General features: G+C 45.1%; 1 long non-coding RNA gene across 1 annotated transcript; it reads left to right on the forward strand.

The window, feature by feature from the left end:
- The first annotated feature begins 4,066 nt into the window (after positions 1 to 4,066).
- Positions 4,067 to 44,776, forward strand: LOC132656630 (uncharacterized). Its single transcript, XR_009594347.1, has 3 exons — positions 4,067 to 5,628; positions 6,752 to 6,905; positions 44,027 to 44,776. It is a non-coding gene; the product is annotated as an uncharacterized LOC132656630 (long non-coding RNA).
- The last annotated feature ends 27,313 nt before the right edge of the window (positions 44,777 to 72,089 follow it).

Consider the following 72,089-nt stretch of genomic DNA (forward strand, 5'->3'; position numbering starts at 1 on the left):
AAGCTTCCTGGCCCAGAGCTGAGCAGGGTGAACATTCCTGGGGCCATCTTGCCTCCACAGGAAGAAACAGAGAGACCTCATGTAAACTCTGATTAAAACCCTGGTGACATCCCTTTCTAGGCCTCTATTTCCAACAAGAGGGATTGATGGCTTGGAACTTTATCAGCGTTTCTCACACTTTGGTTCTTTCACTTTAGTCTACAGATCTCCACCAAGACACAGTATGTTTGTTCACATTTCTGTGTGTACATATGTTACAGCCACATGCCACACGAAGATGTTCAGTCAAAGATGGATCTAAATACATGGCTGTGGACCCTTAAGATGATACTGGCTAAGGTGTCATGACATGACATGGTTTATGTTTATACAACAGTGTGCAATGTTTGTGCATTACATCTGGACCACAGTTTCTCCTCCTTCCACTCCTCTCAGTTTTCTCCCTTCCAACCTCCCATCTCCCCTGGATTCACTCCTCCTCTGTCTCCCTTCAGAAAAGAGCAGGCCAACCAGGATATCAACTGAACATGGCATAATAAGTTACAATAAGACTAGGCACAAACTCTCATGTTAAGTCTGTATAAGACAAACAAGTAGGAGGAAAAAGGTCCCAACACCAGGTAAAAGAGTCAGAGACACCCTCCGCTCCCGCTGTTAGGAGTCCCAGGAGAACACCAAGCTGCACAACCATAACATATATGCAGAGGACCCAGCACAGACTCATGCAGGCTTCATGATTGTTGCCTTAGGCAATGACCTTTTCTAATGATGCATTTCTCAGAACATAGCTCTGTCATCAAATGACATATAGCTATATATGTATATATATATATGTATGTTTGTACGCGTACATTTGTGAATATATATCATCTATCTATCTTATCTATCATGTATGTATATACCTATATCCATCCATTAATTTCTTTCTCTGCCCTCTATTTGAACTGAAAATTGAAATGATCAAAGTATTAAAACACGAAATTGGGTGAATAGTAAAACTCTTTCCATTTCTGATAGTTTAAGCCTATTTTAAATATAGTCTTCTAACTCTTTGAGACCTTCATACATGTATACAGCAAATTTTGATTACATTAACTCCCTACTCCCCTCAGGCCTACTCTTCACCCCTCCACCCTCTCTCTTAACTTAAAAACCCTCTTAAAAATACCCTAGTGTCCAATCTGTGCTACCCATGTACACACGGTCTGTACATAGGGCCTGGCCAGCCTACCAGGGACTGTACCTCTAAAGAAAACCGACTCTCCCTTCCCCAGAGCCATTAGCTGTCAGCGGCTCCTTAGCAGGGGGTGGGAGCTTGTGAGCATCCCCTCTCTCAGTGCTGGACATTGACCGGCTTGATCTTGTTCAAGCAACCACAGCAGCTGTGAATTTATGAGTACACGGTCCTGTCAGGTCAGGAAGACCTTACTGTTTTGTCAGGTCCCTCTGAGCCTCTAGCTCTCACAGTCTTTCAGCCACTCCCCTTATCTGAGCCTTGGGACTGCGCAAGGTTTGGGTTTATGGTTTAATGCATAGGTCAGCGTTATAGGGCTATGTCCAACCAGTGTGCAAAGTCCAGTCAGCATAGTTATCCTGTGACTGTTACCTGAGAGTTACTCTCATGACCTGGGATTGGCTACAGACTATGGCGCTTCCTCCTCATGAGCTTTTCTCTATAGGTACTCTATCTTTCTTAAAAGATATTTATCATTTTACTTTATGCATATGGGTATTTTGCTGCTTGTATGTATATCTGTGCATCGTGCGCATGCAGTGACGGAAGAGGCCAGAAGAGGTCATTGAATCCCTTGGAACTGGAGTTACTGATGGTTGTGAGCCACTACGTGGGTGCTGGGACTTGAACCCAGATTCAGTCTCCAGGTAGTGCCCTTAATGGCTGGACCATCTCTCCCGTCTCCTCTGTAGGGATTTGTAATGGCATTTTTTGAATGTTATGTAAATATGCTTTTGTTTCAATCCTGAGTAAGGAATTTTAGTGTGGCTATCCATTGTCCACACCTGTTAATTGTCATGTGTGATCTTTGCCAGCTGGTAATGGCCTTTCACGTACCTCACGGAGAGGGGCATGGTCTAGGACTCTGAGAGTATAATTATGAGATCGAGAAAGAGACGGCATGGTGTTCAGTGTTGGCATTAGGTGTGGCATTCAGTGTTGGCGTGTGGCAGTTTGGATAGACGGGAGACCAGAGACAGTGCGGTGGTTTGGAGCAGACAGACGGAGGGAAATGCTTTGGGCTGCAGCGTCATGGAGGAGCCTGCTAGCTGTGTCTGTGGTTGATGGAGATTGATATAGAGCCCTAAAAGAACCCCATTGACCCTAACCAGCCAGAAGAAGTAAAGAGGTCTGGGCCTCCTCTCCCCACTAACCTTTTCTCTCTCCTACTTAAGGTTGGGGGGTTGGTGGAAGGGAGGTAGAGGTCTAAACACCCCAAATAAAGTAGAGTTTTTAAAAGACCGCTCAGATAGCTTTCCACTATAGGGATTCTTATTTTTTTGGTTGTGAGTCTAACCTTTAACGGCTGAGCCATTTCTCCAGTCCTCCTGCCCCCAATTTTTTGGTTTTTGGAGACAGGGTTTTTCTGTGTAGCCTTGGTTTCCTGGACATGCTTGGTAGATCAGGCAGGCTTCAAACTCACAGAGATCCTCCTGCCTCTGCCTCTGCCTCAACAGAGCTAGGATTACAGGCATGTGCCACTGAGCCCGGCTCTGAAGATACTCTTATTTTCTGTTGCCTTATAGTTTTTAAAAGAGTGAGAAAAATGGTTCATTTGTCTTTTATAATTTTCCCGCTTTTCTCTTTATCTGTTGCAAATTTTTCTTTCATGTTGACCCACTAAAACCCAAGTTCCAGGTAAATAGGGGTCATGTGATCACTCTTGGCCTCACCCTGCGATCTTGGAAGTAGGCTTTCAGATGATTACTTTTTCCTTAAACCTTTGGGGAATTTTTTTTTTCTTCACTTTTCCATCAGCCCGGGGAAATGTTTATCATGCTAGTTATTTTTTTCTCAGTCTTTTGCTGTTCTTCATAGTGAAGATTTTCTGGGCACTTTGACTGTCATGTGGTCTGAAAATAAGAGGCCCCCTTAGTTCTTCTCAATAGAGAATCCCTATACTCTGGAGGATGCAGGAAGCTACAGGCTATATGGAAGGAAGAGAAGAGTGTGGCTGGGCTGGAGAGATGGCTCAGAGGTTAAGAGCACTTCCTGCTCCTCTTGAGTTCGATTCCCAGCAACCACATGGTGGCTCACAGTCATCTATAATGACATCTGGTGCCCTCTTCTGGCCTGCAGGTGTATATTGTAAGCATAATAAATAAATAAAATCTTAAAAAAAATAAGTGTGGCTGATGACAGCTTGATTTCTGGAACTTCATCCATTACCGAAGAGAATATTTATGCAGCTGTGATGCCTAGAGCCATGCCCTGCACTCATCAAGCTTTAATGAATTTAATAAATGTTGGATGCTTTTGTTTTCTCTAGATGAGGGAATCAGATTCTCTGGAGACGGAGTTACGGATGGTTGTGAGTTGCATGACATGGATGCTAGGAACTGAACTCAGGTGTTCTGGAAGAGCAAAAGTGCTCCTCACCACTGAGATATTTCTTTAGCACTCCCTACTCCTTTTCTGAAATAGCATTTCTCTGTGCAACCCTGCCTCTCCTGCTCTGTAGACCAGCTTGCTTTGAACTCAGGGACCCACCTGCTCCTGCCTCCTGAGTCCTGGGATTAATGGCATGGCCACTGCAGCCCAGCCTCTTTTCTTTCTTAAGAGATTTTTTTTATTGCTTTATTTATGTGTAAATTTGTGAATGTATGCTATGTGTATTTGTGTCAGTGGAGGGCAGAAGAGGGCATTGGGTTCTCTGGAGGTAGAGTTATAGATAATCTTGAACCCCTGAATGTGGGTGCTGGGAACCAAACTTGGGTCTTCGGGCAAAGCCACGAGCCATCCCTCTAACCACTTCTTTTCCCTCTTCTTCCTTGTTCGTCTGAATCGGCTGCAGACTCTGTGCCTGGTGTCTGGGGATCCAGGACCCTTGCTGTCTAGCTGTGAGTATGAGGGCACGTTACTTCATTTCTCTGCTTTCTCACATGTAAGTACTTCCCCCTCTGTAAGATGAGGGGGTGGACTAAGTGATTTCCAAGTATGCTTCTCACCCACACAGTCTGTGAAGCTAGCACCAGCAGTGTGAAAAGCAAAATGTGCCCCTCTAACAGCACTTTCCCAGGCAATACTCAGTGTGGAATTGACTGTACCTCCCGGTCCTGATTTGTTAAAGTTGAGTCTTTGGGATTTGGCACGTACATCCCCATGAGAATTGCCTTTTAAGTGGTGGTTGGCTCTCCAGGGCCAGCTCATAAAACATTGCTTACTTCACGGCAAAGCAGAAACACTGTTCATTTGCATTGGAAATGGCAGGAAACAATACTGTCACAATACTAATAATTAAACACAACAGAAAAGCAATCTGATTGAATAGGCACTCATTTTTTTTTTTTTTAAATCTGGAATCATGGTGCTTGAGAGAAGTAGGTTAATGCAGAAAGGAGTGCCTATGGAAACGTGTGTACGGAGGGGCAGTGACTTTCCTTTTTAGCTTTCAGAGGGTTTCCACTTAGGCTAGTGGCATAAATTCTCAAAATTTCTGTTTGGGTTGGAAATGAAAGGGGTTTCTCTCTGTCCACTTGGTCTTTTCTTTAAGCTAGTGTTGGCCTAATTCTTCCTCAAAGTTGATGGCTACAGTAATAAATTGGACCGGACATGTTCAAGTAAGTTTATGATTTTGTTTGGGAGGCATTCACAGCGGTCCTCAACTGTGGGTGGGCTGTAGGTTGCATGTTCTTGGACTTACTAATGGAAAGAGGACATGGAAGGAAGGGAAGTAAGAGGCAAAAAGGCCAGCCTGGTTCACAAAGTGAGTCCAGGACAGCCCAGGCTACGTAGAGAAACCTTATCTTGGAAAAACAAAACAAAACAAAACAAAACAAAACAAAACAAAACAAAACAAAACACCAAATTGATCCTAGATGTTGCAAACTATTGTTCCTGCAATGTTTTGTTGTGCCGTGTGCATAGCATCTCAAAGATCTTAAAGAACAAAACAAAACAACCAAAAATCCCACAAAGAGCCAGCTAAAAACAAAACAACTCTCCCCACCCCCAACAAAACAAAACCAACCTAACCAACCTAAGGTTTCAATATGATGATACAGCTGAATGTTGACACTGGGCTGGTAGTGAGGGTCTAGGAGTTGGACAGATTCCCTGGTTGGCAAACAGCTAGGGAGAGGGGTCATGACTTTCAAGCTGGCTGACTTCTTCCCATGCTTTGGACCTGAGACAAAAGCCTGGGAGCTTAAAACAGTGTCCTCCTGGCCTTTTACAGTAGGGAGCCTGCTGATGGACAGGTTCAGCAGTTCACAGCTGCTCCATTAGGACACGTTTATCAAACAGTTGTAGGCTAGTCAGCTCTCCTATCTTTCTTCAACCAACCCTAAACTGGGAGATGAAGACCCTTCAGAGACTTTAAAAACTCCCACCCCTCACGAAGAAGCCGGAGCCCGGTGCAGTGGAGCATGCCTGCAGTCCCAGCAAGATACAAGGTGAGTGTGTGTTTGTGTGTGTCACAAAGAGCAAATGCCAAAAATAAAATGAGTGATGTGTCGGGGATGTTTCTGGTAGCATGAGCCCATGCTGTAGCGTGTGGCTTCACTGCAGCTTTCCACTTTGCACTGTGCATGCCACCTTGCCATACAATACTGATGAACACTGCCTGAAGCATCTTGGTTCTGTTAAGGACTATTACATGCTATGAGCTGCAGTTTTTACTGTACACACAGTTTCTGTTCTTACGGAAACATAATGGTTTAATTATGAAAATAAAAACTATTTCCTCATAGTCGTTCTTAAGCATACAAGCATCAAATCAGCATGTCTTTGGTTTGCAATTGCTTTTAAAACTTGCTATTTGAGTTGCCGACGAGTTTTGTAAAAAATTATGATGTGATTTTCGGCTTGCAATTAGGCTGGAATCTACAACAGTTTCTGCACTGGTCCTGTGTTAGTTGCTTTATTTTTTACTTTACTTTATTTTATTTTTTGGTTGTTTCCTTTCCATTGCTCTGATCAAGTGCTCAACAAGAAGCAGTTGAAGGGAGGAAGGGCACAGTCTGGTTTACACTGGTAGGAATATCTGCTTACCACATAAGGGCAGGCGTGGCAGCCGGGACTGCTGGCCAGTCACATTGTAAGGGTAGCTGGCAGCAGAGCTTGATCAAGAAATGGGACCAAGCTCAGGGACCTACTTCCTCCAGCAAGGTTCCACCTCTTAAAAACTCCACAAGCTTCCCAAACAGCACTGCCAGCCAGGGAGCAAGTGTTCAAACACGTGAACTAACAGGGGGACCTTTCATGTTCAAACCACAGCAGGTTCTAAACATATGTCTGCCATGTTGTACCATGTACTTATGAGAAGTGGCATTTTGAGTGCTGATGATTATAAAATTTTAAGTATCGACGCACTCAGAACAATGTTGAAGATACTCTGCATCCTGCAGTATCAACTATTCAGCCAAGAACACATCCATCTCATTAGTATCCAAATTTGTCTTAATCTTTGATAGATGATAAAAGCATGCATCTAATGAAGAATTATTCTAAAATAAATTCAGTATTTTTCTAACTTTCAACAGTTTTACATATTTGTTTTGTTTTATTTGTATGTAGGAGTGCCTGTATGCATGTATGTACCTGGTGCTTATGGAGGCCGGAAGAGGGTGTTGGGGCCCCTGAAACTGGAGTTACAGATGAATGTGAGCTGCATGTGGGTGCTGACAACCCAATCAGGGTTCGCTGCAAGAGCAGCAAGTGCTTTTAATTGGTGAGCCATCTTTCCAGTCCCTATAAAGAATTTGTTGTGATTTATTATTAGTAAACGTGTGATTTGTATACCATTTCTATATGCCTGTATATCTGGGGATATGAAAAAACTTCTTGAGTGAAAAGGGGCTACAAGAGGGCAGGTTTAAGAAGGCTGCCATGACCTCTACATGTCATGCATAGGGATGAGAACCCACACATTCCTGCATACCCTACACACACATTCTCTCTTTCTCTCTCCCTCCCTCCCCTCTCTTTCTTTCTTTCTTTCTTTCTTTCTTTCTTTCTTTCTTTCTTTCTTTCTTTCTTTCTTTCTTTCTTTCTTTCACATAAGACTAGACTTCAATGCTGGCATCAATCTTGTTGCTTTTTGATTCTGTTGTCTTAGCCAAGACACTCAGTTTTTTAGCCCTAGCTTGCTATCAGTGAAGCAGTAAGGGTGGGAGTATTCTTTGGAGGTGGGTTTCAAAGGGGAGATAAGGGGAGAGGTGTGATCACCTGCTTAAACATTACAGCAGTCACAGGTAGAAGATCCCAGGTGCTCACCTTCCTGAGGCTGTCCTCTCCAATGAAAGTTCCTTCTTCCTGTGGCTTGTTGACTTTACCTGTTAGTCACTTTGAGATCACCATGACCTTAGTCAATAACTGACAGAAACACCTTATGGAGAAAAGACCTATTTTGGCTCATGGTTTCAGCCTGTCATGGTGGGGAAGGTGTACCTGAGGAGCTCAGTTCATGGGCCAAAGCTGTTTATGTCACAGTCCACTAGAAGCATTGTGTGATAGGACCCAGAGGCCTTCCCCTTGGTGATGTCTTACCTCTGTCTTCTAGGTCCTCTCTCTTGCAACCTTCCACAAAATAGCTGGGGAACAAATGTTCAAAAAGTATGAGTCAGTGGAGCTCAGGTCATATTGAAAGCACAGGAGGCTAGCAGACCTAGCTTCCAGACTAGTGGTTTTCTCCGTTTTCTCTTCCCCTATGTGTCTAGACCTGATCCATGCCGGATATACAATAATTTTCTCTGAATGCATAGAGGAATGCATGACCCCTTGTATGCGTGAGAGGCACAACGAATGAGGCTGGGTATCCAGCTACCGAATGAATGCGATGTCCCGGGCAGGTGGTGCCTCATGATGCCTTCAGTCTCGTATCTGTTATTGGCGCTGAGGTTGGGGGACGAGGAAAAGGCTTACCTCTTGAGCAGCTATCTGCTAAAGACAGAAACCATCTTGCTCCATCATTTCGGTGTCATTAGAAGGGAGAGGAAGCTCTCTGAGGGTGGATGTGAGCCTCTGCATGTCTCCCATATTGACTGGGGGGATGGGGAACAGGTGATTGGAAAATGGTCATTCACGGTCCTCAGTGGCTTCTGTATGGTGAACACCTATTAGGTGCTGAGCATATGCTGGTTGCTGGGGCTAAAAAAAATAAAAAAAAATAAAAAAAAAATCACAACCCAAAGATAACATTATTTCCCAAGAGAAGTTGTCTCATTTAATCCTTAAAGCAACTGTGGGAGGATCAGATGAAATATTGCCCAGGAAAAGGGTTTATAAACTGTAAAGTGTTGTAAAATGTCACAAATTGTTAAGAGGATGATTAGTTTCCCACCCTACCTCTGCAGCTCGCCCGGCGGCCTCCCAGTGCAGAATTGGCACTCACCTTACCTGTCTCCTTCCCGGCTAATTGGGGAGGCTCTCCAGGCCTGATTTATGCGGACACTCACACGTTCTCCCGCTGAATATTATTCTAATCAGACACCTCATTATTGGAAGCCAGCCTCCTCAGGCTGCCTGGACAGGGTTATTACGGGATATTATACAGACCATTTACATGGTCACCTTCAGGTCATTTCCATCACTTTAGGCTACTTACAGGCCCATTTTCTTCCCCATAATATTTGCCTAATTCGATTACTCTGCAGCCCCTGCTGGCTCCAAATGGAATCAGAAGTTACACCTGGGAGCAAAGTCAATTGCACCTGGACACACCCTCAGTGCTCTAGACCTCCCTGGTTCCTGGTTGACTGTGTTGATCTAGGTTTCCGGACCCCAGGGGACTTCAGAGTTGGGGAGGGTACTGGATGGGAAGAGGATATATCAAGACTTTATAAGCGAGCATGGTGATGCATGATGTTGGTCCAGCACTTGGGGAGGCAGAGGCAGGCAGCTCTCTAAGAGTTCGAGGCCAGCCTGGTCTACATAGTGAGTTCCAGGGTAGCCAGAGCTACATAGTAAGCTATGCTTTAAAAACAAAACAAACATATTATGAGAGGATGTATTTTATAAGGCAAAATTCCTCCTTTGCCCTGTGTGTGCTCACCAATGAGTCTTGGTCTGGGTCTCAAAGTACCTTTTTTTTTTTTTTTTTTTTTTTTTTTTTTTTTTAATTCTATTGGCATTCTTCTCTGCGAGTTCTGAAGGGTCTAGTCTGATACTTCTACTCACATCCCAACTCTGTACAGGGTGGGAAGCCTGTGAGTACAACACTGGAGCAGAGGAGAGTGAGATGTGAGGATGTTCATCAGAGGGAGTTGAGTCACAGACAGATGCAAGATGTTCTGGACGCTCTGGCACAGCCGAGCACCTGTCGGCAACAGTTATTTACTAGACATTTCAACAATCTGGAAAAATGCTGAGTGTCTGCCCTGTAAAAAAGTGATGACTGCTTGAGGGCGTCAGATTGAATGGCTTGTTCTGAGAACTGCATAGTGTATCCACATGCCTAGCACATGGTACCCCGTGCATACGGACAGTTTTTACATTGTTTTCCTCTGCGTGTGCTCATGTGTGTAAGTGTGGGTACACACATGTCACAGGACACAAGTGGAGACAGGGTCACTTGTCTGTTGCTGCATGCTCAAGGCTAGCTGGTCTGTCAGCTTCTGGAGGTTCAACCTGCTGTCTTGCTAGGAGTGCAGGGATTACATATGGATGCTACTAAGATCGCATGCTTGGATGGCAAGTGCTTTTTTTGACTTAGCCATCCCCGCAGCACAATTTTATGTTTTTTTTTTAATATTTAGACCATTTTATTTTATATGTACAAGTGTTTGCCCTACATGTATGTAGGTGCACCACTTGAGTGCCAGGTGAAGGCCAGAAGAGGGCATCATATTCTCTGAAACTTGAGCCACCATGTAGGTGATGGGAATCCACTGGGTCGGTCCTCTGCAAGAGCAGCTCTAGCAAGTGCTCTACATCTCTAAGCCATCTTTCCAGTCCCCAATTTTGTGTTTTTATGTATCCCATAAATGAAGAATAAAAATCACACAAATGATTCTCAACCAAGGGCCCCATAGGAAACCATGGACAATGTCTGGAGATGTTTTTGATTGTTTGAAAAGGATTAAGAGGTGAAGCCTTGCTGGAAGAGATGTATCCTTGGGGTTAGGGTCTGAGGTTTTGAAAGACTCACGCTGCTCCAAGTATGCTTCCTGCCTCCTGTTTGTGGAATAAAAGGCGAGCTTCCTTTTAATGCTGCTCCAGCTGCCTGCCACCTGCTGCCTGATGGACTCTCACCCTCTGAAACCATGAGTCCTTTTAAATGCTTTCTTTTATTTATTTTATTTTTCTCTTTTATTGTAAATAAAATTTTCTCACATTTTTCCTCTGATTATGGTTTCCCCTCCCTCTACACCTCCCAGTTTCCCCATCCCCTTTTCCATCTACATTCACCCCCATTCTGTTTCTCATTAGAAAACAAACAGTCTTCTAACAAATAATAATGACATAACATAAAACAAAATATACTATAACAAGATACAACAAAAACTAACACATTGGAATAGGACAAAGCAAACAAAAGGAAAAAAGCCCAAGAAAAGGCACAAGAAATATCTGTAGACACAGTCCCACTTGTTCACACACTTAGGAATCCCATAAAAATACTAAACTGGAAGCCATAATATATACTATATATCATATATACTAAATGACCACTGCAGGTTCTATGAATACTGCTTCTCTCTGTGAGCTCATATGTGCATGGGTTCTGTTGATGCAGAAGGCTTTATTGTTGCCTACACATGATCGTCAGCATCATTTTGGTGTTAGGGGTTCAGTAAGCCTTTTTCTTATGTCGTCTAATATGGCATGTCCATCTTAGCCATACAGGTTTTTTTTCTTCTTTGATGGAAATCAGAGTCCAAATGCATCCGAAAGTCAGGTGAATCAGAGTGTGGATAAAAGGTTGTCCCTTCCTTGGCCTGGATTTAGGGCCTGATAATGTGTTAGTTTACACACAGCTCTAGCTGTTTTCTCCAATGCTTGATAATATCAAGATAGGTGTTTATAGGAGCCATTGTCTTGAGTCTTGTGCTTTATAATTGTGTGTGTGTGTGTGTGTGTGTGTGTGTGTGTGTGTGTGAGCAGTGGTGAGTTGACCTTGAAGGTTGCTCTTGCTGTGAAATTTCAGCCATAAGTACTAGGAATGTCACTTATATAATGCCTTCAGTTGGAGGTATATGTGGATAGACCTTTCACAGGGTGGTTTTTAGATTCTAGGGTACACAGTGATAATGATGTGGTTAGGAGAGTCCCTTTCTAAGTGTTGTATGCAGGGAGAGAAGCTGAAACCTTCAAAAGGACAATGAGAGGAGGTTATAGAGATGGCTCAGTCAGTAAGGACCTTAGATTGATTCCTAGTCCTCACATAAAAACACTGGGTACAAGCTTAGAGACAGAGACAGCAAGATTCATGAGATTTTCTAGGCAGACATTTACTTGGACTGGGGAGCTCCAGCTTTGGTGAGGGCCTCTGTCTCAAATCAAACCAAACAAAAATAAAACAAACAAACAAAATGAGGAGGAGAAAGACTGAGTGTCTTAGTCAGGGTTTCTATGGCTGTGATGAAACACCATGACCAAAAAGCAAGTTGGGGAGAAAGGGTTTATTCAGCTTACATTTCCACATAAAGGAAGTCAGGACAGGAAAGAATGAAGTGGAAGTTTCTGGTTTCCTTGAAGACTCAGCTTTGTCATCTGATGTTTTGCTGCAAGCTGGGCACGTGATGTTTTGCTGGGGGTTGGCTTGTGAGAGAGAACGTGGTGTATTGCTGTGAGCTCTCTCATGTGAGTGGCCTGACTTTGGCCAGCTCAGAACATCCGTGGGTGGACTATGAGGAGAGGAAATATATAGAGGCCTGTGCACAGTGAGATATCACTTTTTGGATCAACATCACTGCCCTGATCTTCTTGTTTCGACACTTGACTTGGCAGAGAGAAACATTTCAGAGAACTTTTCCAGGCAATCCAACTGTGTCTTGCAGTTTTCGCTGACGTCATGTTCTGCTTGGTGTTGGCCTTTGGACTGGACTGCTGGTAACCTGATGAGTGAGTTTGCTCATCTTCTAAAGAACCATTGACCCTAATCAGCAAGAAGTATATAAAAGAGGTCTATAGCCCTTTTCTCTACTAATCTCCTATTTAAAGTCCAAGGGTTGGTAGGGAGGAAAGGTGTTTAAGAACCCTAAATAAGTTTGGTGAAAAGGAAGTTTGGTGAAAAGTCTAAGCCTACACTGGAACCTGGGGGCAGGAGCTGATGCAGTGGCCACAGAAGGGAGGAGGGGTGCTGCTTACTGGCTTGCTTCTCATGGCTTACTCAGCCTGCTTTCTTATAGAACTCAGAATATCAGCCCAGGGGTGGCACCACTCACCATAAGCTGTGCCCTCCCTCATTGATCACCAATTGAGAAAATGCCTTATAGCTGGGTCTTACACACACCCATGCAAACACCCATGCACACAAAAGAACTATGGCAGCTGAAAGAGCATCTCAGTGATGCTCATTTTGGACTGAATTTAGAGTTTATAATCTTCTCAGAGCTTTGATATGATCTTCAAATGAGGAAGGAGCCAATTCTGACTGAGACTGTGTTCCCTGCTCTTCCTAGAGCGGGTTTGATCTTTTTAAACCAATAATAACATTACATTGCTTGCACTGAAGTGTTTCAGAAAAAATTCCTTCCTTGGGCTACGTAGGCCACAACATACATTTGCTGTTTCAGATTTTGAGACCCAAACTGCATTCATTCTTGAGTTGACAGAGGAGGCAGAATATTTGTGTAATAAAAATTCTTGGGATCATGAAGACCACTAAGAAATGATCAATAAGACCAGCCAGTGGCAGAAGAAGAAGAAGAAGAAGAAGAAGAAGAAGAAGAAGAAGAAGAAGAGGAAGAGGAAGAGGAAGAGGAAGAGGAAGAGGAAGAGGAGGAAGAGAAAGAAGAAGAAGAGGAGGAAGAGGAAGAAAAAGAAGAAGAAGAAGAAGAAGAAGAAGAAGAAGAAGAAGAAGAAGAAGAAGAAGAAGAAGAAGAAGGAGTGTTACTTCCTGTCTGCCAGTCCTATTTCTATTTAGATAGAGGTTTGAGACTCATCTTCAAGTCCACGCTGGGCTGGTGGGGAGGAGGTCACACAGGCAGATGCTTGGGGTCTCACTGTCAATCATGTCCCAGATTGTGGCTTCCTATAGGACCCCTATGATACCCAGCCCTCATGCATTAACTCTCTTATTCTGTTGTAGTGAAAGAGTTCAAGAATAATAAAGCAAAGAGAGGTGAAAGACAGTTATCAACAACAATGGGGTTTGTCCAATTTTAATGTTTTGGTCCATTTGCTTCAGATCTTCTTTTTTTTTTTTTTAAGTAAAATGTTACATATTAAATGGAACTCTTTGGATTCCCCACACCACACTTCTTGGCATCTTTCCACCTTCTTCCATTCTGGTTATCACTCCTTTGAATTTGGAGTTTATGACCACACTCATAATTTCATACTTGGCAGCATATGTCTTGCTAGTGGTTTGAGGATATAACCCAGTGGTAGAGTGTTTTCTTAGCATGCTCAAGATCTTAAGTTCAACCCCCTAGAACTATCAAACAAACAAACGAATAAATAAAACAGTACATATGTTCCTATACTGTTACATGACTCTCCCTGGGGAAATGCAAACAAATGTCTATTTATCTCAGATAGGGTACTGGCAACAGACCATAGATGCCATTCCAGGAGTTACTGGAGTTGCAGGAGCATGGGTGAGGGACTGTTTATAGGAGCATGGATGAGGGATTACTTATAGAAACATAGGTGAAAAGTTGCTTACAGAGGTATGAAAGACTCAAAGGAGTAGAACCATAGAAAGGTCCATCTCAGACTTGGTAAGGATCCACAAAAGCTGCACTCCTAGGGCTGCCTACCCAATTTACAGGTTTAAGAACACTCTCTTCTCCTCCAACAATTATTGCTTATTGCTTTTTATAACTTTGGGATGGGACCTTGTGAATCTTGTGACTTTCTGAACTTCCCAAGTCTTATAAATTTTATGAACTTCAGTAACTTTCTTGCTGTGTTAAAATACCACCACCAATGCAACTTAGAAGGGAGAGTGTATTTGAGGTTAGAGTTTCAGTGGGATAAGAGTCCATTGTGGTGGGAAACATGGCAGCAAAAGGCAGGCCTGCTGTTAGGAATAAGAAGCCGAGAGATCACATCTTCAAACTCAAATCTGAGAGAGAGAGAGAGAGAGAGAGAGAGAGAGAGAGAGAGAGAGAGAGAGAGAGAGAGAGACAACAGAGATAGAGACAGGGAGAGAGAACTAGAAGTAGAGTGAAGCTATGAACTCTCAAAGTTCATCCCCAGTGATGTACTTCCTCCAGCTAGTCCATACTTCCCCATAACCACCCCCAAAGCTCCACCAACTGGGGACAAAGTGTTTAAATGCCTGAGCCAATGGGGTACATCTCTCATTTGAACCACCAGGCTGAGCCTTGTCACTGTCTTTAGCTTCTCATAGTTAAGGAGCTTCCCTGCTTCTTCACTCCTTCTAGGTGGGGTTGTTTCAATTTGGAGGTAATAGCTACATAGTCTTCTATCTATCTATCTATCTATCTATCTATCTATCTATCTATCTATCTATCAAGTTTATAGTTTTACATATCTTAAAGTGTATATAGAAAGCATCACATAAACATACAGTTTGCTTTCTTCTTTTGACATTATTGGTGTGATTGTTATAATGAATAATGTGACATGATTCATGTGATTCTTATTATATTGGTTCATTTGTCTCAACTACATAAAATTTTCATTGCATGGCAGTTCCAAAGTCACATGTCCATACTTCTGTTAATGACATTTCTTTCCACTGTTACTGTTGGGCATCCAAGTATCCATTTATGCAAGGAAACATGGGTCTTCTCTTGCCCTTGCTGTCACAGCTTTTCTAGAACATACAATGGTGCCTCTTGACCTTAGGAGATATTTTCCAAGACCCCTAGTGGTACTTGACAATAATAATAAATACACTTTTACAGTGTACAATACACTGTAATAAAAAAAAAGTCATTAAAGACCTCTGAAATAGCCTATTTTCAAATTTTTTCATTTTATACTTGTACTGGTTAGTTCTTTTTGTCAATGTGACACAAGTTAGGGTCACCTGGAAGAAGAAACCTTAATGAGAAACTGACTACATAAGATTGGCCTCTAGGCAAGTCTGTGGGGGCATTTTCTTAATTAATGATTGATGTGAGAGGTCCCAGCCCATTGTGGGTGGAGCCACCTCTGGGCAGGTGGTCCTGGATTTTTTTTTTTTTTAAAGCAAGTTGAGCAAGCCATGGAGAACAGTAAGCAATCTTTCTCTATGGCCTCTGATTCAGCTCTTACCTCCAGGTTCCTGCCTGAGTTCCTGTCCTGGACTTCCCCAAGTGGTAGACTGTAAGACATAAGCTAAAATAAATCATTTTCTCTCCAAGTTGTTTTGGTCATGGTATTTGTCACAGCAATAGAAAACAAAGCAGGACAATACTTTTGGACCACATTTGTCCATGAGTAACTAAAATGGTGGAAAGTAAAATTATTTTTTAGAGGAGACTTCTGTGTAGTTGGGAGTTCAACTGCTGGATTATGGAAATTTCACATCTTCCACAGGAGTAGAAGTCGGTAAGTTGTCCTGAGTGTACGAGGGTATTTGTAATGGATGGTCTTCGTTGTTAATTTGACTGGATTTAGAATTACTTTTGAGGCTGTTGAAGCATACCTGTGGGTATTATCTCTGAGGGGTTTCCAGAGAGAATCACCAGAAGGCAGAATACAGTCACGAGCATTCTATAAGCTGGTGTTGAGTGAAATTGTACCTGGGGAGATCTACTCATCCCAGACAGGGAACCAATGACCTACAAAAGTAATGATACCACTAAAGTCCAACTTGGTGAACCCAATATGTTTCATTGGGGTTACTTATAGAATTGTGGATGAGAGGTTCCTTACAGAAGCAGAAATGGCTCAAAGACAGCTGCATTACCCAAAGCCTACCCCACCAAGGGTGAAAGTTCCCAAAGCTGGAAACTTGAAGCACAGTGCACAACTTGTAGACAGTGTAAACTCTTGGAGAGTGTCTCTTTAGGCAATTCAGTTTGTTTGATTTTTTTCCAGGCATCTGGTCTAGTCTCAGAGTGTCTCCAAGAAGCCCCCTTTTAAAACACACACACACACACACACACACACACACACACACACACACACACACACGTATATATAAAAGCTGGGAAAAGAAAACTTAGTGAGTCTGGCCAGTTTGGTGGATTTTCTGATGCTTTCGAGTTATTTATTTTTCTGATGTGTTTGAGTTGTTAATTTCTCAGAGTTTAAAGAACTTTTCTGCAGGATGGAATGTTTCACCACCCTTCCTGAATCTTAACAAGCATCTCTCCAAGATGGAGTGTTTTAGTTCAGAGAAAATTGCTGCACAACAGCTGGAGCATAGACAGAATAGAAAGAAGAAAGCCATGGCAAGGGCCAGCATACTGCTCTGTCTCCTGGTTTGGTATAAACTGCTCTGCTCCACCACTCCTTCCTGCCATGCTAGGTGACCGCTCTGGAACTGTGAGCACAAACAGCTATTTTTTCTTTTAGCTTGTTTCTATTAGATGTTTTGTCATGATGACACAAAGGCAACTGATGCAGCGTCTATTGATCCATCAGCCCTTTACACTGTCAGGCTTTTTGTTTTGATGTGGTGAATATAGACTAGTACATGGTTGTCTTTGTATGCATTTCCACACTACTAGTTAGGTTGAGCATCTTTTCATGATTACATGATTATAGGACTTGGGATTCTTCTGTGAACTGACTGTTGAATTCTTTTATTATCTTCTCATTGGATTATTTGTCTTTTTTTTTTATTGACCTGAGTGTTTTATGTGTACCTCTCTCTGCACTTATGTGGATGTATGAGCATGTGAGTTCTGATTATTAATCCACATTGGTCATAAGCATGCAGTTAACTTATCTCAGCATCTGACCTAACCTTTCATTTTTTATGGAGCCTCTTGTTCTACAGAACACCCTCTTCCTCTCTCTCAAATTTAAATTATTCTTCTTTGTTTTTCTGGGCAAGCTAGGACTTCTAGAAGATGCTGATAGGAGGTAGACAGGAGGGTGTATTGGGGGAGGAGCCTTCTGGAAGGAATGTAAATCTAGGAATGTAAATCTTTCCAATCTAGGTGGAAAGCTCTTTGAGGAGAGTTGGGAATTGCAACTATGGTTCTGTTAGAGGCTTGTGGGTATACTGTGTGAATGCTCAAAACTCAAGTGATTGCAGATTCTTCATTAAAATTGATATATGTGAGGGCAGAGGGAGAAATTACGAGTAGCTACTGTGAGATGATAGAAGGATCTGGAACACTCAGGTCAACCAGGCCATAGGTTCCTGCTTCTAGAGTCTGTGCTTCTGATCCTTGAATTCGGTTTATCTTAGTTGGTTTCTACAAGTTCATCCTCTTTTCCCAGTGCCCTGAGAGATTTAGAGGTCTGAGTCATTTCAGGATTGTAATACCGCCTGTGCTGGATAGTTTTATGTCAACTTTGCACAAGCTAAAGTCACCTGAGAGGAGGGAGCTTCAATTAAGAAAATACCTTTGTAATGTGGGGCTATTGGTAGGTCTGGAGGACATTTTCTCAACTACTAATTGATGTGGGAGGCCCCAGCCTATTGTGGATGGTGCCATCCATGGGCTATGGTCCTGGATTCTATAAGAAAGCAGGCTGAGCAAGACATTGGGGAGCAAGCCAGTAAGGAGCACCCCTCTATAGGGTCTGCATCAGCTCCTGCCTCCAGGTTCCCGCCCTGCTTGAGTTCCTGATTTTCTTTGATGATAAACAGTTCTATGGAAGTGTAAGCCAAACAAACCCTTTCCTCTCCAAACTTTGGTCATGGTGTTTCATGGCAGCAATAGAAACCCCAACTAAGACACAGTACTACTAAAACCTCCTTATAAGGGATCCAGCTTTCTATGGGAATCACCTCCTCTGCACAGGTCTCCTCTTGTGTGCTTGAACTATCCCCTGAGTTCCTCACTCAGATATTACACCTTAACTTTATGTGTGTACTAGTTACTGTTCTCATTGCCATGGTCCACCATTTAAGAAGGAATACAGTCCATCAGAGAAAAGCTGGTGGCAGGAATGGGATATGACTGACTGGTCACATTGTGTCCATAGTCAGGAAAGGAGGAGAAGACCGGAAATGTAGTTGGGGATTTCAGCTGCTCACTTTTTCTAGTGAATCTCCATCTTCTAAAAATTTTACAACTTTCCAAAGCAGTGTCACCACCCGGGACTAAGAATTCAACCTCACGAGTTTACAAGGACATCTGACATTCAAACCACAATGGTGTAGATAACCTCCCACAGCTTAGTGTGTGTGTGTGTGTGTGGGGGGGTGTCTCAGAAATGGGGTGTGTTATACTTCTCTGCCTCTCCCCTTTGAGGAGCAAAAACTGCTCTTATATTAAGTTGCCCTGTTGTGGTTTGGTGCTGAGGTCTGGGGGCTGGGGACTTTTTCTCTGTGGAGCGAGTGGTTTTCTTTTTAATCTTCTGTACCACGTCTGACCCATCTCTCTCTTTGTGCCCATGTGTCTCTTGTCTCAAGGCTGTTTTGGAGAGTGTTTTCTGGAATCTGGTAGTTGAGCACATCAGCATGTCACAGTGCATATTTCAGCTTGAAGATAAGCATCTAGTCATAATGCCAGCAGAAGCCTCTAATTTCTGGGATGCAGACACACACTGTAGCATAATTAAGAGAAGTTTGTCCTTGGGAAAGATTTGCAAAAACAAAAGTTTGTAATTGCAAGGACACAGAGTTAGACTGAAGGCATCTTGACTCATGATACTCTCCGACGCTTCTCTATTAACTCATGGCCAGGTGGCATTACTCTCAAGGGGTAAGTAACTGGCTTATCAGAGCTCTCTGACATCTTGTAGCTGTATATAGCTGTATGTAGGGCGAGGCAAAAACATCGCTGTCCAGAGATGGATCATGTTTATTTCACCACAGTGCAGACTTAGAGGTCTGTAATGGCATGGCATTCTTGGAAGTGGCCTCAGGATGGTGAGCCCAATACCACAGGAGATTTTCCTAGTAGGAGTTAGATTGGATTTGTGATTGTTGCTATTCAAGGACAGAACACAGAATAGAACTAGGAGGCTGGGAGCAATTGTTTTGCTTTGAGAGATGATACATCGTGGATGAGAGAGACCCTTCTTTGTAGTGAAGAGGAACGGGGATTGGCTGATTAGAGCAGGGGAGGAGGCAACCGTGAAACCCCCCCCCTTCACTCAGAACACCTGATGTGTGGAGCTTGAGTGGGATTTTTCGGAGGCCTGTTGGGCGTTTACCTATTCTTGCTTTCACAATAGGGTAATTTCAAAAGACAGCTCCCCACCTGGAGGAAGTTACCAGGGCAAATAAGAGTCCTATATTTTAAGATGCTTAAGTATTCAGTGACCAGCAATGGTATGAGGGTCCCCGGAAGTATTTCTGTTAATTTGTTTTCAAAAGATTTGGGCAAGATGCTGCAATGTGGTGACCACAAAGTCTTAGCAAACCTGCCAGCATTAGCATCAACAATATTCACTGGTTTGTGGCATGTTTTCACATCAACTGATTTAATATTTCCACACACATGCACTTACCCATTCACTAAAACAACTAGTGTAGGTGCTAGTTACACAGCAAAGAGCAAGTCGAACATGAGTCCTGTCATGTTTGCAGAAGCCTGACGATGGTCATGGAAAGGATGGTGAACTGTGGGTACCTATTGTTAAGCAATCCTTGCTTGTCTCCCAAATGTCTGACTCTCGGAGGAGACCTCCTGGCACTGCCTCTATTTCTAAGGCAAACTGAGGCGGTCCCTAATTCCTCCCCAAGAGGCTCTGTCCCCGTCACTTGGTTTCTCCTGGGGTTCACTCTCACTCTGCATGTTTGAGGTCATGTCAACAACAGGAGCACCATCATTGCTGTAGTCCCGAATGTGTGCTGGTCTTTAATCTTTGCTTCAAAGGGTGGCATGGGCAGATCCCTAGAAGGGTACTGCTTGCTGATTCTTGAGAGAGTATCCAAGCACAGCTGGAGGTCACTTGGGAGGTAAACCCCGCTTCTGTGTCACACATGCTGCTTCCTAGGTTCAGAAAGTGTAGACAAGCCTGTAATTTCCAGGAGCTACAGGCTGCACCAGCAGGTCCCACATTTCTCTTCTGATTTCTACAACAGAGGTTGCTCTCAGAGTTGACCTTCCTCTGCAGGAATCTGCTCTGGAGCCGTTAGAAGGGAACCAGGGTGTCTAGGTCATCTTTGGATACAGAGACTGACACCTGGAGTCAGTGTTCCCTGAGCCTGTGGCCCAGGCAAGCAGATTTTCCCTGTGTACTGTGTAGAAGAGGGGACAGAGGCCACTTTTGGAATGTTGGAAGAGTTGTCACAAGAATAAAGTACACTTATTGAGGACTTTTTGTGCTATGCTGTGTATCAAAGTGATATGTATAGAATTTCATTTCCTAGACTATAGAAATAAATAAACATGTATATATTTATTATATACAATTATATACAATTCACATATGTGTATATGTGTTGTTGATACATATATATCCCACACAGATGTATGAGAACGAATGCTGGGGGCCATACATGTATTTCTGGGCTTTTAAAAAATATAATCTGGCTGAGAAAGTATTAGGGTTCTGTAGAGGGACAAAACCAAAAGAATACACAATGATATGCATAATTATATTTCAATATGTCAATACATAAAATCAATAAATTTTATATCCTGTACCAATATATCTCAATAAATCCATTGAGATATTTCAGTTAGTCCATTGCAATTAATTATGCATGAGATACCATCCAGATGACACAGAACTGAATTCTGTTCTGATGCTTTACTGGGCACTACTGTCAGATCCCATGATGAGGGCTCACTCCTACAGTGCTGTTCTTACTCCACCCATACTTTAGATACCATTACAGATTTCAGGTCTTTTTTATCTGTGTTTCTTCCTGACCAACCACAAATAGATATTGCCACAACACCCTCTTGGGGTTTTAATTCGGTAGAGCAGCTAAGGACTTCAAGAAAATGAACACTAGTTTATTGTAGCTACATTATAGGGGCAGAGTTGGAGAGCTGTGTAGGGTAAGGCCTGTGGGAAGGGACACATCTGTCTCTGGACCTATGGTTCAGCTGTTTGGAAGCCATCCTTTTGAGAGTCTATGGAGGTTTCATTACATAGACATTATTGATTAAATTATTAGACTTTCTTTACAGCCTGGAGGTTGGCAATGAAGCAAGGCCGGAAGACCCAACCCTTCAGCCCTGCCTAGGTATTACAGTAGCTAACCCTCTTATTCTGCCTCAGGGCTGCCAGTCACCAGCTATTCATTAGCATACAAAAAGACGTGTATCACTTTGGATAGCTTAAGGATTTTAGTAGTTCTATGCCAGGAAACCAGAAGACCAAATATATATTTCATACCATCACACCATTAAATTCCCAAGTCCTTTGATGTAGGTATTTCTTGTTAGCATTATTTTATAGAGAAGGACCTTGAAACTCGTACAGAGTAAGTTACTTGCTGTAGGCACAGTAACCCTTGCCTGATTGACTGTTAGCTGACTGTAGGCTGGTCTGTGTTCACAGCCAGTTCTCCCTGCCACTTACTGTGTGGCTCACCCTGCAGCCTTCCTTTTCCCCAGATTTCCTCAAGCTCCATAAATGTCATGCTTGATTTAGTTGAGAGATGATGTGCTAATCAGTTCTCTGTCGCTATAACGAAATTCAGAGACAATCAACTTAGAAAGAGTAAAGGTAAAAATTTGCTTTATGATTTTAGAGGCTTTAGTCTAGGATCAGATGAAGTAGTTGCTTTTAGGTCTCTGGTTGGGGTGCTGGGTGGCAACGGTGAGGAGCATGGTTGAGCAAACTACTTCCTTGTCACCAGCCTGGAAGCAAGAGAATAAGGTCTCACAGTCACACTTATGGGTATGCAACCAATGACCGCAGACCTCTGGCTATTTCCTATCTCCCAGAGATAGGTATCACATTGGAGACATAATAGAAGTTTTGGTTTCTTTGTAAACTCAGTTATGTTATGTAAATACGGTTTTGTTTTAATCCCAATTGTGGGATTTTAGTTTGTCTACAGCTGATAATTGTCTCATTCGGGGCATGGCCTTGACAGCTGGTAATGGCCTGCCTTGTGCTGCTTGGAGAGGGGCGAGGTCTGGGGCTCTGAGGATATAAACATGGGAGCCCAGCAAGAGAAAGTGTGGCATGCAGTGGTGGCATGTGGTGAGCGGCAGTTTGGAGAGACAAGAGACGGACAGTGTGGTGGTTTGGTGCAGATAGATGGAGAAAAATGCTTTGGGGCACAGTGGCTTGGAGGAGACTGCTGGCTGTGTGTGCTGTCGATGGAGGTTGGTATAGCCCTAAAAGAACCCATAGACCCTAAACAGCTGGGAGAAGTAAAGGAGTCTGTGCCTTCTCCCCTACTAACCTAGGGTTGAGGGGTTAGAAGGGAGAGGTTTTAAGGAACCCCAAATAAAGTAGCCACAGGAGACTAAGCCTTTAACACATGGATCTTTTTGGGACAACTCATTCAAACCACAGTAGACGGCAATGTGATTTCCACAGCCAATAGGGATTGCCAATGTACCAGCCTGGGAGCTAGCACAGACACTGGCTTTCCCTTTTACCTGGGTCCACCCACTAGATCAGGAACAAGTGTGGATATTAGCAACTCCTCTCCTGTGTCCCTGGTGAATCCCTGGTGTCCCCAAGTCACAGGAAGCTCTTCTTCCTTCAAGCCCTGCTAGGCACAACAGATCCATTAACGGGCTTTGGTTGTTTCAGTTCCCTCTGTGGCACAAGGTTCTGCCTTAGCTTTGATGCTTGGAGAGTGATCTGCCTAGAAGTTCTTTTTTTTTCCTTTAAAAAAACCTGCTAATGTTTTCCTTATTTTCAGAATGATTTTATTTTATACTCGTGTTGATGTGTATCTCATATATATAAGCATGTGTGTGTCAGTGCTCATGGAGGCCAGAAGAGGAAGTTGGATACCATGGAGCTGGAGTCACAGGTTGTTGTAAGGTACTGGGAACTGAACTTGGGTCCTTTGGAAGAGCAGCAAGCACTCTTAACTGCATCTCTCCAGTCCCATAGCTAATTTTTTTCCCTCGTTCTTTCAGAAGTCAGGGATGTTTTCTGCTCTTTCATCCACAAGCTAGACTTCCGTTTAAACCTTGACAGACCTCTCTGAAATCAGGAGGAGCTCCTGCTGAGAGACCAGATCCACTGGACTCATGGACATCAATGGTAGCTTGATTAACTCAAAATTGGCCTTTGTGATTGGGGCCTAGGCTCTGCTTCTGAGTCCCTTCCCTTATATCCTAAATTGTCCTCCTCTCCCATATGACCCTCTAATAGTGTTCCAGCAGGTCTTGCATCTGAGGCCCATGGAGTCTACCAGTTGATTCTATCACAAAGTCCAAATCTCTTTGCAGGAAGTGATGGTCCCCTGGGGAGGTATGATTTTAATCATCCCTTAGCAATTCATCAGATGTCTTGGTCTGAGATGAAGTGGGTCCGAGAGGACTGGGAAAGAGAAAGCCTGCTAAACCAAATATCTGCTCCTTTTCTTGATCAGGCATGTAGCCCAATTCTTTTTTTTCCTGTACTCTGTACTCTTTAAACTTGTAAGACAGTAGTCCTCAACTGAGAGAGGTTTTGCCTCTCTGGCATTTAGTAATGTCTGGAGACATTACTAATTTTTGGTGTTACAGCTAGGACTATCTAGTAGGTATATGTGGCTAAAAGCTGTGTACCATTTCCCTCTGCAGGCTTTACCAAGGGGAGATGAATAAGAACTATTCAGGAGTAAGGAATTAGCAATGCTGCCCTGCCCCCACCCCAGCATTAGGTAGAAAAGCCAGGACATAACTCAATGTCCTATAACACATAGGGCAAGACAAACTCCTAGCCATGACTGGGGACCACCCAAATCCATGTTGTCCTTTCTGAAGTGGAAGTTCAAAGGTGATTTGCCTAGGGCTATGCAGGTGGTGGGTGTCAGAGCCCGCATAGAGCATAGAGGGCAAATGTGACTTGTAGACCATTTGGAATTGACCTCACCCCACATCACCAAGTATGGGAAACATTAGGAATGAAGCCCATTACATCCCAGAACATCTAATTGCTTCTGTGGTAAGGAAGGCTCTTACCTTCAGGCGCTAACTCTCCACTTGATTGCCTGCTAGGAAGTAGCATAGCTCTTGATAAATCAGTTCACATCCATTATCTCATGAGAGCTTTGGTTGTTATCTGTCTCGCTGTGTGTGTGTGTGTGTGTGTATTGTGGGGAGGTGGGATCTCTCTTCCCTGCTTTGCCAATAGTGAATCTAGGGTTCAAGAGGTTAAGTGATTTGCTTGAGGTCACATACCTACAACAGAGAGGGCATTAGAACCCACGTCTTTTTTTTTTTTTTATTCCAAATCCGTCCAGAGGCTGCTCCGGTAGGAGGCTGGTGAGTGTCTTTCCCTGCTCCACCTCTGTTGTTTCTGGAAAATTCAGAGAGACTCTGCTCTAGGCACCTTTCCATTTTTCAAACCTGGCTTCTTTGTATTCAACATCCACTCATCTACTGTGATTACTCCCCTGACTTCTCCCTGGTTCCTCTTTCTGGTCCTTTCATCCCTTAGGCCCCACACTTGTGCAGCTAGTTGCCTGTTTGATATCTAAGCTGGTTTGGCCCACCTGATCCATGCCTCTGTCTCCTGGGATTCAGGCTGCAAGCAGATTTACACAGAGGCGGAGAGGCTCCCGCCTGGATGCTAAGTTTGATAATGCTGTTACTTCTCTGTAGCCCACTCAGATGTTCTGTGTGGCTGGGTCTCAGTCTTTCTCCCTGCAGAATGGATGGTGCTGCATAATCCATTCTGTCAAAAATGGGTGAAAAACAAATCTGAACTTAATCCCACACACAGAGACCTGGTCTGTTCATTTGCATATAAGCATGGGCCCCCAGCCTTGGCAATTCACATCTTATTATCTGGCTATGTCCGTGGTGATCTCTCCTTAGACTGATCTGGCTAGGTTATGCTCCATCTTCTCTTTGGTCCTAAGGGTCTTTTTTCTTTCATCCTCACTCTAGAGATGCTCCTGGCAGGGACCCACCTTTATCATCACAGCTGCAGGCTTGTTTCCTAGGTGCTTAGCATGACCCTCTGAATAGCTATCCCCAGGACTGGGCCAGGAAAAGGGAGGGTATGCGCATGTGCACCTGTGCACAGTAAGGGGCATGACTCTACCTGCTGATGTAAAGCCAAAGCCCCAACTATATTTGCATGTTCATATACATATTCATATATATATATATATATATATATGTATGTGTTTGGTGTATGTGCATTGACTTTGACCCTCTGTCTCCTTGTTCTCCATCCCAGGCAACTTTCTTTTTCACTTTAAGTCAGTTCTATATGCACTTTATACGATGACCTAGGCAAAAGTTGAAGACTGAGGGACTAGGAGGGACAGAGACAAGTTTTGTGCCTTGTCCTATCTCCTCATCCCTGTTCCCCAAGGCCAGACCCTGGGCCCTAACAAGACCCTGCATTCCTTAGTATTGATGTCTTCCAGAGAAGGCAGCCCTTGTGTATCTCTCTTTAGTTTTTCTCTGTAGACCCAGGAAGTTAGGATGGAAGGCTGCCATTAGTAAGAATGATAGAAGGATCTAGAGAATGAGACAGAGGATCCGCTGGGGATCATGCCTGCCTAGATAGTCCTTTCACCTCTTCCTATTGCCCTCATCTATCTGAGCCTGTCTGCTGCTGTGGCTGGCTAAAGGAGAGGGAACGATGAGACACAGGTGGGGCTGTGTCCTGCTTTCCTGCCTTAGATATAGTGGATCAAGCGAGAGGCAGTTTCTTGCTTGCCTCATGGAGCACATGACCTCATGGCATGGTGGCAAAGATGAATGAATGTGTAGGAGTCAGACACAGGCCAGGAGGACAAAAGTCAAGGTCTGATGGAGTGCCTTGGAAGGGGCAGGGAAGTTTTGGAGGATGCTGTCTGAGCTGCAATATGTCTGTGGTTAGAGAAGAGAAGCAAAGATACCAGAGGCAAATTCACTGAGGAGGGGAGGTGTGGCTCTGCTGACAGGGGACCAGGAGCAGGAGCATGCTCTGAGATTAACCACTTCCCTGGCCCTGGACAGGGAAGGGGTGGAGCTTGACTTCAACTCTTTCTTCAAGACATTGAAGGACAGTCCCAGTGATTTTCAAAGAGCATCAGGGCTCATACAAATATAACAGTGAAAGGGACCAGCATGGTGGTTGGGGTGGAGGCTGTGTGAGTATTCTTTTGGGAAGGCAGCAGTGACAGAAATAAGTGAGAGGAGGGGAGGGTCTCTTTAATTGGCCACAGGCCTCTCTGGCGTCAGTGTGTCCACTTGCCACAAAACTCCCCTAGCGTTGTTGTGAAAAAATGAATGAGATGATGTGAACCTTAAAAATGACAGTGTCAATGTCATGTGTAGTTTTGGTCCATTGTCAAGCAGGAGGGAGAGGGGCAGGGCTGGGTCAGGCCTGAGGGAGGCAAGCAAAGTTCTAGATGTATCATTTAAGGATCTCCCATCTCTCTTCAATTCCATTCTGATCTCCTCACCATGGCCAGGGCCAGGGGGCATCCCTGACAACTTTGAAGCCTTCTGACTGCTGCTCCTTGAGTGTCTCTGTCACCTCAACCAGTGGGAGGTAAGAGCTGGCCTTCACTCATGTGGGAGAGTCGGATACTTCTTGTGGCCAGTGGATTTAATGTTCTCTGAAAGGCCTGCTAGGGATGTTACAGGCCTTGCCTCATGATGATCAAGGCGGCCTGTTCTCAATCACACAGTGGTTCTCAGACCTGCGGTATCAATACTGCCTGGGAACTTGCTGGTAATGTGTGATTTCTCTATTCTCCACTCCATCTAGACTCATAGGATCAGCACTTCTGAGGATAAGTGATTCAGATATCACATTTGTGAGAACTCTGTAGCCTGAGTTGTCTATTGATAAGAGCAAGGGTACATCTGTTGACTGACTGAAACAATTTACCTAAACAGGAAAATATGTGCATATATATATGTACATATACACACATTTATGTATATATATATACACACACACACACACATATATATATATGTATGTATGTTGTCTCTGCTTCTTCCTTTTCACTTTTTTTTTAGTTTCCCTCATCTTTCCTTTCCCTCCTGTCCCAAGATAGGACATATTTCTAGCTCATATAATCCTCAAACTTACATGTTCTGGAAACACATTCCTAAGGCATCTTTAACAAAGACCAAATGGCAACAAGTATTTGAAAAGGGGCCCAAGAGCTATGAATTAAAGAATGTAGGTGCAATTGGTAGAAACTGGCTCCAGCAAGACAATAGAGGTCAACATGAAGACAAGACCCAGAGATAGTGGGGATGTGGGCAAGAAGGGCATATGCCATTAAGAGTGTGAACTGCCCTACTTGCTCAGAAAAGCATTCTGTCAAGTTTGATGCTACTTACTTACTTAATTGCTTTAGTTGTACCATTAACACCTTTACAGGTGAACTAGTGCTGTCACAAAGTTAGTCACTCATCCCCAGAGTGGATAGCTGGTGAAAGATTATGTTCAATATCTTATTCTCAGAAGCCGTCTCATCCTCCTGCTTCCGGCCATGGGAGGATGCCAAGTGTGAGCCTTTTCACCTTGAATATCTGGACTCTGGAAAAGAAGGTTTCTGTTCTTCACAGAAGAGTTCTGTTATAGCAGCACAGACAGACTAAGATGGCAGCTTAAACAATTACTAATTTATTGAATTGAGTGTGTACATGTCTTACAGTCTAGTCATCATGCTCCTGGGAATGAACCCTGCAGAGAGTCCAACAGCATCCCCCCACCATGGATGAAGGGGCATGTACTGAGTGCATTGTGTGTAGTGGAAGGGGCCAGACGGGAGGCAAGGGGACAGACCATGATGGGTGCTCACTATGATATCCTGTGCTTTTTAGAATCAGCTAGCCAGGTAAGAGGGCAACAAGAGAGTGACGACCAATAAAAACAAAACGTAGAATAGTATTCATATGACAATACCATTTATGAACATCCAATATATTCAAAATGATGTTCCATGGTTGATAAGGGTATGTGTGTGCTTAAAGAATGCTGCAGACACCTCTGGATAGGTGCCTATCATAGGTGCCTATGAGGAGGTGTTACTGTTAGTTTCATTTATTTATTTATTTATTTATTTATTTATTTATTTATTTATCTATCTGTTAGTTTTAAATGTCAATGTAATACAACATAGAATAATCCTGGAAAAGAGCACGAATGAGGGATTATCTAGATAAGTTTAGCCTATAGGTAGTCTTTGGGGTGTGTGTGTGTGTGTATGTCTTAGTTGTTAATTAATGTAGTAAGACTTAGCCAATTGTGGGCGGTACCATTCCCTAGACAATGATTCTGGAACTGAATGAATGAAGAGGGAGAGTCAGTTTTCCTGAATAATGAGGTCCCTGAAGGGCTGCCCATGATCCAGTAGATGGAGCATATACTGGTAATGTTGAATCGACTCCATGGGTTACAAAGAAGAAAAGAACACATGGAATTGGGAGGGAATAATGGTGGTGAAGATAGGGGAAGAACTGGAGGGAGGGACTGGGGCATACTTGATCAGAACACATTCTATGCATGTATGAAATTACTAATAAAAGGAAGAATACAAGAAACAAAAAGAGTGTAGAAAACCAGCTTCAGCACAAAAGCAGAAGGAACAAGCAGGCAGCACAGGTCCATTTGTTTTTCTCTGTTCTCTGGATGTGATGTGACTAGCTGCTTGAGTTCCTGCCTTGGCCTCCCGTGAGTGATGGGCTTTTAACCTGGAACTGTAAGCCAAACAACCCTTTTCTCCCCTATGTTGCTTTTTGTCAGGATGTTTCATTACAGCAACAGCAATGAAACCAGGACAGATGGAGTGGGGACAGGGTTGAAGGGGAAATAACAGCATACACAGGAGTCTTCCACAGATTAGAAGCAATCTGGCAATATGTTGTACACAGAGAAATGCTCGGTGGAGATATGGTCAAAAATAAGAAAAGAAAGAAGCTGGCATTTCTCTGAAGATGACTTACAGCTAGAGAAGGGCCTAGTGAAGGAAGAGTGAACTGAGCACCCAGAGGAGAGTGTTTCTCCTGAAATTGGCTCTGATCATTTGGTCTTTGGAAAATGGGAACAACACACTTATGACAGCTGTGCCCCTTTTTACAGGGTGATCAGCCTGTCGTGGGCATTCACAATGATCTGGTTTTCTTCATTTCCTTTTGGTAATACTCTAGGAGCTGTTCAGTACCCTTCAGAGGAGTGTATGCATTCAGCCACAGGTTAGAATCAGAGTGGGTTAGGCTGGTAGACACTGAGGTACACAGCCTGGTGTCTGGGCTCCCTTTTTGGAAAATAAGTGAGTTTTTTTTCACACGTAGCCCAAAGCGGAGAAAACAGGATCATTAACTCCACTGTGTCTTAGTCTCTTCAGCCGGTATAATAACAGCGCCATAGGCTGAGACAACAACATTCATCTCTCATAACTCTAGAGAAACCCAAAATCTGGGAAATGCAAGATCAAGGTGATGGTGGCCTCTGTGTCTGCTGAGGGCTTGCTTTTGGTTTACAGATAACTATCTTCTTGCTGTGTTTCAACAAGGAGAAAAAAACGTCAAGCAAGCTCTTTGGGGACTCCTCTGTATGAACATTAATCTCATGGTGAGGCTCCACCCTTATGACCTTGTCACCTTCCAAAGACCCCATCCACCGATGCCATCACACTGGGGGAATTTCAATACATGAATTCTGGGATAACATAAATATTCAGTCTATAGCACAAATACACAACTTCAGCATTTATCAACGCATGCACGTTCATCAGTGTTATTGATAAGAGGGGCTTGAGGATAAGAATTTCTGTAAACTAGTTCCAAAGGCTTTAGAACCACATGGTTATATGTGGTCACACTAAATCCACTTTTTGAATGAGGTTTTTGGTTTTTGTATATGTGTGTGTTGGGGGGGGAGGTGGTGGTCTTAGTTACTGTCTTAGTTGCTTTTCTTATTGCTGCACTAAAATACTGTGACCAGAAGCAAGTTATGGAAGAAAGAGTTTATTTTGGATGCAGTTCCAGAGGTAGGAATCTATAATTGTAGGAGAGGCATGACAGTCGGTGGCTGGAGCTTAAAGGTCACATCTTCAACAGCTAACACAAAGAAGAAGCAGACAACTGAAGTGGGACAAGCCAATGGTCTCTCAAAGTCTGCTTTAATGACCTACTTCCTTCATCAAGGCTCCATACCCTAAAGGTTTTACAATCTCCCCAAACAGCACCACAACCGGAAACCAATTGTTCAAATACATGAGCCTATGGGGACACTTCTCCTCAAACCACCATGGTTAGTTTTGTGTCACTATGACCAAAAAATAATTTAAGGGAGGAAAGATACGTTTTGGCTCACAGTTTCAGAGTGTTAGTTCTATTGTTGCTTGAGCCCTAGGCAATTGAAAAGAAGGTCATAGCAGCAGGAATGCATGGTGGAAGATGGCTATTCAGTCCAAGACAAGACAGGAAGCAGAGATTGACAAGAAATGGTTAGGGATAATATACCACTAAAAGCCTACCTCCCTAGGAAGTGGCCTTCTTCTTCTACCTCTCAGAGTTGTGAGAACCTCCTAAGCCACCAGCTGGGGACCAAGCATCCAAAATGTGAGTCTGTGCAGGTATATTTCTGAATCAAGCCATAACAGATAACAAGGCTTTATATCTGTACAGAAGAGTAAGTCTTACACGCACTTCTTTTACATATATTTCACTCACTTCTCTCAACTGCCAGGGAGGCGATATTATTATCTCCATCTTGGTGGGGAGAAGACTGAAGTCTAGAGAGGTGAAGTGATGTGTGTGATGTCACATTGTCTGGGTTGTCTCTGGCTCCCCATTGTGCCCTCTCCTCTGTGTTCTCCCTGAACAAAAGCAATGGGAATGATGGACATTGCCTCCACATCCATCACCCAGGAATGTGTTGATCCGCTGTTTTGTTCCCTTTAGAGGAGCCCATGGGTCTTACTTGCTGGGTTTTATCCCTCAATGCCTCTGGGATAAAGGGGACCAAGACTGTAGCCTCCATTTTGTGAGTCCCACTCTGTCCCTCTTGGAACTTAGTGCTAGCTCTCCATGGTGTGTCCCACTTAATGGGACATGGAGAACTTCGGAAGCAACCCAGAAAACAGGAGCCGTACATACAGTTCCACCATGCCCATCTCAAGGCTCAGCCTTATCTTCTAGGCATGGTTCTAGGGAAGAAGCCTGGGGAGGCCATGGTGGTGGAGTAGGGAGGGGAGGCCCTCAGGTGTTCCTGATTTCTTCCAGGATTTTTTTTTTTCCTTTTGGCTGCTTATTTCATGCATGGACTCTTATGGCCCCTGTCAGCCTGTGTGAGGTTTCTGGGTCTTCCCCAGGGGATATTCAGCTCCAGGGCAACCAACTCTAGGTTCCTGGAACAGATCTTTCCTTTTTAGCCACCACCCTCCATAGTGACCCACTTTTGCCACCAATATCCACGGGCACTTTGGTCACTTCCCCGAGTTGATTTTCTGAAGAATAGGCTCCCATCTCTGTTCCTTTAGCTGCGGTCTGAAAGCTCCTCGCACAGACATCACGCATCTTTGGAGGTGGGAAGATTTCTAAGGCCCCAGGGCTACTGAATGGGTACCTGTGGCCTGTGACCTGACCTTTGCTTGGTTGTGAGGCAGTCTGTGACTTTTGAGTCTGTCAAGACAAGGGGCGGGAGAGGTGGGAAAGATGACCATCGTGTTGGGTGATTCAGATTCTATAAACAAGATGGAAGGATCACACCAACACACCGTGAAGCTAGAGGTCTAGATGGCGTGCCTTGAGGGAGCCGGTGTCTGCAGCTGTGGGGTCGGCCTCGAGAATTTCTGTTCTGTGACTGTAATGGATGAGGAGGACTAGACATTCAACAGGACCAAGGCTTACTCCTGCTGCCTTCATCTGATTTTTGCTTTGTAACTGAGTGTCACAGAATCTTTTAAAAAAGAATACAGAATTTGTCTTCTTTAAAAATCTGTAGGTTGGTGGGTTGTGGATTTAGCTCAGTGGTAGAGTGCTTGCCTAGCAAGTGCAAGGCCCTGGGTTTGGTCCTCAGCTCTGAGAAAAAAAAAATAGAAAGGATAACTGGGCTGGAGAGATGGCTCAGAGTTTAAGAGCACTGGCTGCTTCTTCCAGAGGACCTGGGTTCAATTCCCACCACCCACATGGCACTGCCTGTTACTCCTGTTTCATTCAGACATACAGGCAGGCAAAACATAAATGCACATGAAATTAAAAAAAAAATATTTAAAAAATCTGTAAGTTGGGAAGCCCAAGAGCATGGTGCCAGTATCTGGCAAGGGCCTTCTTGCTGTATTATAACCTGGTGGAGGGCATCACACCATGAGATAGGGCAAATATCTCAGGTCTTTCTCATTTTTATATACTTTATGCACCATAGTATATAGGAATACTGCCCCAACCAGTAGGAAAACAGCATAGAAGGGTGAGATTCATAGGAGTCTTGTTCATGGTCTAAGGAGGTCCTGTCTGCCTGGGACCACACAATGTCCAGCAGAGCAGAACCTGGGAGGTTCTGGTAGGCAAAACTATCTGTTTCTAGACCCAGGCAGCCTGTGAGACATGAGGTTGCTGGGCATCAGGAAGTAGCACTGAATGATGTGGTCTAGGTCACCCCTGTAGAGAGGGGTCAGGGCATCGTACGGTTCTCAGGGAATAATAGTACCTGTCTTCCCTGCTGCCGTGGACCTGAGATGCCTCTTCGGACACTCTCCCCACCTCCCACGCATGCTCCCACCCTCTGGAGCTTAGCTTCACACACAACCAGGATAACTATGTGGTACTTCGGTTGTCCTGGAGATTAACTGAGGAAGAACAACTTGCCCTTAATGGGATGTCGGGGACTGAGAGTTCTTGCTCATGAAGGCTCCTTCGTCTACCTACTGTCTTAGCTCTCTTAAAGGGCAGCACTGCCACTGGCTGGGGAACGGAGGCCTCTCTGTGTGCTCACCTGCATGGCACGACTGTGGAACAGTTCTTAGGACAAGGCAGCACCAACATGACTGTGTGAGATCTCTTCCCTGGGATGTGGGGAAAGCCTGGAAGGGTCAGGGATGTGGCTGAGTTAGTCTCTCTCTGTCTTCTCATTGCCCTGGCTCATAGGAGAGGCTCCACACATTTCCCCAAGAATGAATGAAAGCATGTAAACACTTCGTAAATTGCAAAGAATTTACCAAAGTTACTTAATATGCTTCTCCAGAGAGTACGCCTGGGGCAAACACTTAGAGGAGGAAATGGAGCTGGATTTCAAGGTGAAGGCTGGAGCTGGTCCTGTGGGGGTAGTTTTCAGGGGAGGAGGTGGAGGCCATACATGCATGCGTCTTTCCTGCTGTTTCCCTCTGCTCTCAGGGTTCTGCAGTGATGCAGCCTGTGTCAGCAACCCACTCATCTTCTTTTCATGTGAAATTTGCTGTCCCCTCCCCTGTAATGCTTTTTCTGATTATAAAATCAATTATTGTAAAACAAACAACAAGGAAATGTTTCACATGGAATGTGAATGGTCTCCATCCATCCATCCATCCATCCATCCATCCATCCATAGGCCAGATAAGGTATATCTTTCTAGATATTTTTCTGGATGCATGCACCAACTTATTTACTTTATTTATTTATTCGTTTTTCAGAAGCACAGCTTGGTAATTTTCTTATATCACCTAGCAACATATCATGGACATTGTTATTTTTTAAATCTATACTGCATTCGTTTTAATGGCCATTGATGTCCTGCGCTATGCACCATGCGTTGCTTATTTAACCAGTCCTCTGCTGATGGGCCCTGGATTGGGTGAAATGGAAATTGCATTTTGAAGGAGTGAGTGTGGGGGGGGTGATGGCTGGCTGGAATAAAGGCTTTCTTAATGGTAGCATTCTAGGTAAGATATGAAGCAATATTCCTCTCCCTCTGCCTTCCATCTCTCCTCCCCCGCCCCGTGCTGCTGTTTTTGAGAAGGCAAAATGATCTACCACTGAGTCCTCCAAACCTTTGGTCTCCATTCTCAGAGTAGGCAAGAGGGTACCTTAGGTCCTGAGCTTTCTTCACCCACCATTCTCCTTCTCCATAACTGCTAGCCTGGCCCCTTGCCTGGTGGGATTTGGCTGCTTACCTGCTGGGCTCAGACCTTTTGTTTGCTCAGCTTGGGTTTTGGCAGGGGGTTTTGACTCACTGCTGGGGGCTTAGGGGAGGACAAACAGTGGAGGTGAGGACCAGATGGAGCTAGGAAGGTAGTGGCTTGTTGGAGAGAGAATGATTAGAGGAGAGGTCATGCCATCCCAAGAGTTGGCAGCCAAGAGGACAGCACTGTTGTTTGTCATGATATTTGGCATTTGGGAAATTCAATGATGCAAACAAGGCCTCCTGCTCTGGTGCCTATGAATATTCATGAGGTGTTTTCCCCCTGGAGCAGCTGGGAATTCCTCCAGACTCTTTAACCAGCTTCTTTCTCTACTGCAGGTCTAGGTTCTGATCCTTCTGTATTCTGACTTTCCTTTCCCCACATTTCAATGCATCCTCCAATTTTTTTTGGGGGTAAGGCAGAGGCAGAACAAAAGAGGTCATTCCTGGGGTCCCCAGCTGGTAGATTTGTTATCTGACATTTCTGGTCCTATTTCCCCCTTTTCTCTTTGGAAACTCAAGACCACGGTTATCATCAGGAAAGAAACTGAGGCGAAAGGTGGAGAAAATTACAGGACACTGGACATAATCTTAGATGTGGTAGAGAACAAATGGAGAAACAGGCTAACAGCATAATTGGCTAGCACATGTCACCTGGCAAGATAACAGAATGGTTGATAAGCCAGAAGCTTGACAACTTATGCTCCATGCACCTGTAAAGCCAGATCAGTTCACTTGCTGCGCCCCTGACGTACCCAGGTCTCATGGTTCATCTCGGATTTGGAACCACCTGGGAGATACAGCTCAGGGTTTATCTGTGTGTGCATTTCCAGAGGAGTTTAACTAAGGCTGTGACTTGCTCTGTGCGTGAGTGGCACCATCCAATGGGCGGAGGTCTTACAGAAAGGGGGTGGAACACCAGCCTTCATTTCTCTCTGCCTCCTGACACATTGTGACAGGGTGCCTCATGCCTCTGCCACCACAACCTTGTTACCTTCCTTGGCATAATGGGCTGTCCCCTCAAACTGTTTCCTTCTTGGAGCCTGCCCTCTGCACCACAGCTGCCTCTCATCCCTGGACCTTGCAGCTCTATTTGGTTCCCAGCCACTCATTGCCATACTTGGCATAGATGTCCTACGCCATCAGTCTTTATAGAGGGCATGGGCTTCCTAAACTTCAGGTGGGGCTCTTTTGGAGTAGCCATAGTTGTGTGGGTTTGGTTCCTGTGACTGGCTTATAGGGAACACAGGAATTAGAATGCGATGCAGAGAAGAAAGATAAGCCACAGGTCATCACTGGGCCATTGGGTTTACACTTTCTTTTAATCACAGCCACCGAAACTTTTTCTCAGATGAAACCTTACCCATAGCCTTGCAAATAAAACTGCAATAGCAAGTCTGTTTAGGCGTGGGTGAGATGAGAGGCCTGGATTCAGCTCTTCAGCCTCCATGACTAAGCAGGTAGGCTCTGAAACTACACTCCTCATCTGACTCACTTTGCAGATGAAGGGAGAGGGCTCAGGTAGGAAAGAAGTATGCTTCAAGTCATCCAGCCTGGTAGTGGCAAAAAGTAGAATTAGGGATGCCCTGGTAGGGAGCTTGCTGCTTCTGAGAACCTCTCAGTGCTCAGTATATCTTTTCTCTCCTCTTCTGGGCTTCTGGGAATTCCATCTGAAACCCTGATGAGAGGTCCCTGGGCACTTGAGGATGTATATTGGCAAAAAGGAGGGTGTGGAGAAGAGGCAGGCAGAATGAGATCTCTTGAGAGAGGGTTTTTATCTAGTCTGGGGTTTGTGCAGACCCAAGAGGATGATCAAGGATGACTCAGCTGAGACTGAAGGGTTCGTGGATTCTGACTCAGTCCTTGGTTCCTATTTCAGCCTGATCGAACTGCTGGGTATCTCCCGGTTTCTCTGTTCCCCCATCTGGAAGCTAGTGGTGTTCTCAGCTTTTTCAGCCTAGTGAAATTGCTGGAGGGTGGGTGACATGTGCTTTGTAATCAAACTATAAGAGTCTGGACAAAACAGAACAAATCTATCTATCTATCTATCTATCTATCTATCTATCTATCTATGAGCAAAAGAAAGAGCGTAACTACGTTCTGTGTGGGGATTTGCTTCATTTCAAATGAGAACTGCCCAAGACTGGCATGAAGGTAGCCTGGGGAAAGTGGGAGGCAGTGGCCTCTGAGTGCAGAAATGGGTGGGGGAGAACATCAAAAGCCTTTAGTATTCAGGCCAAGAGCATGAGCTGCTTGTGGCTGTATAAGAGTGCAAGTTCTTCCCACCTCTCCTCAGGATGCTTCCAGGAGGGAGAGATGCATCCATTACAGGCCCTTTAGTGTTTGTGGTCAGTATCCCTGGTCACTTAGCACATCTACCATTGGTCTTGTCATGAAAGATCCTCAAGGGTTCCTAAGTTTCAGGACATGACATTAAGTGTCTTCTATGGCTTTCAAGTGATTGTACCCTGCCACTAAAATTTTGTTTCTCTAGAATCTAAACTTCTGAAATTACCTACCCGTATGCTACAGCATGCCATCTCCATCCCAGAGTCTTCGTTTCTTTATCTGTGAAATGGGAGTGTAGGATTGATGAAAGATGTTGGACTTAATTATTACCAAGGATAGCATAGTCCAACATTTATGTTTCAAGTCTGAGTTCTTATAGAAGTGACTCTCTCCTTCTCTGATAGTTTAGCAGCTCATTTCCAAGGCAGTCCTGCTACCACTGCTTTCACATTTTGCTGAGAGTTTGTCGAGAGTTGATTGTATTCATTGAAGTGGTGCCCATACCCCACAATACAGGTTGGGTAACTTTTCTCACCTGGGAATGTCATATGTGTATGCATCCATTCACTCATTCATTGACCAATCACCTATCCTGTTATCTGTCTCCCTACCATCCATCCATCCATCTAGGCTGCCGCACTTCCCCATCCCCCATCCCCCCATCCTTCTACTGCCTACCCACCATTCATTCATCCATCCATTTACGCGTACATACATGCATTCATCTACTTATCCATCTACTGCCCACCTATCCTTCCACTGTCTACCCATCATCTACCATCCATCTTATAAATGTCTGTTTGTACTGCCCATTACAAGCCAAATTCTCTGCCTAGAAACATACAGAGATGGGAGACATAGCTTCTCTATTGAGAAACTCACTGGCAGAGAGTAAGAGGGCAACAGACAGTAACTATAATACAGAACACAACAGAGTTTCTAAGTTAGATTTGATTCCTGTTTTCGCTACCCACTTCCTAGATACCTGTGTGCTCCTATGTGAGTAACTTAATCCTCTCTGAGCCCATCTTTCTATTTGTAAAGTGGAGATAAGCATACAGGGCACACTGAAGGAAAACAAATTTCATCAAGCATTATTCTTTCTTTGTAAGAAAGGCACAGAACCACAGCATGGTGACACAGGATAGAAGAACATGCTGAGGCTTAGATGAACCAAAGAGGCTTCCTAGCATGGCAGACACCTGAGAGAGGCACACTGAAAGGAGAGGATTCTCTGTGAGCCAAGACAGGAGAACTTAGGGTATTTCCATGAAGGAAGGAGCATGGCTTGATCATAGAGGTGTGAGGAGTGTGAGTTGGGAGCAAGGTGGAGGGAGAACTGGAGGTAGGTGATGAGATCACTGATGCTAGCACTAGCCTTTCTGGGGGTTCACAAAGAGTATTTGAGCAGGAAGAGTGGGATGTGGCTTCTAGGTTCTTTGCTTCCTCTAGGAACCATAAAGTGGGGTCGGGTGCTGCCGCCATAACAATGCGAGGTTCCTGGTAATATCAGCACCAGCTATGCGGACTCTGTTAGCTCCTGCTCATGGTCTGGCTTCAGGGTTCTTAGTAAAAGCAGAGCTTGAGCTAATGATTGTTTCAGCTTTGGGACCCACCACTCATGTTTCTTCTGTAGTTTCTCTCTTGAGCCCACCCCTTCCTGCTTTCCCTTCTTCCCCCCACGCCTCCCCCCTGCACCCTTCACTAGTCCACTTCCTGCAGGCAGAATGGAGAAGCTGATCTGCTCCACCTTGCTTGCCAGGGTCTGGTGGGTTGGCACCTCCTTCCTGGGTGTTGAGCGTTCCAGCTTGGCTGTTAATGAACCACTGCCTGTGGCGGTGCTTCTGGGGATCCCCTCACAGATGTCTACGGGCTGAGATGGCTGCCCCTCTCCCTTTCCCACAGAGCTTAAGGTGAGATGGACAGGGCTGCAAGCTTGGCTGCACCAGAGGTTTATAGTGGTCACCTGGGTGAAACTTGACAGTGGGTAGTCAAGAGGACAATGCAGATCCTTAGGAGGGCAGGGGAATGGACTTCCCCTTGACAAGTGGGGACCTTGTTTTCCAAAGAAGCACACCTGCCTGGCAGTGCCCTCCAGCTGATGCCTGTTGTTGGAAACATCTGTGAGATCTGGGCAAGGGGGAACACTCAGTGGCATCAGGAGATGGGTAAACTGACCCCTCCATTTACCCTACCCCTTCTCCCCTATGGGTCACATAGCCATGACAATGTCAATGAGCAAGACTTGGAGAAGTGCTTCCTACCCTGGGCCATGAAGTCTTCTGGGAAATGCCTTTCCCCAAACAGTCTCTCTTATTACACAGAGCACCCCTATTAACAGCCAGCCACTCCTTCAAGTGACTATAGTCTCTGCTGTCATAGAACTTTAGAAATCAGTGGCTTGCTGATCCCTAGATTGGCCTATGCAGTCACAAGGGAGAAATTCAGGGCTCCCTGGGCTAAGGGACAGGGTCCAGGTAAGGCACAGGAGGCTTATGGCTCTCATCCTTGCTCCCAACCCCAGAGAGCTGATTCCAACTGGGTCAGGCTGATTCCAGAAAGGCTCAGCTCTACAGGGAGAGTGTGGGATCTTCTGCTGGATCCTTGCTTTCTAGAAGGGTTACCTTGATTGGGTAGGTGACTTACCCTTCTTAGCCTATTTCTCAATCATAGAAGCATGGCAAGATCCAAGGATATCCTGTGGTGTGTGTGTGTCTGTGTGTAGGGGTTTTGTTTAGGTTTTTGTCAACTTGTCAAAAACTAGAGCCATCTGAAAGTGGGGACCTCAGTTGAGACAATGCCCCAGGCAGATTGGGCTGTAGGCAAGTCTGTGGAGCATTTTACTGACTGATGATTGATGTGGAAGGGCCCAGCTCTCTGTGGGCAGTGCTGTCCCTGGGCAGGTAGGCCTGCGGTGTATAAGAAACCAGCTGAACAAGTCAGTAAGCCCCAGTCCTCCATGGCCTCTGCTTGGATTCCTGCCTCCAGGTTCCTGCCCTGCTTCCGTTCTTGTCCTGACTCCACTCACGGATGGCGGGTTACATATAGGTATAAGATAAAATCCTTTACAAGTTACTTTTGGATATAGTGTTTATCACAGCAGTAGAACCCCAACCATGTTAGGGATGGAGGGAGGTCAAGAAGACAGGGTCTTAAACCAGTGCTGGTTGACCTGGAGCTTATGATCCTTCTGCCTCTATCTCCTGATTACAAGTATGAACCACTGCACATAGTTTTGGAGTGTTTAAAGCACATAGGAAGTGCCTGGCACATAGGAAGTAGAGAGAGAGAGAGAGAGAGAGGAGGAAGAGGAATGACCTCCTTAGGACAGGGCTTCAATCTGAGGTTCCACGGGGCCCCTATCTTGCTGTCTGCTTATTCTTTGGGCTGCAGATCAGACTATCATCCATACTAAGCCTCTTTATCTCTCCTCTTTCCCTCTCATCTCAGCTCACGTCTGTATCTTTGGACACTGTCAGTTTATCTCCCTGGCTATCTGGCTCAATCTCTTGCTCTCTGCTCATCCTTTCCACTCCCCACCCTTCATCCCCATCCTCCCTCCTCCCTCTGGCTATTTTCTTGCTATCTATCCCATGGCTCCCTGCCGCTGCCCATCTCTACACTTCTATCTGCCTTCTTCAGGACTTTTCCTGGTCTATTTCTTCCCTCCATGTCCACATCCCTGGCCTTTGTTTCTCTCTGCAGCCATGGTAAGAGCTCCTTCCTAGCCTCCCACCCCCATGAGCACCCCACACAGGGAGCCATGGAGTGGAACAATGCAGGCAGAGGGGGACTGAATGCAGTCTCTTGAGGCGAGGGTCAGGCCTGCTAATTTCCCCGCTCTGGGTGGAGGAAGTGGAGGCCTCATTCAATTATGTCACATCCACTCAGCCGCTCCACCCAGATGATGTAGTGCAGCCTGCTCGACTTGCCCTGCCAGGACCTAATGGAGAGAGATCTCCTCCTGCCCAGCTGACCACAGGGCTGTTCTGGAACAGGAATGGGCCCAGCCAGTCTGGCCTTGGGACTCTAGGGCTGTTGTGATTCCCTGCTCATTCTAATTACACCCAACTACCAGGCTCTGGAGCTTGTTCCTCTCACCTTAATCTCCCTGGAATTGGATCTCAGTGGCTCTCATTCCATTACTTCCCTTTCCTCACTGGCTCACTGCCTCCAGAAGCCAGTCTTCTCTGCCTCTGCCCTGTGGAAAGAGGCCCATGGTTGTATTGGTCAGAGATGTGACCAGAGGGACCCAAGACAGCACTGCTTTTCTGGTTTGTCATGCAGATCTGAGGGCACTACAGGGGAGCTTGGTGTCTTGAATCTTCACTGAATCCAGCTGTGCCAGCTGCCATAGAAGATTTCAGAGAAGTCTCACGTCTTCCTCCTTCCCTAAGAAGCTTGGTTCAGAGAGACAAGAGCAGCAAAAGGAAAGAATTACATAAAACTCTTTCCATAAGCAGGTGTAGATTTGGAGATCAAATACTCAGTGAAGAGTGTTTATTGAATGCAGATTCCCTCCCCCCATCCCCTGAGACAGGGTTTCCCTGTGTAGCCTTGGCTGTCCTGGACTCGATTTGTAGACCAGGCTAGCCTTGAACTCACAGGGATCCGCCTGTATCTGCCTCCCAAGTGCTGGGATTAAAGGCTTGTGCGCCCATGACCTGCCTAGGTGCAGGTTCTTTTGTGTACATCATGCCACTGGACCCTCACATCTCCAGTTTCAGTTCATGGCAGCTGAGGCATGGAGACAGTGAGAGGCTTGTGTAGCTAGTGTCAACTGATGTTCAGGGCCTTGAGCCAAGCCCTCCCTTCTTCCTCTCCCTTACAGGCTAATATGCTGGGTGGGAATCTTATGAAACAGGACTCTGTGGGCAGAGGGTTAGAGAGAGGACTGTAGCCCAGGGAGTGAGCAGAGAGGGACACTATGAGAGGTTTGTGGCATGGATGTTTTATGGGGCACAAAGGAAAGGGGGTTAGAGGCCTTGCACAACTCAAAAAAAGACGCTGATCCTCAAAATGTGGCCAAGAAAATCACATGGAGGAGACCAGTAAGCAGACCAATACAATGAGGTGAGTTGTGCCCCTCAAAATGTATGTCAGTGATGGAAGTTCAGCAGTGGGATACGTGGTTTTATTGGGAAGTCAGCTGTTTGCAGATGTAATGATCTCAATGGGAGAGCCCCTGGGATTCAGCATGGGTCCCAAGTTCAATGACTGATGCTGTCACATGAGAGCAAATGTCCTTGTTGTATACTTGAGCATCTTTTGGATATATGCATAGGAGTGGTATAGCTGGATCTTGAGGAAGTGCTATTCCTAATTGTCTGAGAAAGCACCAGATTGATTTCCAAAGTGGTTGTACAAGTTTATATTCCCACCAGCAATGTAGGAGGGTTCCTCTTTCTCCATATCCTCTCCAGCATGTGTTGTCACTTGAGTTTTTGAGCTTAGCCATTTTGATGGGTGTAAGGTGAAATCTCAGGGTTGTTTTGATTTGCATTTCCCTGATGACTAATGAGATTGAACATTTCTCTAAGTGTTTCTCTGCCATTCGATGTTCCTCTATTGAGAATTCTCTGTTTAGCCCTATACCCCATTTTTTTATTTGGGTTACTTGATTTGTTGCTGTTTAACTTCTTAAATTCTTTATATATTCTGGATATTAGCCCTCTGTCAGATGTAGGGTTGGTGAAGATCCTTTCCCAATCTGTAGGCTGTTGTTTTGTTCTGATGACAGTGTCCTTTGCTTTACAGAAGCTTTTCAGTTTCATGAGGTCCCATTTATTGATTGTTGCCCTTAGAGCCTGTGCTGTTAGTGTTCTGTTCAGGAAGTTGTCTCCTGTGCCAATGAGTTCAAGACTCTTTCCCACTTTTTCTTCTAATAGGTTTAGTGTCTCCATTTTTGTATTGTCACATGAGAAAGGACAGGAGAGATATAACAGAAAGGAAGGCCACAGAAAAGAGAAGCGATTACTATCACCATCCAAAGAGTGTTGGGTATTTCCAGAAGAGGCAGAGAGGGCTCTCCTTGTGAGCTTTGGAAAGGAGTTCAGCCTACCTGTATTTTGATTCCTGATTTTTGGCTCCCATAGTTGAGAGAATATATTCCTATTGCTCTAAGCCACCAGTTTGGGAGGATTTATCCAAGGAGAGCTGTAAGCAGGAAAGGTCAAGGGCCCACTACTACTGCCAGGGAAGATTAGGATTTACCACTTCCCTTCTGAGAACCCCTGAGGCGTATGGGGCTTCCCACACAGGATTTACACAGTAAGACTGGCTGATAATCCAGCTTCTTGCTCTTTGCTATTGGCCAGGGAGGACACATGAATTTCCGAATAAGGGGTCTCTGGTCTCTGGGTGGTACTTTTAGGCAGAAACAGAAAGCAGGTTCTACTTCATCTAGGTAGTCAGGCCACAACCTGGGAGAAGAGGTTTTCCTAGAAATATGCTGTGGTTTGAATATTGTTTAAGTCTTCCAAGGATTAAGCATTGGAAGCTTGGGCTCCAGTATGGTGATGTGGAGAGGAGGGGCCTGACACAGGGTCAATAGGTCATTGGGGGTGCTTTCTTTGGTGGATGGTGGTTCTGCTGTGGTGCCATCTGAAAGAAAGACAACTGTTCTGAACTTCTACTCTCCCAGAAATCACCCCTAAGGCCACTTCCTTGCGCATAACTGTGGGCTAAATAAAGTAAGGGTTTTGCTCTGGGCAAGAAGACTTCATCCAGGTCAGTTGTTCTTTAAAAATGAGTGTATTTTCCAGCTTCACTTCTTCCCTAAGCTAACCTTAAATGACAAATAGGACTCGTGCCTTCAAGTATTAAGACCCGTTTTCCTGAGTGGTTCTGGGATCTGTTTCCAACCTGAACTTAAAGGGTAGAATTAAGCAAGATAAGCCTGTGTTTTGTTTCTAGTGATAACCGTTAGAAATCTCAGTGGGCATTGCTGACAGTGGAGGGAGAAGTAATTTAACATAGGGGCAGGAACGCAGAGCTCTGGACTGGCTCTTCCCGTTGGAGGTTGGGCACATGAATGAGAGCTGAACAGTGGAAATATGTTCCATGCTGGGGAAGAAAAGAGACTGTGGGCCACTTACTTGACCACAGGCCTCAGAGCCTAGAATGTTCCTTTTTCCTGACTTTTGATTGCAGCTTTTGTTTTTTCCTCTGCAGATGGAGTGATGCTGTTGCACCTACCCCGCTCCTCTGAGTCATTCTCTTTACCAGAGACTTCCAAAGTGGGACCCAGGCAACCTTCAGCTGTTGGAAGCCCCTGTCTTGTTCCCAGTTGGTCTTGAAGGTTGCCTTTGATTCCCTTTCTTTTAATTTATTCTTTGAGAATTTCATAAACATATTCAACGGAATATGATTGCATCTATTCCCCATTTCTTGAACTCCTGCTAAAAACCCACAGCACAGCCCTCTACCAAAGTCATGTCCTTATTAATAACCCACTAAGTCCAATTAGGGCTGTTTATTTGTGCATTGGATGTGGGCCCATTCATGGATGCATGGGCAACCCACACACCAAAGAAGAATGATTCTCCCTCTCCCAAAAGTCATCAGTTGCCAGTGGTTCCCTGTTAGTGGTGGGGTCTTAAGAGCTCCTTCTCCATTCAAGCTAGAATGTTGGCTGGCTTGATCTTGTCTGGGTCTTGTGCAGGTAACCACAGCTGCTCCCGAGTGCATGAAATCCCATGACTGGTGAGGTCACGGACCCTAGGGATGAACTTACTTTTGTTATTTTGCTATATTGTCATGTTGTCAATATTTCCTTCTAAATATTTGTGTTTATACCCATAGACCTGGGCTGCTTTCAGTTTTGGTCAGAGAAGCTTCTTTTTGTGTTGGGCAGCAGTCAATGCATAAACTCATAACTGGTCAAAACTTTGAGAATAAATGGCTGTGAGTGCTCAGCTTTCAATGGGGCATCTTTGACTGTTTTCTTTTCGAACACTTCATTTCCTCGACGTTGACCCTTTTAATTCCCTCTTATCTGGGTGAACACCTAAAGTTGGTGCACATATGCTTCTGCATGTGAGCTGTGTACATTGAACAAACCCACTACTTTCCATCCATCTGCACAGCCACTGCCTTTCCTCCTTGAGGGACATTTAGAGCAATGAAGTCACCATGATGGTTTTTAGAGTCATGTCCAGCCAACACTTGTTCCATTTCCAACCTTTCTCCCACATCTGTTCATGTTCTCCCTTAGGACTAATCCACTATAGCTTCCCCTCCCCAACTGTACTTTTAAAGGGCCTGGAAAGACCCAGCTCAACCATAGGTAGGGGACACTGAGGCTGTCCAAGGTCACATGGCCAGGGCTTGGCAGAGCCAGGACAGGGCCTGGAACCAGTCTCGATATTCAGGCAGGCCTCCACACTCCTTGAATAGGCTTTGCTAAACATCTGCTTTCGACTTTCCTAGTAGGGCTTAAGCTGGCTCCCAAGGGAAGTGGAGTATTTTTACTAGGAGTGTATAGTGGTGAGTGACTGAAGGAGGCACATGTAGAGGCTTGTGTTTGGGGGCTCCAGGTTACTTACCTGTTGCACTATCACTTCGTGTGTCTTGCACACTTGCATTCAGGGCATGTGTACAAGCAACCTGCCCCTAACAAAGTCTGGTGGTACTGGATCCCCAAGCTTCTATCTCCCCTTTCTCTTCCCTAGAGTTCCCCCTCACTCCCGAAGTCCCAGCATCTCACTGTGTTCCGGAATACTGTGTGCCTTAAGGGCTTCTCTCTCCAAATGTCACAGTGACCTGGTACTTACTGCAAACTTCCCTCCTGGTCCCCGGCACCTGCTTTGCCTGCTCTTGTGGAACCCCCTGTCACAACTCTCTACTCTCCTGGGTCTCTCTGACTTTTTCTGCATCTTTCATCTGTCTGGCCTAGCATCCTTTGCTATTTCCTTTGACCCTTGTGGAGCTCATGCCTCAGACCTGCTGATTCTCCAAATGATGAAAGGTATAGGCACATCTGTTCTCCAGCCGTTGTTCTGTTCCCTTAGTTGACTCTGGCTGGCCACTGCCATACTCTACTTCATGTGGAACAAGAAGATTGGCAGAAGCTTCTGGCCTTTTATACAGTTGCTCTTTCACCTGAGGGCTCCTCTCCAGAGGCTCACTGTCTCTCCCCACCCCCATGCCACCAGTGTTGCATGCGAAACCTTTGCAGTGTCTCTAAGAACAGAGGACAATTAGCTAGGTCGATCCATTCCACAGTGAGCACATATTTCACAGCGGCATGTTGCGAGCCTCAGGAATATACAGTTTTGGTCAATGTTTAAAAAAAATGAGAGGAAAAATTAGAGGGAACTGTAATGGTGAAAACGAGAGGTGTCTTGTTCCTGTCTGAGCTCAGAGATAAGCAGGCAAGGAATGGCCTCAGGGCACTCTACAGCAGTCACCAATTATTCAGGGCCAAGGTCAGCAGGCTTTTTCTGTAAGGAGCCAGAGAGGAAGTGGGCTCCCCATAGTAAAGGAAGATCTGTAGCCACTTTTGTGGCCTCATGGTCTGTCGTAATGATTTGACTCAATCACTATAGAGTGAAAACAGTTATGTCCCTCCAAATGTGTGTGTTGAAGTCTTGTTTGAGTGCTTCAGAACGTACCTACACGCAGACAGGGCCTTTAATGAGCTAATTAAGTTGAAATAAGGTCACCATGCTGGACCCTAATCCAAAGTGACTGGTGTCCTTATGGAGGAGATTATGACACAGGCGTGCACAGAGGTAGGACCATGTCAGGACACAGGACAAGAAGAGAGACCTCAGATATATTCAGTCCTGACAACATTTTGACCCTAGATTATCAGCCTCCAGAACCTGGAGGAAAATACACTTCTAGTCTGCAAGCTTCCTAGTCAGTAGCATTTTGTTATGGTAGCTCAAGTCTGTAAATGAGTGGGTTCACCTGCGCTCATGAACACTGAAATTTGAATTTTGTATTATTTTCACACATCACCATTTGACCACTTAAAAATGCAAACAAAACAAAACAAAAAAAGCAATGCCTCCTTCCCTCCCCAAAATAGAGCTAGTGAATGCTGTGACAAAAAATGGATTATGGGGCAGAACTCATTCTTTTTTGCAGGAGGCAGGGGTTTAGCTTCTGCTCCCATTTTCCTGCCAAAGCTGCAAAGCTGTGGGTGCTGCTGAAACTGTGAATGTTTTTCTCAGATATTTCAGTTTTTTCTTCATGGCCGGAACACTCTGGAATCGTATCATGAGAAACCTTGTCTCCAGGAATTGTGACCCCCTTGTTCATAGACTGTCTCTCCTGTCCAGTCTCTGGGCACAGGACTAAAGGCCTTTTATCCAAATGCCTAGAAATTAGGTTTCTGACGTCTGCTGTTAGCCCTGTGGGCTGTGCAGAACTCTATGATGGCAGACTCCTATCCCATCTGTCCCTGGATGATGCTGTTTCTGGTTCCCAAGATGCTCCCTTTGGTAGATAGAAGGCAGCCTGTGCAGGTTGCTGCCATCTCTTAGCTCTTAACTGTCTGGGAATGAGGTTGTAAGTCAGGGGAAGAGACAGGAGACTTCTCCCCTATTGGTCCTTGTATGTTTGAGTGTCGTTCCTATGCTGGGCTTGGGGGTCTGCATGAGGAAGCCCAGCCTTGCTTGTATGTCTTGAGGCCTATGAAGAAAACCAGCATTCAGAACAGGTCTTAGGCTCTAGAGCCATCCCTCTGGTCAGTTAAAACAGGACTGTGGAACTCAGGAACCAGGTAGACCCTTCCCATCTCACCAAGGGAAGAAAAACCAGGCCAGAGAAGCCCATAGCCCACCTGCTGTGTAATCAGAAGCTTGCAGTGGTCCCTCCTGAAGCACAGTTTGTGTGGCTGCTGGAGAGGGGTCTCAGGAGTGCTTCCTGGTCACAGCCTGCCAGGAGCACCAAGTGTCCATGCTCTTTCCTGACTCTTTCCTACCCCCTGTTTCTAGGCCTCGACACATTTCTGTTCCTGTTGCTTCCGGTGCATCTCCTCTCCTTCCTTCTGGCACAATGGTAGTTGAGGCAGAACATGAGTTCTGCTTCTCAGAGGCCTTCCTCACCACTGAGTCTCTTCTTGGCCTCAGATGACCTTATCCGCACACTCTTGCTCAGTGCTGAGCACACACGGTCTTTACTGTGTCTGATGGAAATGTTCAGCAGCGCATGGATCCCTGCAGAAGAGCACAGGGCAGGAGCTGTCCTGGGTGTGCTAGGTGTGGGGACTGTGTGGTGAGTACTGCACGCTGTCAGGACGGACAGAAGGAGAGAAAGAGTGACAGAGGGAAAGAGAGAGGGAAGAAGAAGGGAAGGAGGCAAGAAAGAAAGGAAGGGAAAATAAGGGAAGGGGAAGGAGAAAGAGAAGGAAGGAAAAAGGAAAGTAGAAAGGAAGAGGAAAAAATGAACAGAGGGAGGAAGGGGAGGAAAAAAGAAGGAAAGAAGGAAGGAAGGCAGAAGGCAAGAGAGAAAAAGAGGGCTCAGTGCTAAGAGTTTATGTTCCTTAGCCACACATAAGTTTAGTGTCTGGAAGAGTAAGTGAGTAATGAATATATGTATGTATATGTGTGTGTGTGTCTAATGGCAGCCAGAGCTAGTCTAATGGCTAGCTCTGGGAAGCTTGGCTTGGGAAGGCTCATGATGGCAGCTGAATATGTGTAATAGGTGAGGGAGGGAAGGAGAGACAGCCCATCCCCCACTCACGCTGCTGTCCTCATAGTCTCCTGTGTCTCTCAGTGATGTTGAGTGGAGACACTGGGGTAGAGGTAGTAAGGGCTGGCTGTTGATGCCTGTGGTGACAGGAGATAAATGAAGCCATTGCAAAGAGCAGCTCTCCTTGTAGAGCCGGAGCAGCTCAGCTCTTGACTTCACTGCCTGGGGGTTTTAATTAAATGTCAAATATAATTTAGAGCGGGTGTGCTGATGGGTGTGTGAAAGCCGAGTCCACTGTCTTTGTGGGTCTCCCCTGTACTTGAGGAACCTGGGGAGATTAGTTGGTGCCCCATGAGGTGGTTGATTTCCTCTCTCTCCTTAGCCTTAGTTTTGAAATGATAATTGGGAGAGTTTTTTTTTTTTAAGTTGTAATTTACATGTATGTTATATATAGAGAAAGAGCCAGATTGGGATCTAGGTAATTTGGGACTTACAAAAGTGTGTATATTTATCTGCTGTGTTCCTTCCCGTCTCAGGCTTGGTGGCGGCAGGGCTACTGACCCATATCTCGGCAGCACCTGCACTCAGGGCCTGCGACCACGCTGATCCATTCTCTAACTTCCTGCTGGGCATTTTGTGGGCCTGAGGAGGCAGGTGCCTCAGAGGCGATGAGGGCTCATCACAGGGGTTCCTATGGTGCATCTGAGGACATGAAAGCAGAGAGCAAGGTGACCTAGCTGAGGACTTCAACTGAATTGGTAGCTCAATCAAAAATGCCCTGTCATTTTTCCGAGTGGTGGTTGATTGAAGAATTGTGTCTTCCTTTCAATTTAATTCAGTAATTCTTAAATAAGGACTTTTTAAAGATGATGTAGATATTACAAAATAGTGTGAGGCCCTCCTCACAGGACACTGTCCATATCATAAATGGGGTCTTCCAACTTTTTCTTTTTCTGACTGACACAATTGTTTTTCTAAATAGGAAAAGGATCATATCTATTACTCCTTTGCTGAAAGCCTGGAAACGTCTCCCTTGAACCGCCTTTCACTCTGACCCTCACTTGCTGTGAAACCCCTTTCCCTCTACTCTAAAGCACATATGGCAACCATCACCTGTGTGGAAGCTGGCATGGGCCACAGGCATGCCAGCACAGGATTTACCGTACAAACCTCTTTTTGCCTGGAATAATCTCTGTGGGCTAGTTAGGACTGCATTAAGCTTCCAGGACAAGCCGCTGTAGTAAACAGCGTTTAAGCCTTAGGACTTTACATACTCCATGTGATAAGAAGGCATTTGGGAATCTCTCAGAATTCAAAGTCCCCTCGGTCTTTGCAGGTTACTCGGAGTGCACTGGCTTTTCGTCCTTGTGCTCAATATGTGATGGTTGTGAGATGGCTATCCTGACTTGAAGTCTTTTACATCCAATGCAGGAGCAAAAGAAAGGGTAGAGGTGGGGTAGGAGTGGAGAGAGAGGGGGATGAAAGAAAGAAAGTGAATCCATCAGTGCTACTCCCGGAAGCACATCTCCTCTTAGTTCTCACAGGCTGGGGTAACCTGTTCACTGTTCTGGTAAATGGGGCAGAAGGCTTCTATGATGGGCAGGCTGACCCCGGAGAACCACTTGGACCCTAAGCAACTGTATGAGTTACTTTTCTCAAAGCTGTGATAACATACTAGAGAGAAATAATGTAAGGAGGGATTTATATGTTGTTAGTTTCTGAGGCAGGGTCTCATAGTCCAGGCTGGCTTTAAACTCTCTGTGTAGACTGGCCTTAAAATCTTGCTTCTGTCTCTCCCTCCTAAGTACTGGGGTTCTAGCCTACAGCAGTAGTTCTCAACTTTCTTAATGCTGCAATCCTTTAATACAGTTATGGTGATGTCCAACCATAAAATTATTTTTGCTGCTACTGCATAACTGTAGTTTTGCTATTGTTATGAATCATAATGTAAATATATGAAATGTAGAATCTCTGATATGTGACCCTTGTGAAAGGATTGTTCAAACTCCCCCACAAAAGGGCTGTGACCCCCAGGTTGAGGATCATTCCTAGAGGCTATGTTCCATCATGGTAGTATAAACAGCTGGTGGTTGTGGCAGCAGGAGTGTGGAGCAGCTGGTTACATCTATCAGCAGTCAGGAAGCAATGACTAACCTTCAAGATGCAGCCCAAATTTGACTATAGGTACCCAGAGAACCTCTGAATTTTCCAAGGCTCTACCTGCTCTGTGGAAAGCAAAATGAACACTTTCTTTCAAGCTCAGCTGCAGTGTTCTTGCCTTAACTGGCATTTTCCTGCGTGTTGGTCTCTTCCTTCTCCTGCCTGGCATCTGGAACTGATTGTCTGAGGGCAATCCATTAGTTCCCCTTGTTTCCCTCAGACCTTCCCCTCTCTGAAAACTTTCCTCTGGGAACTACATCAGTCATGATTTGCATCTCTGTGTCTGAGTGAATTTTCTGGAAGCTTCCTCTGCCAGCATTACCAGTGCTGGAAGAGCTCAAGCCATGCTAATGAAAGTCGGTTGAGACCATTTTTAAGCCACCTTTGTCCTGTTCCCCTGAGATGCTCCATGAATGTGAGTGTCTTTCAGACATCCACTGAAGTGGGTAGCTTGATAATACACATCTCTGGGACCTTTGTCCTTGTTTCTGGTGGCTGTTCCTTGTGCCTCTCATGAGTACTATACACTCAGGTCTTTGTCTCAGCTCTGCTTCTGATATAACCACAACTGGGACAAGATCTCCCTTGCTCCTGTATCTCCAGAGATCAGCATAGTGCTCTCTGTAGAGCAGACCCCCAAGGTCTTGTGGAATACTCCTTCAAGCAGTTGGAAAGATGAGGCGTTTGCAGAGTTCAAGAGAGCTAGGAATCTAGGTGGTGTTGCAGAAGCTGGTTCCTGCTGACTCCATCCCACTTTTGAGCCCTTGCATTTTCTACTCTCCCTGTAGATGGGATTTAGAAGAGTAGGTCTGACTAGAGGTTAGGAGTAGGAGTGGAGTATGTTACCATGGTCAGTTGTTGCAATTCTCTTCCCTGCCGAAGTTCATGTGACAGGATGCAAGCAGACTAGATTTCTAAGCCCTTGCAATGAAGTACAAGCACATTTTTAACGTTATCAGATCAACCATGGACATCATATGAGAGGAAAATAAATTGTGTAAGATTTCAATTTTTTCTGTTATCACAGGGTGATCTATTGCAACTTGTATCACCCAATTCACCAACTCTTTACTTTTTAACTCTCGCTGTTTGGTTCTGGGTGCTAGGGAGAGAGGGATGCAGAAAAGTCACTGCCCCTATTTACATACCATCCCCGCTCTTCTGCGGAGTGGTGGGCAGTTCCAATGGTGGGTAACAACTTTCAGTGTCTTCATCCAGGCAGCAGTGGCTGCTCCATCTTGGCTTCTCTCCTTTGGTGGAGTAGTTAGGGCAGACTACAGGTTCACGGCACTGTTTGGAGTGGAGGGTATCAAGAACCATTGTTTTTCAATTCATAGCTATGAATATATTTTCCACGGTATTAGTATGCGACACACACATATGAATATGGGCATGCTGCAATTAATATTTATCGCTGGCAATATATTCTGATAACTTGTACTCTGTTTTTTTTTTTTTTTAAAGAATGCTCATTATGAATGACTGAATTGATTTACATGACCCTCCAGTGATATACATCCTCCATTGATACATCTTCCAGTTTGAAAAGAGCCAATATAGCCATTAAAGACTTTAAGGAGTTATTAAATGCCGGTAACTACTGTGGGCAATGCTAAAAAGCTTCCAGGAGGAAAGGGTCCTTGACCCATACCCTAGAGGATGGGGAAGGGGCTGGATCCACAAAGAAAAGCCATTATAGAAAAGAAGACCGTGGAAAGGCTTTGCAGGACATTCATAGATGTTTGAGTCTCTCTGTGTAGGAACAGCCAAATGAGGAGTCATGGGAAACATAGAAACAGGCAGGGTGATATTTGAAACAGATAACACCTAGAACAACTTGCATGCCTGGAACAGTGTGAGCTTGGACTAATCAAAACACACACCCCTATGACCCCCTAGAGCACTGGCACCATTAACAGCCCGACTATCATTTTGGAGAGTGGACAGGAAAGGGGAGAGGTCAGTGCGTGAATAGAGATGGGTATAGGGAGGTGTGGAGGTAAGGATGGCTGTGTTGGGTCTGAAGTCCCTGTAAAATGGGAACATTGCTCTGCTGCTTCTTTGAAAGTGTACTCATGGGCCAGTGAGATGGCTCAGTGGGTTAAGGCACTCTCCTCCAAGCCTGGTGATCTGAGTTTGATCCTTGGAACCACATCATGGCCAACTCCACAAGCCGTCCTCTGACTTCCACACATGCACCGTTGCCACATCGTTGCACAGCTTACGTCCCAGAAAACTGACTTGGGAGCAGCGAAGGGATGAAGAAAGGACAGTCACATGTACACGGCAAAGCAGAGATTAGGTGGGCCCTGATCTCTGACAGAAGTCACAACAGCCTGGAAACTGTTGTGTTTATTCTATATGGTTGAACAAGGAGGCAGGGCTCATGGAGCTGAGCAGGGAAGCAGTCATTACACGTAAACAAGGAACTAGGGTTGAACTAAGAGGCAGGTTCAGCCAATCTTGGTAAGGAGTGAATGTAGGGGAGGAGTCTTCAATCAATCCATAGCCATCCTGGTGGGAGAAAGCCACAACTGACCTTTTCTTCCCATTCTGTTAACAGTCACACTCAGGCCGGAGAAAGGCTTTGCCGCTCCCTTGAGGCCGAGTCATTGGTCCTTGACACGGCCATGTTCATGTCAAGCTATACACATTAGTTCAGAACTTCGCTTGCTGTGCACATTGCCAATGAAACGTAACAAAAATGGCAAACTTACGGTCTTTGCACACGCATGTACGCATAGCATGACTTTGGCCAACAGTGAGCCACGCCACATACACAGAGACCATCTTATGGGATCAGGGTGAGGCTGGGACATTTCCTTTACCTGGTAACATCGGAGCTGCATGCTGTAGCACAATCCACTACTCTGATGTTTGTGGTAATGCTTCATCAACAAAGGCGCCGTCATCTCCTGAGACCATCCTACAGTTATGAACGACTCACGATACTTAATCATGATAACAAATAGTTACGCTGCCGGCTGGCACATCCGCCCACCCTCTATTTTATTTTATTTTATTTTTTTGAGTGTTGTACTCTTTATTTGAGAGGCTCGCTGTGAGAAATAGTGTGTGGCGTTAGGGCAGCAAAAGCCCCACACATCTCGTGCTTACTGTGTGTCTTGATTGCATCAAGGGACCACGTAGAGAGATTGACCTGGGCCGTGCAGGTTTGTGTGTGCACACTTGGTGATGTTCCCACGGTGATGAAATTGCTGAATGACACACTTCTCAGAAGGCATCCTTGTTGGCAAGTGACACTTCACTGTAATTTCCAACTCCTTAAGATTCTGAACATCTCAGCCTCGGCAGAGGGTCCTGCCAAGAAGAACCACGGGAGAAACGCTGTACCCAGGAATGAGAAGTGGTGCGTGGCAGGGAGGACCCACTGCGTATTGCAGGAAGCACACAGGTAGATAGCCCTTTAGTGCTTGTTGGAGCAAGGGCTTTGAGGACGGTCAGGACTGGGGATTTGTACAGTCTCATAGATTCCTTTTACCGTGTGTTTTAAAACCTAACATAGTACTGGGCTGGGGCAGATGGCTCAGTTGGCAAAGTGCCAAGCATGAGGACCTGAGTTAAAGCCCCAGGACCATGTAAACAAACAAACAAAACAAAACAAAACAAAACAAAACAAAAAAACAGGTGTGGTGGTGCACACTTGTAATTTGAGCAGCAGGAAAATAGAGGTCACTGGTCAGCCTGCCTAGCTTACTTGGTGAGTTCTAGGCTGGTGAGAGACAGAGATAAATGGCACTTGAGGAATGGCAGCTAAGGTTGTCTTCTGGCCTCTAAATGCACAAACACACACATGTACACATGAAGTAGCGATAATGATGTCCCCTCCCCCACAATGCACTCACACTGAGCACATGCTATGGAAGCAGGGGTGCACTAATTAGATTTGTATTGCTGTGACAAACATCGTGACCAATATAAACTTGGGAGGAGAGTGTTTACTTGGCTTACATCATCAGGGTAAGCCAGGGCGGGAACTTAAGGTGGGAACCTGGAGGCAGGAACTGAAGCAGAAGCCACAGAAGAATGCGGCTTACCGGCTTGCTCTCCATGGCAGGCTCAGCTTGCTTTTTCACACAACCCAGGACCACTTGCTGCGGCTGGCACCACCCACAGGGGCAGGAGATCTCCTACACCAATTATCCACCAAGAAAACGTCCCACAGAATTGTCTAGACGACAATCATGGAAGCGTTGTTTTCTCAATCCAGATTCCCTCTTTCCAGAGGAACCTAGATTATGTCAGGTTGATAACTAACTAACTAACTAACTAACTAACTAGTTAACCAGCACATAGGGAGAACCACATTGGCCTAGAAACTTGTGAATGGGTGTAATACCATCTGGGGGGCATGAGGGAATGTGTTTCTCCCATCTTTCCTAAGAAGCCACATTTTTATATAAATAACACCAATATAATGGAACCATACAAAGGACATGATCTCAGCAATAAAATTTGTGGAACCTAACTTGTGGCTCTCTGAGTTTTACAATAGCGTAAAAATAAAAATTTTCATCCAGTAGAAATAAAAACAAAATAATACAATTGTAACATTTACCGGGCACTGATTACCCGCCAGAAACTCTGCGAGGTACTTCCCGTTTCATTTAATTCTCACGAGCATCCTGTGTGGTGCATCCTATTATCATCCTCATTTTGCAAAGAAAAGCAATGAGAGAGTGGGTATAACTCAGCTTGCAATGACACTGCAATTGTTCCGCCACACAGAAAGAGCACAACCATTATGGCAGCACCCTTCCTCCCCGGAAACATGATAGTGTTATTTTCACGTCCATAATGGCAAGGCATTATGTAACTGGACAACCCTGCAACCTTGTGTTGGTTGGCTTTCCATTACTATAACAGAAAACTCCAGGCAAGATACCTGGGAAGCAAAGAGGTTTAGCTAGGTTAGTTTTAGAGGTTCCAAGTTCAAGGTCTGGCTGCCCACCTGCCCACCTTGACCTGCCTTCACATCATGGTGGGGGAAATATGCAGGAGCAAGTGGTCCAATTTCAGACTAGACAGTAGAAAGAAGAAAGGCAGGCTTACTCTTTGCATAGCCACTCCTTCTTGAATGCCAGGGGGTCGCATAAGAATGACCTTAATCCTTTTTAAGGGCCTAACTTTTAAAAATCCCCTGTGACCTAACTTTTTTCCAGCAGGCTCCTCTTTTTAAAGGACCCACCATCTCCCAATACCGTTACTCTTGGGGTGAAAACTAACAGATAGGCCTAAGGGGGACACTCAAATCACATCCAAATCCTAGAAACCCTAGTCTCAATTTGTGTAGGCCTTCTTCCCTACAAATAAATATTTTCTTCTCCCACTCCATCCTCACGTCTCCTGATTGGCTTCTGCCAAAGCCTCTTACCATTTCAAGAGCCTTGGTAGAGGGACATCGAATGGAACTAGTGTTTAGAAGTAAAATATCTCCATCACTTCCTGTCTTCATCCATTTCCCATTGCTATAACTACATATTTGACACTAGATAATATATATATATATATATATATATATATATATATATATATATATATATATGTTATATATGTTTATTTTGGCTTTTGGTCCTAGAGGCTGAGAAATGCAAGAACAAAATACTGATATCTGATCAATTTCATGAGGGGCTCATGCTGTTTCCAATCTTGACAGAAAAATGAAAGGGCAAATGGGGCTTGTGAAAAAGAGAAAGGGGCTCAAAGTCCTGAGAAAGCCAATGCATTACTGCAAGGAAAACATGGAGGAGGCTGGAGAGATACCTTAGTCAGTAAGGTGCTTGCTGTGTGAGCATGAGGACCTGAACTCCACCCCCAACACCAACAGAAAAAAGCTAGGTGTGATGTCATGTGCTTGTAATCCCAGTACTGGAGAGGTGTAGACAGGGTGTGCTAACCAATGAGCCCTAGGTCCTATGAGAAACCCTATCTCAATAAACAAGGTAGACGGCTCCCATGGAATGCTACCTGAGGGTGACCTTTGACCTCCACATGAACACACACACACACACACACACACACACATGTGCACACGTTCCTTGCATGAGCCACCCCCACCAAACAATATACATCTCCACAAAAGCAAAAGCAAATCATGCCCCCAAGGTCCACTCCTCTTAACACTACAGAGCAAATAACTTTCAAAGTGAGTTTGACGGAGATAATAAACTTCAAACTATGGCGCTTGCTCTCAAGCCTGATAAGTACCTTCTTTGGCCCACAGAGATGGAAGACGGGAGAAGAAGGTGGGCAGACATTAGGAGGCTAGAGTGAGCATTTGGGTTCCTTTGCCTTCACGTGCAGAGACACCAATCCTCAAGGGAAGTTGTGATTTGAGTGAGAAATGTTGTGAGAAATGTTTTGAGTTGAGAAATGAGTGAGATAGTCTCAGGCATTTGAACCAGTTGGTGGTGGTATTTGGGGGGTGGGGAGCTTCAGGAGGTGCAGCCTGGCTGGAGAAAGGCTATCACTCAGAGTATCCTAGCTTGCTCTCTAGTGCTGTGATAATGATCATGGCTGAAAGCATTTTGAGGAGGGAACTATTTTTGCTTATGGTTGCAGTCTGTCATGAAGGGAAGTCAGGGCAGGAACTCAAGGCAGCAACGGAAGCAGAGGCAGGCCATGGAAGAACATTTCTTACTGGCTTGCTCCCCATGACTTGCTCAGTTTGCTTCCCTAAACAGCCCAGGACCACCTGTCCATCAGTGAAACTACACACAGTGAGCTGGGCCCTCCCACATCAATTATTAAGAAAATGTCAAGTTGATAGAGGCATGTTCTCAGTTGAAGTTACCTCTTTCCAGATGACTCTGGCTTGTGTCAAATTGACAAAAAATAATCACCCAACCAACCAACCAAAAGATTAACCAGCTCATTGCCTATACTGCCTCACCTATTTCCAGTTTAGTTCAGTTTCATTCTCTGGCTGCCATGATGCCAGCTGTCATGCTCTCTTGCCATGATGGATCCTTGTCCTTCTGGAATGGTAAGCTTTTGGTCATGGTGTTCTATCACAGCAACAGAAGAGTAACCACAATGCAGAAGCTTATGTGTCTTACTGTCTTCGCCTTGAGATTCTGTCAGAGCCAACGTCCTCCATGCTTCCATCAGCTTTACCAGTCTCCCCAAGGCTAAGCCCAAGGCATTGTACTTGATGTTCCTTTCCTTCTTGTTCCTAGTTTGTTGATGGCTGTGCACATCTGGTCTTCATGGTCTGATTTGTACTTTTTTAGTGGAATGGAACGATAGAGACCTCCCTTGGGGCCCTTTCTGTAGGCAGCTTGAAGGGCTTCTCTAACAGGACATGCGCTCAGGAACCTACCTGTCTTACTTTTCCATTGTTGTGAAGAGACACCCCTAATGAGGAAACTTATAAAGAAAACATTTAATCGGGGGATAGCTTAGAGTTTCAGAGGGTGAGTCCATGACCACCATGTCAGCGAGAATGGTGCAGGCAGACAGGGATGGCACTAGAGCAGTAGCTGAGAACTTATGTTTGACCTGGAAGTTGGAGGTAGAGGGGAGGGGTGGGCTGACTAGGAATGGTGTGGGCTTTTGAAACCTCAAAGTCTACTGCCAGCGACACACCTCCTCCAACAAGGTCACATTTCCTAATCCTTCCTGAAAAGTTCCACCAACTAGACTAAGCACTCAAACATAGCAGTCATGGTGGTCAAACTACCACAGCCATCCAACTTGTTTCTGCCTGGGCTTGGTAGATGCTGATGGACAGGTAGAATGGGATGGTTGTTTTCCTCCCATCACCAGCTCTTATCCGTGTTACCTGGGCAAGTCTCTTCACCATCTTAACCCACACATTAGGTAATGCAGCTTGCTATGATTATTAGACATGGTTTATATAAGCTGTTTAGCATAGCACCCAGCTTCGGGAAACAGCCCTGATGTAGTGGAATAAACCTGTTGCTAGGAGAATGGAGTTTCTCCTGGCTTGGGACCTTTTGGCTGAAAGGAAGGTTCAACTTCGTGTTGTCTGGAATCTTAGTTTCCTCATATACGGAATTAGCAGATCAGTCTGGATGAAATTTGCATCCCTTCCATCACCAGGGCGCTCTTGTCTCCACAAGTCAGGATGAAACACTTCCCTGTGCCCCCTCCCAGACTCAGCTTGAAATGTTTAAGAGCTAGAGTTCACTGGTGCTCATGTTTCTAAAGAACTCTAGCAAATGGAGAACTCCACATTTGTGAATGGAAAAACAATAGCCCTGAGCTCCCTAAGTTCTGAGAAGAAGAGCAGAGTGACAGGAAGGAAAGAAGGAGGCACTTTAAAAGCAGGACAGATCGACCTTGAAGTTGCACCTCCCCAGCTGTCAGCCAAGAAATGATGGGCTATGGAGGAGGCCCTGGTGTTCTGCTTTTCTCAATTTCAACTACTGTAATTTTGAGAAGATTCAAGTCTAGGCTTAGAGGCTAGGAAACCAGTCAACATTCCATCAGCTCACCATGCAGGGAGGGCCATGCTGAAAGATGGAGGTGTGTTCATGGCATGACTCAGAGTTTACCTGAGCACCCTCCCGGCATGCAGGCTCCTCTCTGCTGTTGATCTCATGTCTGTTTAGCCACACTCTCAATTATATAGCTATGGAAATGCTATCTCCCCCCGGGGGAGGGGGGGTAGCAAAGGGAGGGAGAAGGAGGGCAGATTGATTTTGAAAGAGACACTAAGAAGGCAGATTCGATTGTCCTGGGGCTGTTGGCTTTGGGCATCTCTGTGTCCATTTTAGAAGGGACTTGGGGGTTCTCTGTAGTCTCTAGGGGGTACTGTGTATGTGAGACAGAGAAAGCCTGACTGTAAGTGAGAGATGCAGGTCACATTGTGGGACCTGCGGAAGCCTGGCAGGACGGCTCATGTTGGTTGTCAACTTGGCACATCTTGAAAGGGTTCCTTAGGTGAAGATTGGCCTCCATCAGCTTGGCCTGCAGGCATGGCTGCTGAGTGTTCCTGTGTGTACTAGTATCCCTAGGCATGTGGGTCTCGGCTGTAGAACAAAGATATCTGAATGTGGGCATGGGGTGAGTCAGTAAGCAGCATTCTGTTCCTCTGTGGTCTCTGCTTCAGTTCCTGCCACCTGGTTCCCACGTGAGCTCCTGCCCTGGCTTTCCTCCATGATGGATTGTAACCCAGAAGCTGAAATAAGCCCTTCCTTCTCCATTTTTTTTTTCTTTTTGGCCATTGTTTTATCTGGGCAACAGAAAGCAAACTAGGGTACCTGGCTGTCACTTAATAAAACCCTTATCCACCTACTGGGCCCAGGTAGCCTGCTCCCACCTTGAATGGGGATTCTTGGCGAAATTCCAAAACAGGACTGAAACAAATGATTTGTGAGTTCCTGGAAAAGAAAGATGATTGCTAGAAGCCAGCACGAGTTACTTAGAACAAAGCAGATCAGTCCAGTGCCTTTTCTTCCTTCTGATGGCTGCTTGATTGGCAAATCAGTGAAACAGGAACTTGTGCTCTGCGGGGGCTGCTGGGGGCAGAAGCTCAAGACTTAGCCCTCTCTGGCTGCTTCAGGATCACAGGTGGTCTTTCGGGCCATCCCTCCCTTATTTTGCCATTTTTATTCTGAACTTGGCTGGGAAACCTGCAAGTAGGCTCTATCCTTACATTGGAATACTGCCGTATTAGTGGCTGTAGATGAGGTCTGTAGCAGGAAAGAGTCATGTGTTCCATATGAGGTAGCTTATAGTGGGAGGAGGGGAGTTGCTTCTGACACCAGGCGGAGAGAAATATGCCCCACGGATAATGTGGAACTCTACGTGGGCATATGGAGGAAAGCTACATATATCTGATTAAAGCTGCATACAATATCTGGGTCCTGGACAGACTTAATGTCCAAACTTTCCCACCTTTGAGAACCATCCTGACCCCAAGTTGAACAGGAAGCCATAGCAATGTCAATCAGTGAGGCCGACCCCTGAATGTCTGCTTTCTCTGTGGCCAGGATCCAGGTGGCGCGGAGGGACCGTGTACAGCCCAGGGATTCCTCAGAATATCTGTGAATCGGGTCCTCAGCGTAATATGGCGACCCAAAGCCACCGTGACTTGGATATGAGAGGACACGAGACCTCCTTTTCTATTTTCAAACCAACAAAGCCTATCTGGGTCTGTCTGTTCATGAGCAGGCAGTGTAAAATCACTCATGGCAGCCTTGTGAATAAGTGAAAAAGGGAAGTGTAGTTGGCAGACTGGGTGGATGAGAGCTGCAGGGTAATTCTCCCTAAAGGTTGCACTTCAAACCTCAATCTCCTCCACCAAGAAGGGCCCTTTGCCTTGTAGCTCTCTGCCCTGACCCTATTCAATTTCTTGATTTCATCTATGACGTGAAGGCACAGAGAGCAGGATTATTAAATTTTTAGATGACAGTTAGAAGGGATAATTGAAGTCCAGAGAGATAGCTGAGTGTTTGAAAACATCCTGACAAGCTGAAATGAAGCCCGAAACAAACAAGATGAAATTTAACAGGGACCAATATTAAGCCCTATATTTAGGTAATAAAAATGAATTATGTAGGTACACTATCGGGCGAGTATGACTTGGGAGAATTTCAAATTAAAGTCCCATAGCTGCGCTGTTTGTAGTATAGTTTGCCTGATGGGGGCAGCAGAGAGCGTGAACTGAATTTGGTAATGCAGGAGGGCTGGGGATGAGGAACAACAGTAAGTGACAAAGAATCTGAGTGGGACAGGTGATCTGGCAGACCTGAGTATGTGGGTAACTGCATCCAAGTGAGGCCAGGACCTCTACACTAAGGGTTTAGTCTGTCCTAGACAGCCTGGACACACTTAGGCTGTGAGGTGACTTTCAATGGCCACAGATCCATGGGGGCAAAGACTGTTAATAACTCAGTGACAGAGATGGAAAACAGACAAGGGTGTAGACTGGGGAGGAAAAAAAGGGGAGATGCGGGGAATCTTTGACAGTTCTGGATTTGATACATGAATGTATGTATGAGGTACCGTGGCACAGACCTACACATACACATTGTATCATTGCCAATTCCTGGTTCTGATACTATAGTTTAGTTATGAAAATTGTTTCTATTCCAGGAATGTGATCAAAGGGTCCGTGAGACGGCTCTGTACTATTTTTACAACTTCTTTTGACTCTGTATGGTTTTTAATGTTTAATTTAAAAAGCCGATCCCTCCTCTTCAATGAGTGTGGAGGTGGCACGGGGATTCCATTCTCTTCTGGGGAAAACTAGCCGTCAGGGCAGGCTGGAATCTGGGGTGGGGGGACATTCGTATTTAGGGACCCCTGACTCCTAAGTATTTGAAGAACTGTAACAAGTGAGCTTGGGCCTTGAGGACTCTGAAGATTCACGAAGAGGGCTGGGTATGGTAGCCCACATCTGTGCTACTAGTATTCTAGGCACTGAGGCAGGAGGCTTTCATGTTTGAGGCCAGCCTAGACAACGAGTTCCAGGGGAGTCTAGACTCTATGGTGAAGCCTGCCACAAATGAACACTTTTTTTCAAGCACTCTGGTGTTTTGAATAATATGCCCCCGTCCTCACAGGCTCATGTGAAGGGGCAGTATTAGGAGGTGTGGTCTGGTTGGAGAGGGTGTAACTTTGTTGGAAGAAGTGTGCCACTGGGGGTGGGCTTTGAGGTTTTCAATGTGGTGGATCCAGGTGTAGAACTCTCAGCGACCCCTTCAGCACCATGTCTGCCTGCGTGCCACCGTGCTTTCTGCCACAGAAATAATGGACTCAACCTCTGAAACTGTAAGCCTGCCCCAGTGAAATGTTTTTCTTTGTAAGAGTTGACAGGGCTCATCGTGTCTCTGCGCAGCATTAGATATAAATCCTAACACCTACTCCATCCTAAACCCAAAGCAACGGCATCACCAAACAAACAAACAAACTAAGGAGGCAAGGGCTGTTTTTCCAAACAAACCTGAAGGTGCCAGGTGGAGGTTAGGACATAGAACACCTTATTGGGTTCCTGGCTGCTGGTGGTTTTTGGAGAGGTGCTTTGAGAATGGTTCCTGGGAGGGATTTGTTCAGTCTGGGCAAACTTTCCCAGCATTCTCTAAGAGCTGTTAAGACAAAGCTCAGCTCAGGTTTAGGCTTAGGAATCCAAGAGGATTCAGTGTCCTGGCAAGCAGTTTCTGTATGTCTCCTGATGCATGGGTTGAGGTAAACCAGCTAGGAGGTCTCCTCGCAGGGAGGCCAAGGCCTTGCTTCTGTTTCTGGGTGGCAGAAGACAAAAATTACAGAGAGAAGCTGTCAGCTGTGCCTCCACTGCCCATAGATAGATAGATAGATAGATAGATAGATAGATAGATAGTGCCTGCACTACCAGCCGGATGTAGTTCTCTGCCTGCAGTTGTTTTCCTTTTCTCCTGAGCCCTGGAAAGAGCATCTACAGGCCTGTTTGACAAACCAGTGCAATTAGAAAGTAGGTTTCCTGGAGAGAACCGAAGTGTAAAGTTCTTTTGCAGATGATGGAGAGGCAGCCCACCCCTAAAGTCCTGGCTGAGAACCAGGCTGCTTTCCAGTTCCTCTCCTCTCAGGCTTATTTGTCTGGAGGACTGGAGGAGGGGCTCCTCCTGGCCACCCTAGCTCCAACCCAGGGCTTGAATCTCACGTATGTACCTCTTGCCATATTCTGGGGGCCTTCATCCTGCCTATATTTTATCAAGTGTTGTGGGTGGTGACACATCTGTGTCCGTGTGCCTGTGCATACACGTGCATATGAGTGTAGAGATCTCAGGCTGACTTGGGGACTCCTCCTCTACGAATCTACCCTTTATTCATTGAGGCAGAATCTCTCAATTGACCCAGAGCTGGTACCAAGTGGTGGTATATTTTAATCTCTCCTGGCAGCTAATGTCCAGAAAAGATTCTGCCAGGGAAAGGGAGGGACTTGATGGAGGGATCATGTGAGGCTCCTTTTTCAGTTAGAGGAAAAAAAAATCAAAGAAAGGGAGACTCACCATACCCAAGCTAGAGACCTGTTGAGGAGGAAGTAGGAACAGATTGTGTGTTGGGGGACGTTTCCACACTCAAAGTTACGGATGGAGTTGGGAGAAGTTTAGCTTTGGGATACCTGTGCTCATCACAGAAGAACACAGATGTGAGAGAGTGGTGTCACAGATGCGTGTGGAGAGTTGGGTCACAAAATTCTCTTCGTTGAGCTGAACTGGAGAGAAACGATGGCCAACTCCGATAGTCTACTTCAGACTCCGTGTTAGGGCAGCAGTGGGCGGGTAGCACAAGTGCTCCAGTCCTGCTGAGTTAGGGGTAGTAGCAACTAAAGATTGAGGGTGTAAGACTCTGTCCAGTGAGGCAAGGTGCGGCTGCTGATTGAGGGGTGCATGAAAGTGGATTGTGGGGTTCTAGTTCTCCCATCTGTTGGCTTCTGAAGAAAGTTACTTCTACACTGAACTTACTGGGATAATGGTTTGCAAACTCAGAAGCCACTGATGTTTAAACAAGTATGTCAACATGTGGCTACCAATCCTGAGCATAACACAGAGGGTCATAAGGCCTGGAGGGAACTAGGAGAATGCGTGTCACCTACAATTGTTCAGGTATAAATTGTTCCAAATTGTTCAGGTACAAATTGGTGTCTTCCTAACAAAGTACAACATATAGCTAGAATCTGCCTTCTCCTCCAGACCTGGAAGTGATCTCCCCTGGTCCAGGTCCTCAGGGTTCCTCAATTTCCAAAACTGGGAATCCAGAGGACAGAGTACACTGGGCATCCCTGAATGGTGTTGGACAAATACTGACCCCCTCCCTGTCTTCTTTCTCTCATCTGTCAAATGGGTATAATGTCTTTCTTAACCACTTTGAAGCATCTCTCTGAGGGGGAAGCGAGATAGTGCCTTTTTAAAATTCATACATGGCTTCATTCCACAATGCATTTGAGGCAGCTTCTAAAAATACCTGTGATAGAAAGATAAAAATAAATACTATATGAAATCATCCACAATTGTACTCTAGGCACGTTTTTCTTATTGTCACTCATAGCCGTGTGGAAGCGATAATAGGAAGATTCCCAAACTCATTTCCAACTTAACCTTGGCTTTTGGGGCTCCAACTGAAGAACAGGCCTCTGGGAATGGGAATCTCAGTCCCCAAAGCTGCCTGGCTATGTGGCCTGAGGTCTGGTTTTGCCTCTCAGGGGTTTAGGTGGCTGACTGGGGCCCGATTGTGACTCTTAGCAGCTCTGGGCGAAAGCTTTCCTTCATTTCCCATTATCAGCAATGTCCAGTCTCTTCTGACTGTAACTCCTCTACCTGGCCCTAGGCTAGGTGCCTGCACACCAATAATTAAAGTGCTGGAGTCTCTCCAACAGGGAGCAAGGGAGTCTTGGGGGTGAAAACCACTGACCAGGTTTGACTTGAGGAAGTTGACTAATTCCTTCTCATTTAGTCCATAAGATGGGCATAAAGATCCCACCTTTCCTCCTGTCCCCAGGAGAGCTGGAAGGATCTGCTCAGACAAATTACTATGCAAATGCATGGAATCACCAGCACGCTTTGGCACAATTGCAAAGTGATTTCTAAAATACCAGGGCCGTTAGGATTTGGAGTACACATGACCTAGAAGTATTTTCTTAAATACCCCACTAGGGGTTTTCAGTTTCTTTGCAAGACTGGAAACCCAGAACACTAAGTTCGGACCTGCCCATGGAGAACATGGAATGCCAGTCACTTTCAGAGCATGTGCTGAGAGAGGAAAATGTGCCTGGCCCTGAGATTGGCGGTCCAGTGCAAGAGTCCATTTCAGGCTGAATTATGTAGCTCACATGTACATGTAGAGATCTTAACTCCAAGAACTCAGGCTATGACTGTCTGTATTGGAAGATAAAATCTTTAAAGATGTGACTGAATCAGGTGTAAATATTTTAGTACATTTTATGTACCCTAAAGAAGCTAAGCAATAAGAAGGACCCTGGGCAAGATGCTCAATCCTCCTCATTCAGAAAGGCAAAAGAGATAGACATTGGAAGAGGAAGAAAACAGGGAACAGGACAGATGCCTACCACAGAGGGCCACTGAAAGACTTTACTCTGCAGGGTGTTGAAGCAGATGCTGAGACTTATAGCCAAACTTTGGGCAGAGTGCAGGGAATCTTATGAAAGAAGGGGAGATAGAAAGACCTGGAGGGGACAGGAGCTCCACAAGGAGAGCAACAAACCAAAACATCGGGGCCCAAGGGTCTTTTCTGAGCCTGATACTCCAACCAAGGACCATTCATGGATATAACCTAGAACCCCTGCACAGATGTAGCCCATGGAAGCTCAACCTCCAAGTGGGTTCCCTAGTAAGGGGAATAGGAGCTGTCTCTGACATAAACTCAGTGGCTGGCTCTTTGAACACCTCCCCCTGGGAAGGGGGCAGAGGCAGCCTTACCAGGCCATAAAGGAAGACAATGCAGCCAATCCTGATGAGACCTTATAGGTTAGGGTCAGATGGAAGGGGAGGAGGATATCCCCTATCAGTGGACTGGGGGAGGGCTATGGAGGAGAAAAGGGAAGAAGGTTGGGGTTGGGAGGGAATGAGAATGGGGGCTACAACTGGGATACAAAGTGAATAAATTATAATAAATAAAAAACAAGTAAAAATGACAATAAAACAAAACAAGAAGATGTGGCTAAATCAAAGGGAGAATGAGACTGCTCTTGTACGTAGGCCCCTGATTCAGTGTGGGTGTTATTCTCACAAGAACAGGAATGTTGGCCACATCAAGAGACACTGGGGATATACATACATAGAGAAGGAGCATGTAAGACCAGGCATGCCAATGAATGCCTATAATCCTAGCATCCAGGGGAGAGGGTCAGAGAGATCAAGGCTTGGAGGCCACCCTGAGTTACCTAGTGAGACCCCGTACCCAAAACAACAACCACAGCAGCATCAGAACATTTGTGGATATAGAGACGTTGACATCTACAAGCCATGGAGTGAGATCTGAGGAAAACCCAACTCCACCCACACCTGAGCCTCAGACCTCTAGCCTCCAAAACTTCAAAAAAAAATGCTTATTGTTTAAACCCTACAGTTTGTGATAGACTAATATAGACTAATACAGGAAAGTATGAACTTCTCCTTTGCTCCTCTAGGAACTACTTATGACACAGGATAGTCAAGGACGTATAAGAATGATGTAGTTTCTGCTTTGAGGAAGCCTGGAGTCCAGGGGAGACATCAGCTTCCTCCTAGATGTAGGGCTGGGATTAACCCCAGAATGGACTAGGATAGCCCTTTGTCACGTATGCACATGAGATACAAGATGACTTTAGATTGCATGGGGTAGTGTTGACTTCAAATGATGCAAGCTTAGGGAAAATATCAATTAAAGAATACGGAAGGGGCAGAGTTGGGGAAGAGAGGCTCAAAGGATCAGAGGAGACTCAGGTTTCAGGGCAGTTTAAGTCCAGTAAGAAAGTGGCTTCATGAAGATGTTCACTCCAGGGCACCTGGCCATGCTCCAGGAGACTGTCTAGGACAGACTTCCAGTCTAGGGCGAAGCCACCCTCTGCTGTTCTGCAGGCACTGGGGCTTGGCTGGCCCTTCTGCGGTTATTTGTTGCTGTTTTTCCAGGCAGATGGGGACTGCTGGCTGTTCGTCAAGTTAGCAATTAACACGTAATTCATTAGACACCTAATAAACAAATTATTAACCTGGAAAACTATGTCCAGCCTCTGACTGGGGAGAGAAATAGCTATTAATAAGGTCTTGGAGTGGCAGTTGTGGTTTAGTGGTTAAGGTACTGGGCAGGGCGACAGGCGATGTGGATTCTGGTCTCTTGGGCCAAGAATCTTTCCCTTTCTAGTTCTTATTTGACTGCTCATGCAGTAGGGCTAATAAAACTCAATTAGTGGGCAAATGAAGTGTCAGGAACAGTCTTTATGAATGTAGGACATTGGATTATATAAACTCAAGGTCCTCAGCTCACTGTATGGTATTTCTGAGCCACCACTGTAACCCCCATGTGCCAGGCATAGTCAGACCTTTATGTTCTTGGTTTTTACGACCCTGGATATTGAAAGAGTGCAGATAAAATGTGTGTGTGTGTGTGTGTGTGTGTGTGTGTGTGTGTAAGATGTAATGTGATATGATGCAATGTGTGTGCATTTGTGTGTGTGTGTGTGTGTGTGTGTGTATGTGTTTGTTCATGTGAGTGTGTATGTGTGGAGGCCAGAGGTCAACATTGGGCCTGGAATGTTATTTTTCAGGAGCTTTTTATCATATATATATATCACATATATATGTATATATACACACACATACATATATATTTGTGTATGAATGTGGCTATATGTGTGCCATTGCATGTGTGTGGAAGTCAGATGACAACTTGCAGGAGTTGGTTCTTCCACCATATAGGTTCTGAGGATCGAACTTGGGTTGTCAGACTTGCTGGCAAGCACCTTTACTTGCTGTGCCTTCTCACCAGCAGGTTTATTTTTGTTTGTTTGTTTGTTTTGAGAAATGTTTTCTCACTGGCCTGGGAAGCACTAATTAGGATAGGCTGGCCTGTCAGTGAGCCTCAGGGATATGCCTGTCTCTTTCCCTCCAGCACTAGGATTGCAAGTGCGTGCCAATATGCCTGAGATCCCTCCTCCCCAGTTTATTTACTTATTTAGTATGTGCTTGTGTGTGTGTGTGTGTGTGTGTGTGTGTGTGTGTGTGTGTAGCAACACACACTTGTGCTCTGGGGAATGAATTCAATTTGTTGATTGGCAGCATTGTAATGCATTTCGGTTACTGTCTCTACACCCCTTAAAGTCTCCTCTTCTTCTAACTCTTTTTCAATCCCCCTTTCTCCTGTCTCTTTTGTAGATGTATGATTTCTGTTGGGTGACCCTCTAGGCTAACCAGGGCCATTGGTGTGACCGCTGAAGTGAATCTAGCCATTGGAGCCTGGTAAGGTCATTAGTGGTTACACAACGGAAGGAAATGACTCATCCCTCCCTGTACCTATCAATAGCAAATAGTGCAAAAGTGAGGGGTCCCTGAGACCCTCCTCCACCCCCTCCTGGCTAACAACAGGCCAATTCTTGTGCATATTTAATACAGGCAACTGCATCTCTTGTGCCACTTCTCTTGCAGCCACTGCATGCAACACTGTTCACTGTAAAGGGAAGCTCCTCTGATTGAGTCTGAGAGTAGCATGTGTCTGTGAGTATAAACATGAGTATTTAGAAGGCAGCTTGACACACTGTCATTTTAGCTAAACAACAATGTTCAGTTGGTTCCCTTCTAAGACCTGTGACCTCCGCCACCATGGGGTTTCTATTAGGTTATAGTAGTAGGCATGGATTCTCTCCCGTGGAATGGGCCTCGGATCCAAATGGCAGAGTGGTTGGTTAACCCCCTAACAGTAGTGCCACTATTATAATAGCAAAAGTGGGCACTTCTGGCCTGGGAGATTGGTCTTGTAGGGTTCACGGCTGTGTAAAATTGTTGCTTTTTCTCTCTCAGCACTGGGATAACAAGACAAGCCATCAAACCCAACTTGTTTTTAATATGAGTTTCTGGGTTTGAACTCAAGCCTCGTGCTTGCAAGACAAGTTATGTTACCGACTGAGCTATCTCCCCAGTCCCAAGCAAATAGAATATATATATATATATATATATATATATATATATATATATATATAATATATTTTCAGAATGTGCTATGAAGGCTGCAGGGGTGGGAATAAAGGCATCATTGATTGCTTCCAAGCTTACTTCTTTTTCCAAGATTACTTCCAGCAATTTTGGAAAATCTCTCATTGAACCTGGAGTTCGTTGATTTGGCAAATCTAGCTGGCCTGCAAGCTCCCAGGTTCTTTGTCTCCCCAGTGCTAGGACTATAGCTATCTTTTTTTTATATATATATGAAAGAGGTTTGTTATATGGAGATGAAGAGAGAGAGAGAAAGGAGAACAGGACATGATGGAGGGAAAGAGATAGGGGCTCCCAACAGAGAAAGGGGAGAGGGCAAGAGAGAGCAAGAGTGGGACCACAAGGGAGCAAGAGGAGCAAGAGAAGAGGAGCAAGAGAGAGAGACCATTTGTCGGATTGTTCCCTTTAAAGAGCAAGGTAACCACGCCTTCCAGGTGTGGCCACCTAGTGGGCAACACATGATGACATCATAGGTTGCTAGGCAACCCAGAAGCAGGTACCTAAATACTAACATTCCTCCCTTTTTCTATAATTAAAAAATGAGAAACTTGGGCTGCTTCTCATGTAAGACAAGTTAAAGAATATCTTTTAATGTGGGTTCTAAAAATTTGAACTCGAGATTTCACATTTGTGTGCAAGCATTTTATTGATGGAATCATCTCTTCAGTGTAAAGAAGTTTATGATGGGGCTGAGAGCTTTAGAATTTCTCAGTAGAAAGAGGACTGTTAGCTAGGGTAGGAGGGGAGGGGCTCACAGGAGGGCATGAATTTGAAGTGTGACTTCATTGCACTTTTCTGATAATAGAAATACTGTGTTGACTCCCTGTTCTGCAAAAAAGAGGAAATTGGAAAAAAGATGGGAGATAATCTGTAATCCTATCATCCTCAGATAACTGCTACTGATATTGTTATTTATGCGTGCCTGGGGAGGGTTTTGACAGACAGAGACAATGGGAGGCCATTCTAGATGGAAAGGAGTCACCGGTGAAGCATTATGGAGGCTAAAAAAAGTGATGGTCAGTTTGAGGGGAACAGATCTATGGACTAGGTAGACTGGAGTTGAGGTTGTGGGGCAGAATGTAATTAAAGGCTGAAAGAAAGGAGAAAGTGCTGGAAGTGGTACCAAGGGTCAGATTGCAGGGACTGAGGGAATGGGTGAGAGTGGAGGCCTCAGCCCCAGGCTTCAACAGCACCCATAATATGATGGAACTTACTGATATAGCCGTCTCTCTGTGAGAGCTACAAAACCTCTGCAGGAAAACAGACAGGCGAAGGCAAGGAGGGCCGGGGTCCGTTAAGTTGAATTTCAGGGGACCAGAGATCTGTCCTGTTTCGATCCTCATCTAGTAGATGTAGCCTCCCTTCTGATCCTTGCCTCATCTCTAGGAGATATGTGATCCAAAGGTGTATTTTTGTGTCATGCAACAGATAGAAGGAAGTTTAAGGTAATAAAATATTTTTTTTTTCTAAAAGACATTAAAGAGAATGAGTAATAGGCATTTCAAGTGACCCTGTTTAATGGACAAGGACATTTAGGCTCAGAGGGTTAAGATGCTTTACCCAAGGTCATGAATCTAATGATGGATCCAGGCTGAGAATCTAGATCTGGGGTTTGCGAACTGTGTGTAATTAGTGAAACCAGTTCCATGGGAAATAGTGTGGCTTGGTAGCAAAATGATGTGCTTTTGGAAACAGCATATTCATAGAATCTCATAATACTCCCCCCCCACTAATTGAAGACTATGAAGACCCTGATACTTGTCTTCCAGTGTATCCATAGATCAAATGACTGTCTGCACTGTTTGTTTCCTCAGGGTATGAGCTTAAATGAACTAATACAGGGAATATGGCACAGTAAATGCTCAATCAGTATTATTATTATTGTGATAACTCTCTGCACATTGGAAATCCTGAAGCAACTGGAGTCTGGTGGGTCCTCTTCAGTTCTCTGCCATGATCAGTTGCTCTGGAGTTAGCAAGAATGAGTATTCAGTCCCAGGTCCCAGCAATTTCTTGGCTCCAAGATAGTCAGATTCAGACACCTTAAAGGACCCTCCACTTCATCAAACACCCACATTCTGAGGGTCATAAAATACCCTTATCTGGTCCCCTGTGATGTCCATCAGACATTCCTTCAGTATCCTCACATCTACTGGTCGCAGTGTTAGTGGGTGGCCCTGTGGTCCTGACTAAAGGGTTATCACATGTTAAACAAATGTACCACCTCTGACCTGATGTCTGTCCCCCAGTTCACTCTTCTCCTGCCTCATTGATAGAGGAGCCAATGCACTCTGGGTAGACAATCACTCATGACCATGCATGAATCAGCCTAGATGCCTGAGTGACAACTGGAGCAGCAGGGTCTGCCAAGGTATACTGAACTTGATACAAATAGATAAAACCCTCTGAGACCAGGTATGCATTTCCTGGATGAAGCCTAACCTAAGTTGGCATAACCAGCATAACCACTTGGCCAGAGATAGACATTTTACACGAATATTTTGTTCTGTTATATCCCTCCTCAGCTTAGTATAGAGCAGCTTCACACCCCTTATGTTTTCCTATGCTTGGAATAATTAACTTCTTAACCAAATGTCCCCTAAGTGTAGAGATTAGCAAGGTTTGTTTGTTTGTGAAAAGCTGTCTCTAAAATTCTCATTTCTATGTATACCCATTCTCCAGTTAGCCTTTTTCCCTGTTGGGCCCTGGTTCAACCCCTGGAGCTTACAGACTTGATTGCGCTTATTTGTTTGTAAATCTATGTC

Source organism: Meriones unguiculatus, chromosome 9 (genome assembly GCF_030254825.1).
Source record: "Meriones unguiculatus strain TT.TT164.6M chromosome 9, Bangor_MerUng_6.1, whole genome shotgun sequence".
Taxonomy (NCBI): Eukaryota; Metazoa; Chordata; class Mammalia; order Rodentia; family Muridae; genus Meriones; species Meriones unguiculatus.